At 56.0% G+C, this 68077-nt stretch overlaps 5 protein-coding genes across 5 annotated transcripts; 1 reads left to right on the forward strand and 4 right to left on the reverse strand.

Annotated features, from left to right (window-relative positions):
* Nucleotides 1-7617: 7617 nt before the first annotated feature.
* LOC135579963 (ubiquitin carboxyl-terminal hydrolase 36-like) lies at nucleotides 7618-12552 on the reverse strand. Its single transcript, XM_065070017.1, has 11 exons — nucleotides 12303-12552; nucleotides 12008-12229; nucleotides 11152-11262; nucleotides 10755-10857; nucleotides 10356-10423; nucleotides 9915-9985; nucleotides 9649-9731; nucleotides 9212-9323; nucleotides 8782-8922; nucleotides 8410-8510; nucleotides 7618-8119 (listed from the first exon to the last, which is right to left on the reverse strand). The coding sequence occupies exons 1-11, from the start codon at nucleotides 12550-12552 to the stop codon at nucleotides 7618-7620; spliced, it is 1764 nt and encodes a 587-aa protein (XP_064926089.1).
* Nucleotides 12553-28576: 16024 nt separating this feature from the next.
* LOC135579903 (olfactory receptor 14J1-like) lies at nucleotides 28577-29347 on the forward strand. Its single transcript, XM_065069578.1, has one exon. The coding sequence runs from the start codon at nucleotides 28592-28594 to the stop codon at nucleotides 29180-29182; it is 591 nt and encodes a 196-aa protein (XP_064925650.1). The 5' UTR covers nucleotides 28577-28591; the 3' UTR covers nucleotides 29183-29347.
* A 2724-nt stretch (nucleotides 29348-32071) lies between these two features.
* LOC135579964 (ubiquitin carboxyl-terminal hydrolase 36-like) lies at nucleotides 32072-41680 on the reverse strand. The gene is made up of 12 exons (XM_065070018.1): nucleotides 41167-41680; nucleotides 40872-41093; nucleotides 40016-40126; nucleotides 39619-39721; nucleotides 39220-39287; nucleotides 38779-38849; nucleotides 38513-38595; nucleotides 38076-38187; nucleotides 37647-37787; nucleotides 37275-37375; nucleotides 36724-36972; nucleotides 32072-32165 (listed from the first exon to the last, which is right to left on the reverse strand). The coding sequence occupies exons 1-12, from the start codon at nucleotides 41678-41680 to the stop codon at nucleotides 32072-32074; spliced, it is 1869 nt and encodes a 622-aa protein (XP_064926090.1).
* Nucleotides 41681-49434: 7754 nt separating this feature from the next.
* On the reverse strand, nucleotides 49435-54369 carry LOC135579965 (ubiquitin carboxyl-terminal hydrolase 36-like). The gene is made up of 11 exons (XM_065070019.1): nucleotides 54120-54369; nucleotides 53825-54046; nucleotides 52969-53079; nucleotides 52572-52674; nucleotides 52173-52240; nucleotides 51732-51802; nucleotides 51466-51548; nucleotides 51029-51140; nucleotides 50599-50739; nucleotides 50227-50327; nucleotides 49435-49936 (listed from the first exon to the last, which is right to left on the reverse strand). Exons 1-11 carry the CDS (start codon nucleotides 54367-54369, stop codon nucleotides 49435-49437), a joined length of 1764 nt encoding a protein of 587 aa, XP_064926091.1.
* A 6745-nt stretch (nucleotides 54370-61114) lies between these two features.
* LOC135579966 (olfactory receptor 14C36-like) lies at nucleotides 61115-62047 on the reverse strand. Its single transcript, XM_065070020.1, has one exon. It carries the CDS (start codon nucleotides 62045-62047, stop codon nucleotides 61115-61117), a length of 933 nt encoding a protein of 310 aa, XP_064926092.1.
* Nucleotides 62048-68077: the final 6030 nt, after the last annotated feature.

The raw sequence follows: 68077 nt of genomic DNA on the forward strand, positions 1-68077 counted from the left end.
CGGAGTGGCCTTGAGATTCCTTTGGGCCTGACTAATTCAACAATAAATCTCCATCTAACCGAAACCCCTCCATACGCGGATGCTGAGGGAGCTGGCTGAGGTCATTGCTGGACCACTCTTCATCATCTTTGCCAAGTCTTGGGAAACGGGAGAGGTGCCTGAGGACTGGAGGAAAGCAAATGTCACTGTAGTCTTCAAAAAGGACAAGAAGGAGGACCTGGGGAACTATAGACCAGTCAGGCTCACCTCCATCCCTGGGAAACGGCTGGAATGACTTATGCTTGGTGCCATCTCAAGGCATATCAAGGATAAGAGGGTCATTAGGGGCAGTCAACATGGCCTCACCAAGGGGAAGCCGTGCTTGACCAACCTCATTGACTTTTTTGAGGACATAACAAGATGGATGGATGATGGCAGAGCGGTGGACGTGATCTACCTTGACTTGAGTAAGGCATTTGATACAGTCTCCCACAGCATCCTCACAGCTAAACTGAGGGAGTGCGGTCTGGATGAGCGGGTAGTGAGGTGACTGGCTGAAGGGAAGAAGCCAGAGAGTCATGGTCAATGGGGCGGAGTCCAGTTGGAGGACTGTATGTAGTGCAGTGCCTCAGGGGTCAGTACTGGGGCCTGTATTATTCAATACATTAATTAACGATTTAGACGAGGGAATAGAGCGACTTTCAGCAAGTTTGCTGATGACACCGAGCTGGGAGGAGTGGCTGACACGCCAGAGGCTGTGCTGCCATCCAGAGACCTGGACAGGCTGGAGAGTTGGGCGGGGAAAAATTAAATGAAATATAACAAGGGCAAGTGCAGAGTCTTGAATCTGGGCAGGAACAACCCCAGGTTCCAGTATAAGTTGGTGTCACGGAGGCACCCCGGGGTTATTTGAGGGACAAGAGGGTGAAGAAGTGAGAAGTAGGGTTTTAGCCCTTCAAAGTGACTTGAATACAGGTTCAGATATCAGTTGAGTAAATTATTAAGGGCCAGCAACTAATACAACAGGAGGTCCACAGAGTGCATGCAAGTGGCTTCACCCAAAACAATGCCGGAGCCACCCCTGAGTCCGGGAAGAGTCCACACTTGCCTGAACACGGCGTGGGATTATTTTTAAATACACGTGCAAATGTGCACGGAATATTACACATGCTTATGTCGAAGCACGGGAGGACACATGCAAATGTGCACGGAAAGTATAAACACATGTGCAAAATGTGCACGGAAAGTAGATGCACTCACAATCCTGCGAGGGTTAATTTTACTCACACCCGTGGCGGCAAGGCAAGCGGAGTCTTTGTCCCGGGCAGGGGGCGCCGTGTCTCCTGGTGTCAGTGGCTCAGCTCGTGCTCCAAGAGACCCGCAACAATGGGCGGACTCTCGACGAGAGTCCCGTTTTTTTATTGGGTGATCAGATCTGACTGTGGGCATTCCAGAAGCTTCTCTGCACCCCCACACTGGCTATGGGGGTGCCCCTGAAGCCTCCAAACATCCCCCACACTGGCCACGGTCGTCCAGCGGCTCCCTGGCACCTCGTCACTCCCTTCTCCTAACAGCCCTGGCCAGGGGGCTCTGGGGCCAAACGAAAGAAACTGCAGCAAAGAGAGAGGGAGATGTGTCTACTCCTTCCATGATGAAGGAGGGAGAGGGAGATAGGGGGGTTTGCTTTCTGCCACAGTTGGGGAATGACCTATTAGAGAGCAGCATAGAGGAAAGGGACCTGGGGGTCCTATGGACAGCAGGATGAGCACGAGCCAGCACTGGGCCCTTGTGGCCAGGAAGGTACCTGGGGTGGATGAGAAGGCGGGTGGTCAGTAGGTCAGAGAGGTTCTCCTGCCCCTTTACTCTGCCTTGGGGAGACCACATCTGGAATACTGTGTCCAGTTGTGGCCCCTCAGTTCCAGCAGGACAGGGAACTGCTGGAGAGAGTCCAGCGCAGCCACCAAGATGCTGAAGGGAGTGGAGCATCTCCCGTGTGAGGAAAGGCTGAGGGAGCTGGGACTCTGGAGCTGGACAAGAGGAGACTGAGCGGTGACCTTATTAATGTTTACAAATATATAAAGGGTGAGTGTCAGGAGATGGAGCCAGGCTCTTCTCGGTGACAACCAACAGTAGGACAAGGGGAAATGCGTTCAAACTGGAACACAAGAGATTCCACTTACATTTGAGAAGAAAGTTCTTCATGGGAAGGGTGACAGAACACTGGACCAAGCTGCCCAGGGGGGTTGTGGAGTCTCCTTCTCTGCAGACATTCCAACCCGCCTGGACACCTTCCTGTGTAACCTCATCTGGGTGTTCCTGCTCCATGGGGGGATTGCACTGGATGAGCTTTCCAGGTCCCTTCCAACCCCTGACATTCTGGGATTCTGTGATGCCACAGGCTAACTACTCAAGAATTACACCTGCTTTGACAAGTAAGGACGTGAAAAAGTTTCAGTTTTTTTCCTGAAGAACAAGGAGTTCCCTTACGGCACGGTCCTCTTTATGCTATTAGTGACAGTGGCACTCATTCCAAACCACGCTTGAGAGCCGCTTTATTTTTCCTTGTGTCCAAAGCTCATCCCGCTCATCCCTGGGAAGGACTCCTGCCAGTCTCTGCAAAGCACATCTCTCCAACCTTGTGTCATCCACAGGTTTCTGTTCAGCCCAGGACACTTCTCCCCATCCCTTCAGCACACTGCCAGCTCTCAGGTTTTCAGCTGTATGGAGTCAGGCCGCTCCCTTCAAAGTCTTCCCTACAAAAGTCTTCTCTACGTGCTGATGCCAACTATATCGCCTCATGATGTACGGCTCCACGCTCCTTCTGCAGAGCTCCATGGACGGGGCAGTCTTCCTCTTTCTTTCATGGTTATTCACCTTTGCTTGTTTTGTTTTGTTGTTGTCAGGTTTATTTGTTTTTGCCCCTGAAGTCTCTGTCTGCTCTGCCCACACTGACCCTCACCTGCGCAGGGAGCAGAGCCCTCCCGGCCTGGGACAGGAGTTGGCGTGTTTCCTCCTTCCTGCCAGCCTCCACAGACACCCCACTGTCCTCACTGTTCCTCGTAGATGACCCGGAGCTTCTCCTGGCACACGTCTGCCTGCTGGCGCCCGATGAGCCCCAGGCACACGCAGCCCGTCACGCAGCCCGCTAGCCTGCCTGCCCAGAGACCCAGCTTCCTGCCACCAGCCCCATGGGCCTGGCCACGCTCCTTCCTGCCCCTGGGCAAGGCTGAGCCCAGGGCGGTGCCCCGAATGGGAAGCCCAAGAAGGCTGCGAGAGACCCAGCAAAGCTCCCACGGGGAGCCCGTGTGCGAGCCCAGGTGCAAAAGGGCAGCAGGAATCCCCGTGGGCCCCACATGGGGCAGGCAGGGCTCTGCAGCTGCCCGGCAGATTTGGCAGCAGCCGTGGCTGGAGCTAAGCTGCCGTGGGGCAGGGAGGGTCCCTCGGCAGGGCTGTGGCTCACCCAGGAACATGACGGCCGCCTCACGCAAGGGCTCCTGCGGGCTCTGCAGGTACGGCAGGCTCTGGCGCAGGTAGTCCTCCACTCTGCTGCTGTCCTCCCTGAGCTGGTGAGAGCACCAGGGGACAGGGCTGGCGCAAAGCCTCCCCCGACGCCCAGGACTGGCCTCGCCTGCCTTCCCCTGCCCAGACACCCATGGTGCCCAGCACGCAGCTGGCGCCGCGGTCTGGAGGGAGCCGGAGGCTGGGTGTCAGAGTCCATTAGCAGCCGTCCTAAATGCCACCACGCCAGCTTTATTTACCCGGAGCCATCCTGCTCCTTCGTCGGCAGCTTGCTGGATCTGCACTCTTTTCAGAGTGACACGGTAAACAGTTCCTTCTTCTGCTTCTTCACCCCATCCTGAATTGTGCCCTGCCAGGAGAAGGGGCACTAACACCCGATACTGACGGCCGCTGCATGAACATTTTGATCCACAAGGGTTAGTGCCAGTTCTCTCAGGAGCTCTGCTGGTACAGAGACTGTTGGCACTTGCAGCTGTGAACGGGAGGGAGCACATGAAAGCAAGAACATCGCTTTGAGCTACAAAACCAAGACTGAGCTGTGTTGCCACGGGTGAACTGATCTGATCTGCTGGGCTGTGCATTTAGGTTTTCTGTGTAATACTGAAGTGATCTAGAGTAGGCTGAGGCAGATACAGGCTAGAATAATCTGACTAAAATGTGTCGTCTTCTTTTTTCTTCTCTTCATTGGGTTAAAAGGGAAATAATTGCAGTCTTGCAAGAATTCAGCTTATCTGTGGGTCTCTTGTTTTTCTTTCATGCTGCCTTCATTCTATCTGATTTCACTAAATCCTACAAGGATTTTAAGACCCTCTCACAGCCCTGCTACAGCGCCAAGTGGGCATCATTAAACCAGACTCCTCCTTCACAGCTTGCTTTTCAGCGCTGTTTGGATTTGCAGGGAGGAGCAAAGAACAAGAGAATAGTAGACAATGAGGTACCAATTAACTTTTGAAATACGTATACTGGTCCCCCTGCAACCGCATAATGTTTGGTCATCATACACAGCGCTTGAACAATTAAAATTTCAGGGCTTTTAAGTACCACAGTGTTAAGCACAGCAATAGCTAAATTAGAAAGGATTTATTTCGAGGACACTGCAACAAAATCCTGGTTTGGGGAGGCTGGGGTTTGGGTTCTTTATGAGCTGTTTGTTTTTACCTCCTCCGTCTCTAAAATATCCCCTAGTCACACAGAATGGTCCGTATGCCAGTGACTTGCCTCTTGAATGCTCTGTGGAGTCTCCTCGTCTTCCTTGGTTGGTTCCTCAGACTCTCCTGAAGGCTGTGCAGAGACTCCACATCTTCCTCGCGTGTCTTCCTCTTGGGTGTCCTCCTCCTTTGTCTCCTCCAACATCTCCAAAGACACAGGTTCCGAAAAGAGAAATTCTGAGCCTGTTTGAAAACAACAGAAAGGCAGTTTTGAAATGCCGATAGCACAACATTTACTTTTCATGTCCTTTCTCTTTCTCTCTCCCTTGTGAAACACCACAATTGAAAAAGATCAGCACACAGACAAGGAAGATGCTCAGTCATGTTCATTAGACGCAGCGCCAGCCCCTCTCAGCCCAGGGCACGGTTACCTGCAGCCAAGGCCCCTTCCAGCTCCCCTCGTTTGCTGCTTTCTCTATCACAGTCAGTGCCGCTGTTCAGTGGCCTGAGCCGGTAACCCAGACAGTGCATCTTCTTCTGCCTTGCCTGCCCTGTGTGTGTCAGTGCGGTGCTAAGGCTTCCTCCACCAGGACACCTCCAGATTGAGAAAATGGGTACTGAACGTGTTTCTGGAAGCCACCTGTTTTTCTAGGGGAGGCAAAAATGCTTTTCCCAGCAGAAGTCAGCTCCAGCCCTTCTCCCTTTTTGCTGTTATGACTCTTGTCTTCCAGCCTGTGCAAACTCCGAGCTTTCCAAAGCCCAGACTCCTACCCTCCAGCTCAGTCAGAACGCAGCATTAACACTTGCTTTTGCATTCAGTTATTTCATGTTCACTCTTAAGATCCCTCAGAATCTTCTCTCTCTCTGACTCTCCTTATTTCCATCTTTTAGAATCTTCTCACCCCTGCTGAGGCTGCTTCTCGCAGATCAACACCTGCCAGAAGCTCCCAGTGCTAAAGATCACTGCGAGGCTTTTTCTTTCATATGCTACCAATATACTCTCGGTAACAATTTCAATCTGACCCACCCAGCTTTGAGATGCACCTTCGTTTTGATGCCAAAAATGCATCTGCAGTTCACAACAGTGACACAAGGATCCTGTGGGACACAGGAAACATTTCCATTACTAACAAAAAGAGTGTCAATGATTTACAGCCTGCAAGTGATGCGTATCACTAGTGATGTGTAAATACTTGCTCTCACTGGGATTCACCTTAATACTTGGCCCTCCCTCCTTCCCATTGTTCGCTCTACCCACGCTCTTTTGTTTTGTTTTCATTACATCCTTTGAGACAGACTTCTACCCGTTTGCAAAAATACCAGGACAAGAAAATATAAACCCTGGTTGTGACCTTGAGGCACTATTACAATGCAAAGATAGACTGTGCGATAGAATCATTTTGGTTGAAAAACACCTCTAAGATCATGGAGTCCAACCGTTCCCCACCCCCGGCACTGACCCATGTCCTGAGACCCTCATCTCAGGTCTGTCCAACCCTCCAGGGATGGTGACTCCAGCACTGCCCTGGGCAGCCTGTTCCAATGCCCCACAGCCCTTTGGGGAAGAAATTGTTCCCCAGATTCAACCTCAACCACCCCTGGCGCAACTTGAGGCCGTTTCCTCTGCTCCTGGCACTTGTTCCTGGGGAGCAGAGCCCGACCCCCCTGGCTCCAAGCTCCTTTCAGGCAGTTCAGAGATCAGAAGGTCTCCCCTCAGCTCCTGTTCTCCAGATGAACCCCCAGGTCCCTCAGCCGCTCCTCATCAGACTTGTGCTCCAGCTTGGTGAGGCCAAGTCCCAGGTGGCCGGTGAGGGAACAGGTGGGATTGGGGAGGGGTGAGGGGCAAATTCGTCCATACAATGTCCAGCCTCACAGGGCTGCTCTCCTGCCCATCCAGATGTCTCCAGGAGACCCCCTGGATCAATACCCATTGTAGAATGCTGCTATCACTTCTTGTATACGATGAAAAATGATAGAAAACAACTCGGAAAGAAAAACCCCTCTTTTATGAAATCATGTTTGAAATCTTCACCACGAGGTATCTGACGGAAAGCTCTCCCAGGAGTTGTCCGAGTGCTGAGGACTCTCTCTCAGCCGTTCCTCCCAGCAGAGCTGTTCCAGCCTCGGATCCTCCCTGTGGCTCCTCTGGCCGCTCCCGCTGTCCCGCCAGCCCAGCCGGTTCCCGAGGGAACGCTCCAGTTTCTTGCCCGGTGTCCCGGTGGCAGCGCCCCGGCCCCACAGGGACCCAGCGCGGGGCTGGGGCGGGCACAGGAACCGGCAGCAGCAGGTGAGGACGTGCACGGTGGTCCCCTCTGCTCTCCTTCCCTGGGGGGCCGCCCTGCAGTTATTGACATAAAGAACAACTTGGTGGTCTAAATAAAAGAGGTTGCTGTGAGCCAAGAGGAGAAAACAAAAAGGGGAGCCCAGAGAAAGGGGAGGGGAAAAGACACAGACAGGGAGAGGGAAGTGGGGGAGTAGAAGAATCAGAAGGGTTTTCCCTTAGAAGCAGAAAGGAAAAAAGGAAGGAAACTTTAAGAACAGAACCCCCAGCACCGTCCACAGCCCCAGCTGCACAGCGGCGCCCAGAGAGCCGGTGCAGCCGCTGCCTGGGGAGGAGGCAACTCTGCAGCCTCCAGCTGTGGTGTCACCAGCTCCCATCGCCCCCGGGGACACGCTGCCCTGACAAGGCTGGCAAGGCCGCCCCTCTCCAGGGACTGGCGCAGCCACCCCGCCGTCCTGAGCAAGGAGGCAGCAGCCAATTCTCCAGCCTCTGCAGGGATGGGAACAAGAGCGGGGGCCTGGCCCCACACCCCGACCCAGAGGGAGGGCAGAGCCCTGGGGTTTAGGGGCTCTCCCCGCCCGCCTCCTGCTTAGCAAGGTACCAGCATCATTCCTGCACTCCCCAACACAAGCCCCGGCTCCGGAGGCACGAGGCACCTACTAAAGTCTCTGGGCAGAAGCTCAGACTCACCTATGTGTCGGAAAGCGCCAGCTTCTTGGCCGGTGGTGGTGACATGGTGCTGCTGGGCTGCGGAGCAGCCCTGGCCGACAAGAAGGCTTTCAGCTTTGCCAGCACCAGGCTGGCAGAAGCCCTGCTGCGAGGGTCCCTTGCCGGTGTCCCGGTGTTCTCCCCGCTGCTCCACGGCTCCTGGCCAGGGATGGGCTCCGGCAGCCCGGGGGAGGTGGGCAGGGGCCCGGGCTCCCAGCAGCGCTTCCGGGAAACCTGCGCTTTGGCCCCACTGGTGTGACTGGGGCTGCAAAGTCCTGGAGCCGCTCTGGGTGCAGGTGGCGGCTGCGAGGAGCGCGGCTTCTTGGGCCTCTGGACTGCGTCACCGGGAAACGCTGCAGCCACGCGTTTGGCTTTCAGGGCCAGCTTGGGTGACGGTGACCCAGAAGGCAGCTTGACACGGCCAGGCAGGCTGGAGGCAGCTTTGGAAACGGGACCCTCTGAGCTCTTCCCGGGGCTGGGGATCCTGGGGAAGGCAGAGCAGGGCACGTGTTAACTGCCAGTGTCGGAGCGACTGCAACACTCTCGTCATAGCTGCGCACGAGAACCAGGAGCCAGAAGCTCCGAGGAGGTGAGGAGCTCTTGAGCTGCCGCAAAACCACAACAAACGGCTGCCGCCCTCCCCTGAGCCAGCACACGCACGTGGGCACTGGGGCTACTTGGGCCAAGCTCCTTCCCACACCCAGGCATGTGCCCCCAGCCCTGTCCCACACGCTGAGCAGGGGCAGAGGGGCCGGGGACACAGGGCACGCTCACCTGAGGTAGAACAGCACATATGCCTGCTGGTTAAGGACCACCTTGATGTTACTGGGGCGGACCACGTTGTCATTCATTTGGTACCACTGCCCGTCGCTGGCCTGCGGAGGGAGAGAGAACGGGGTTGGGCTGTGTCCAGGGACGCTCCTGGCCTGAGAAGCAGCAGGAACAGCGCCCGTCGGCAGAGCTCCGCTCCCCAAAACCCCCAGGTGACCACGGGCAGGTGAGGGGTCTCTGCAAGAGCAGAACTCCACACTTCCTGTGACGGAGCACAGCCCGTACCCCCCTGTGCTCCACACCACGCACCTCTGCTGAGCACCCTCCTGCCGACCCCCAGCACAGAGAGGTGCCAAGAGAGCGCCCTGGGCTCACCTTCACGTAGCAGTAGTAGTGTCCTGAGTGGCTGCTGTACCCCGAGTGCACCAGCACCGCGTAGAGCACGTACATGACCGGATCCCCGCTGGTCTGGGACATGTACGGGCGGATGTTCAGGAGCTCAGGGTAGCCCACGTCCTGCAGAGAGAGGATGTCTCAGAAGCCTGCACAGCAGATGGCAAGAGCAGCTCAGCTGTCCTACGAGTCCTGTGTCACGAGGAAGGGGGAACCCGCTGTCCACAGGCAGAGCCCACAGTGAGGAAGATGCCGGGATGAGCCAAACTCCCACCACAGCACAGCACAGCTGGGGAAGGGCTGCAGGACTGCGGTAGAGCTCGCACCGCGCACAGAACCGCCTCCCACCCTGCTCGGGGCAGCAGGGCCTCGGGACAGGACACAGCCCTGCTTTGGATTGCTGAGCACTCACCTTTGTGATCTTGCCTCCGGTGAAGTCGGCAAAACGCTTCAGAGCAAGCGTGAGAACCTTGGGCGCTCGGTGGATGGTGAAGCGTTTGGTTGCCGACACTTTCTTCTTGCATCTGCACAGGGAGAGCTTGAGCTGTTCATGCTGTTCCGACACCCAGGTGCTTGTCAGCCCTGGCCCAGCCACAAACCCCACGGAAATGACCCTGGTGAGAGCGGGTTCTGCTCCAGGGCACCTGCTCACGGCCAGGTCTGCTGGCTCAGGTCCCCGTCTCAAGACGAGGGAGGTGAGGAGTGACAGGCTTCATCGCAGGCTTCACAGCCACGCACCTCACGGTTTAGCGGTGGAGCAGGTAGAGAAGCCCTCCTGTACTGCAGCTGCCCTCCTGCTTCCCACCAGCACACCCGCGGCCCCTTCCCGCCCCAGCCCCGCACACTCACTTGTCACACAGGTAGGCGTTCTCTCCGCCCAGCAGGTCTGGCTTCACAAACAGCTCCAGTGCCTGCTCTACGTTTGCGGCTTGCTGCCAGGACAGAGGAGAGGTCAGGGCCAGGCAGAGGAGGCAGCGCAACAACAGAAGCTGATTCCCTCTTGCCTGCACCGTGCCTGACACTGACAGGTTAAACAGCCTCGAGCAGTAGCGGTGCAGCTGCAGGAACATCCCCTGCAGAGCAGAGCTCCTCCCCACCTGACCCTGCCCCGGTACCGTGATCTCCACCGGCAGGTCCAGACAGGGGTCAAAGGTGTCCGAGACTGCTTTGCACATCGAGCACTTCACTGCAAGAGAACGAGCAGTGAGCACCCCCTGGCACAACACGGCACCACCACCCCCAGCACAGCGCAGGCGGCTGCCGTGTTGCCCTTTTCCGCGTTTGGGCTCTGGGACGGCAGCACCAGCATTCGCAGTCTGTACGTGCTGGGACAACAAGTGTTGCGGGACAGCTGGCAACGTGGGTTCCTTTGCTGGTGGCAATGAGCTGGGGACCCACTGCCAGCAGCTTTGTGACCCACAGATACCAAAAGACTGACCAGCTGCAGCTCTGCATAATTTGCACATGCTTAGTGACTTTCCCAAGTTACTGCAAGGCTCTCGGGGAAACAGCAGCCCTGAGAGTCACAGGCCCAGGCCCTGGCAGCCAGCACTCACCACGGGACCGCAGGGAACTGCCAAAGATCTGGTGGATCAGGGTGGTGGCTTGGGTCTGGCGATCCAACCTAGAGACGGCAGCTCGGATCACACAGCGCCCGCCCCAAGAGCCACCCCCACGTGCCTGCGCTGTGTCCTCAGGATCCAAACCCAGCCCAGTCACAGGATTTGGGGACAGAACCGCAGCTGTGCTTGGGTGGAGGTGTCAGGAGAAGGCAGACAGCAGCCCACGGCTGTGTCACAGAGGGGCAGAATGCTGGGCCATCCACCCCAGACCCTGGAGTCAGAACCTCCCTCCATGAGCCCAGCCCGGGGGACACGTTCACCCCACAGTCCCCTCCCATGGGCACAGGGGACCAGCAGACAAGGGCAGTTGTCACCACCAGAGGCCCCACATACTCGGTGCAGTCGGGCAGGCAGGCCTTCTGCATGGCATCGATGGTGAAACGGAGGAACTCGTGTGCGTCCTCTTGCCTGCCCAAGCGGATGTGCGGGGCGATCTCTGCAGGAGAGGGAGGGATCAGCCGCAGCACGCGCTGCAACAGAGGCAGGTCCTCCCGCCCTCCCTCGGGACAGCGACTGCGGGGTTTGAGCTCCCTCGGCCCAAACCAGACGTCAGACTCATGTCGGCCGTGGGGGAAGCCCCACAAGGACCGTGAAGGCCCTGGCAGGCTCAGTGAGTCGTCTTGGAAGAACCTCTGCCAAGACCTGCCCTGATCTCAAAGGTTCTGCTCCTGCAATAGTCTCTGCCCTCCTGCACGGCTACAGGAGGGGACGCAAGGGCAGCCATCCTTACTCTTGAGGTCCCGGACAAAGGACACTGGCTTTATCACGCTGCCGCTGTTCGCGAACGCCTGCGTGACGTGGTTCTGCATGATGCATGTCACGCAGAAGCCGCTTTGGTGACCTGGAGTGGGAGAGGAGAAGACAGGACATTGAGGACAAACCCAGGAGAGATGGAGGCAGTACAGGGGACAGGGAATCTCTGGTCCAGCACGGCTCATCCACGCTCAGTTTTCCTATGAGCTCTGTGCTGCAGCAGAGCTCTGGGGCATCCCGGGGTCACAGGGACCAGCACACACCACCCCGGCTGGAACAGCCCCAGTCACAGCACCAGTCGCTGCAACCCTCCAGATGAGACAGCATCCACGTGGAGGGGAAACAGGGCACAGGGACTCGCTGATGAGCCCACGGGTCAGCCCTGAGGGGTCGATCCCACCAGAGCCCTACGGACGGGGCTGTGAGCCCCACGTGCTCCCCTCGGTCACGGCTCGGAGCAGAGCCCACCAGATTCCCGTTCAAAGCCGCCTGTGAACAGCACCTGCAGCCTGTACGCAGCCTTGTGCTCTGCGCTCACACGGTCCCCACAGGCTGCGGCTGTTTGGGACCCCTGCTCAGACCCTCATGGACCCATCTTAGTCCTGGCTGTGTCCAGCACAGACAGAGCCTCTCAGACGCAGGATGCAGAGCTCGGGAACACTGCTACGGCCAGGAAAAGTGGATGCTCCCGTATGCAGGAATGTCCTCTCCACGGAGAAACGGGCAGGAGGGAGCAGAGAAGGCACATCCCGGCATCCGCACAGCCCCGGCAGAGCCGTGCGCAGGGTGCTGAGCGCAGCCCCGGGACAGGCGGGCGCTCGCCTCCGACTCACATGTGCGGCTGTGCTCCCTGGACAGCAGGTAGTTGGCGAGCGGTGGCGTGTACGTGAGGCACTGCAGGGTGGCGTTGAGGAAACAGGTGTTTCCCAGGTTGAGCAGCCCGGCGCCGATGCGCTGGACACGCTGCCACTGCATGGCGAGGCGCCCTGCAGGGAACAGCCCCTTCTGGGGCGCAGGGACGCCGTCCCCGAGGCGCCCCGGGGTCCGGTCGCTGCCTGCGGGGAGAGAGAGGCGGGTGAGCCGCGGGCTGCGCAGCGCAGGGAGAGCTCCCCGGCCCTCTGCACCCACCCTGCTTGCCCGGCTGTCCCTCCTCAGCGCCGCGGGGGTGCTCGGCGGGCTCGGTGCGGGGGTTGAGCAGCAGGTACTTGGCCCGCAGCAGCTCCGGCTGGCCGGAGAAGCCGTGGCTGGCGGGCTGGAACTCGATCTTGTGCAGCAGCACCTTCGTGGCCGAGGTGCTCAGCAGCCGGCCCAGCGCCCCGGCCTCGCCCGCGTCCCGCCGCGCTTTCAGCAGCTCCCTCGGCTTCGCCGTGCCCGCCATGGCGTGTCGCCGCACGTGCCACCGCCTCGAGGTCGCGCCGGTCTCTCGGCCTCTCCCTCTCCACCACCACACACGCTTCCCGCGCCTCCTCCTCAAGTCCCGCCCTTCGCTGCGGTCGCTCGCGCTCGGCTCGGCCCACTGACTCCTCCCCTCGCCTTCGCCGTCCGCTCCGCTCCGCGTCCAGAACAGGACTGAGCTGCGCCTGCGCGTCCCGGCAACGCCAGGGGCGGAGCCTGCCGGGGGCGGGGCTTGTTTGTGATGCCATCGCGCTCCGGCCACGCCCCAGAATCATTAAATGGTCACACACTGTGGTTTCAGTGCAGGGGAACCTGGACACCGTGGTGGATTTGGCCGAGAAAAGCCTCTGCAAGTCTTACAAGGCCAGGGTGCAACGTGTGCGCTGGGGGCGGAGCACACCTGGTGTCCCGGGACAGGCTGGGATGTGACCGGCTGAGCAGTCCTGAGGAGAAGGGCGTGGGAGTTATGATGGGTTTATCTATATTTACTAGAAGTCTCTTAGCATTTTTTTATTTTACTAAACTGTGTTTCTCTCAGTCCAAATTTCTCCCTTCACTTTCGATTCTTTCCCCTATTGGGAGGGGAAGGGGTTGGGGGTGAGTGATCAGCTGCCGCGGTTGTGTTGCCAGCTCGGGTTAAACTACGACACGGGTGAAGGTCCAGAGGAACATCTGTCATGGGGGGGTCATGGGCACTTGAGCTTTGTGGAGCAGCTCAGTCAATTGGGCCTCTTCAGTCTGCTGAAGGGGACACAGGGCACTGGAAAAGCAGCGACTCCTGCTTGGGGAGATGATGGGGGAGGCAAACCCTTCTGCAGTGGCGGCTGGTGGGACAGAGGCAGCAGCCACCAACACCCTCCAGGGAGCTTTGAACGGAGCATTAGGAAAAACTGAGCAGGCGGGTGGTGCTGCCCTGCAGCAGGACACCCGGGGACTCTCGGTGATCCCCGCCTTTGGAGGTTTTCAGCTCACCAAAATGTCACCCAGCCTCACCCTGGGGTGGCTGATACCCTAAAAGAGAAACAACCACCATATTCTACCCCTCAGCCACCTGCCAAAACCAGGGAGAAAATACATTGATCAGGCATCATAAAAAGGCAATTCTGTCTAAGAGGTGTAATCTTTAAATATCATTTAAATATAACTTAAACAAAGGAATAGCCCTGAGAGCAAAACCAGGAGACCTGCGTGGTCAAACAGGAGATGCTGGGTAAGCTCAAGTGGAAGAGGAGGTTTTATAGATCATGGAAGGAGGGGCTGGCCACTTGGGGAGAATGTAAGGCTGTTGTCAGAGAGTGTAGGGAGGCAACTAGGAAAGCTAAGGCCTCCCTAGAATTAAACCTGGCGAGAGGGGTCAAGAACAACAGGAAAACCTTTTTCAAATATGTGGCAGATAAAACTAACAGCAGAGGCAATGTAGGCCCACTGATGAATGAGACGGGTGCCCTGGTGACAGAAGATACAGAGAAGGCAGAGTTACTGAATGCTTCTTTGTCTCTGTCTGCTCTGCCGGAGGCTGTCCTGGGGAGCCCCGTACTGCTGAGGCCCCAGAGGAAGGCAGGACAATGGAGGAGTTTGCCTGGGTTGATGAGGACTGGGTTAGGGAGCAGTTAGGCAATCTGGAGATCCATAAATCCATGGGTCCGGATGGGATGCGCCCGCAGGTGCTGAGGGAGCTGGCTGAGGTCATTGCTGGACCGCTCTCCATCATCTTTGCCAAGTCTTGAGAAACAGGAAAGGTGCCTCAGGACTGGAGGAAAGCAAATGTCACTGCAGTCTTCAAAAAGGGCAAGAAGGAGGACCCGGGCAACTGTAGGCCGGTCAGCCTCACCTCCATCCCCTGGAAACTGCTGGAACGACTCATGCTTGGTACCATCTCAAGTCATATCAGGGATAAGAGGGTCATTAGGGGCAGTCAACATGGCTTTACCAAAGTTAAGTCATGCTTGACCAACCTCATTGACTTTTATGAGGACATAACAAGATGGATGGATGATGGCAGAGTGGTGGATGTGGTCTACCGTGATTTAAATAAAGCATTTCACACAGCATCCTCACAGCTAAACTGAGGGAGTGCGGTCTAGATGACCAGGTAGTGAGGTGACTGTGAACTGGCTGAAGGGAAGAAGCCAGAGAATCGTGGTCAATGGGGCAGAGTCCAGTTGAGGCCTGTATCTAGTGCAGTGCCTCAGGGGTCAGTGCTGGGACCTGTATTATTTAATATATTCATCAACAATTTGGACGAGGGAATAGAGTGACTGTCAGCAAGTTTGCTGATGACACCGAGCTGGGAGGAGTGGCTGACACGCCAGAGGCTGTGCTGCCATCAGAGACCTGGACAGGCTGGAGAGTTGGGCAGGGAAAAATTTAATAAATATAACAAGGGCAAGTGTAGAGTCTTGGGAGGTTGTGGAGTCTCCTTCTCTGCAGACATTCCAACCCGCCTGGACACCTTCCTGTGTAACCTCATCTGGGTGTTCCTGCTCTATGGGGGGATTGCACTGGATGAGCTTTCCAGGTCCCTTCCAACCCCTCACATTCTGGGATTCTGTGGTGCCAGAGGCTAACTACTGAAGAATTACACCTTCTTTGACAAGGAAGGACGTGAAAAAGCTTCAGTTTTTCTCCTGAAGAACAAGGAGTTCCCTTACGGCACGGTCCTCTTTCTGTAACTAGTGACAGTGGCACTAATTCCAAACCACGCTTGAGAGCCGCTTTATTTTTCCGTGTGTCCAAAGCTCATCCCGCTCAACCCTGGGAAGGACTCCTGCCAATCTCTGCAAAGCACATCTCTCCAACCTTGTGTCATCCACAGGTTTCTGTTCAGCCCAGGACACTTCTCCCCATCCCTTCAGCACACTGCCAGCTCTCAGGTTTTCAACTGCATGGAGTCAGGCCGCTCCCTTCAAAGTCTTCCCTACAAAAGTCTTCTCTACGTGCTGATGCCAACTATATCGCCTCATACGATGTACGGCTCCACGCTCCTTCTGCAGAGCTCCATGGACGGGGCAGTCTTCCTCTTTCTTTCATGGTTATTCACCTTCGCTTGTTTTGTTTTGTTGTTGTTGGGTTTATTTGTTTGCCTGCTTGTTTCATTATTGTTGTTATTGTTGTTATTACTATTATTATGATATGCATGTCAAATATTTTCTGAAGCAACACAACACAGTTTTCCCCCACAGCTTCACCAATTCCATATTTCCCCCTATCTCAAGGACGCCATGTGGAAACTGATGACTGGATGTTTTTCTGAAGCAATAACTGCCCCTTATCTGCTGCATGGCAGTCTTAATGTAACTCACTGCAGGCTCGACATGTCTTCTTTATTTTGTTGTGATGCTGGGATTTTAAAATTGTGTTAATGTTTTCATCCTTTACTGATTCACTGTCTGTTTTTCTTTTCATACCTAATTGCTGGGTAAACGAGGAGCCCTGCTCTCTGGGTCTTTACCTGAAATAAAGGACTTTCAGAGACTATTTTTTTCCCTGAGATCCTTTCTCAAAGGCCTTTTTGGAGCTGCAGGGACAGTTCCTGTGTGTGGGTAGAGGGGAAAACAGTCCCGGAATGGCAGCAGTGCCAGGGAGCACCAGCGCCTGAGGAAGGAGGTGGACAGAGAGCAAACCTGACCCAGCAACTGTGGCGCAGTGCTGGAAATGGCGACGGGAGAGACCAATGTCCTGGGCACCTTCCCAGCCTGTCCCTGCACCGAGGGCACAGAGCGGCCTCCTCTCTCCTGCCCCTGCGTGTCCTGGCTCTGCAGCTCACCCCGCTGAGTGTGTCCTCCCCCTGCATGGTCACACAGCTCAGCCAGCACCGGGGTGTCCTCTGCCAGCACTTTCCAGCTCAGCCCAGCCCCTGCCCAGCTCTCCCCACAGCCCCGGCTTTCTCTCCAGCCCAGCCCAGCAGAGCAGCCCAGGCTGGGCTGGCCCACGGCCGTGCCCGGCGCAGGGGCTGCAGAGCTCTGGGCACTCAGCCCACAGCCCCAGCCCCTCTGAAGGGCTCAGCAGCTGCTGGGGGCACAGACGGGTCTCAGCCCCACCCACAGCCCCAGGGCTGGAGCTGGACATGGCACGAGGGCATGGAGACCAGTGCAAACCCAGGACTGCTGGTGTCAGCTCCAGTAGAGTCCCAGCACAGACGGCCTGTGCCCCTCAGTGCCAGCCCCTCTCCCCAGGCCAGAACAGGAGTGCTGCTCCAGCAGCAGAGCAGCCGGCCCCAAATGAGCGTCTGCAAAAAGGGGTTTCTCTTCCTCCTGGATTCCCCCCTGCAGGCACAGAAATGCTCCCCTGCTCTTCTCCAGGGACATCCCTTTCTCCAGGTGTCCAGGTTGCTCTGTCTGGCTCTGGTTTCCTCTCCGTGCTCCCCGCATGGCCCTGATCTGGCGATGCTGCTCTGCAGAGCCAGGGGCTGTGTTGCCCTGGGGCCGTGGGGTGTCTTTGCACTGGCCACGCTGTTCGGGGTGGGAAGCAGACCCAGCTGGATGAGCATCGCCACTGCTGAGCCCTTTCCATCTTCCCAGCTGGCTCAGTAGCCAAGGGCAGGACCGTGGTGTGTCTCTAATGGCACAAAGGGCAGGACAGGGCTGCACTAGATCCAGCCAGGGCCTTCACCAGAGGGTGTCCTGAAACACTCTCCAGTCTTATGTTACTTTGCCTGCTGGCTCCTCACAGCCTCTCCTCTCATTAGCCCATGATCTCCTGATTTCACCTTTTTGTCTGGGAGGCTCCTTCTTGGATGGTCACTTATTTTAGGAGGTGCCAGTCACTGCCTGTTGGGACTCATATGCTGTTCCTGGAAATCTCCTGACATCACTTGGCAGCTTGTGGTTCTTCTCCAGGATAGCATTTGCCATAGGACCCAAGGCAGGTGCTATCTGCATGGACATTTGTCACCACAAAGAGAAGTTTTTTTCCCATCCTTTGGTTCCTCACACATCATCCTGGCACTCTGAGCTTGTTGCTGTGACTCCATTAGGCATCCCAAGGTAGCAAAAGTCCCTTTGAGGGAGCAGTTTGTCGGGCATATTCCTGACACCAGCTTTGGAAGGGTACCCCGCCCTGAGGAGCCCCTGTGCTCTTGGTGGTGCCAGCAGTGAGGCCAGATCTCACACAGTGGTTCCCATGGCCTGCTCCTGTCCACAGCCACAGGGATGCCACTGTAGATACACCAGGACTGTCACAAGGTACACAAGACCTTAGCGGCAGCACAAATGCAAGAGCACAAGAGGACAGTGGAAGTGAGGAGAGGCCAGCATTGAAGAGGCCACATCCTCCATGTCCGTGGCTCCAGGGAAGCAGCAGCTGTGATGACAATCAGGCGGCAGAGGGGCAGCGCCTGCTGAGTCAGCAGGATGCAGCCTCTGGGTCCCATGGGCAGCTCCTCCACGTGTCAGCTGGGATTTTGGGTCCTTAACCCTTTCTGTATCCCCAGCTCCAGAGAAGATTGGAAGAGATGGGAGCTCAGACAAATTGTTTTCTTCAGGGTTCTTTATTTATGCAAGAAGACTGGTTCTGTATGTACATGTGCTGGTTTCATCTGGGATAGAGTTCAATTTCTTCATGCTTGTATGACGCTATGTATTGCCCTTGGGATGAGAACAGTGTTAGTAACACACGCATGTTTTAGTCACTGTTGAGCAGAGCTTACCCAGTGCCAAGGCTGTTTCTTTTTCTCACACACCACAGCAGCAAGTGGGCTGGGGGTCCACAAGGAGCTGGGAGGGGACACAGCTGGGACAGCTGACCAAAGGGACCTTCCACACCATATGATGTCATGTTCAGCAGTAAAAGTTGGGAGCAGAAGAAGGGAGGGCAGGACACTTGGAGTGATGGTGCTTATCTTCCCAAGTAACTGCTAGGTGTGCTGGAGCCCAGCTTAGCTAGAGGTGGCTGGGCACCCACCTGCTGACAGGGAGGAGCAAATGCAGTTCTTGTTTTGCTTTGTTTATGCACACAACTTTAGATTTATCTATCAAATTGCCTTCGTCTCAACTCCTGAGTTGTCTCACTTTTAGAGTTCCAATTCTCTCCCCCATCCTACTTTGGAGGAGTGAGCTGTGTGACGCTGAGCCGCCTACTGGGGTTTCACCAGTGTCAAGAGGTGGGATGAATAATACTATTTCATGGCACTTCTTGTTATCATAGGTATAAAGGCAAATATATAAAATAAAGAAAAAACCAAAAATAGTCCTGATTTTTCCTGAGATACCCTGGAAGTCTTCTAAGTTGTATGGGTACCTTAATGATGCTGAAATAGTATGTGTTCAAATAATTTCCTCAGGGAATCCTTGATCTCTCTGTTCCTCATGCTGTAGATGAGGGGGTTCACTGCTGGAGGTACCACCAGGTACAGAAATGACACCACCAGGTCCAGGGACTGAGAGGACATGGAAGGGGGACTCAGGTAGGCAAAAAAAGGGGTGCTAACAAACAGGGAGACCACGGCCAGGTGAGGGAGGCACGTGGAAAAGGCTTTGTGCCGTCCCTGCTCAGAGGGGATCCTCAGCACGGCCCTGAAGATCTGCACATAGGACACCACAATGAACACAAAACACCCAAACTGTAAACAGGCACTGACCAAGGGAAGCCAGACTTCCCTGAGGTAGGAGTTTAAGCAGGAGAGCTTGAGGATCTGGGGGATTTCACAGAACAGCTGTTCCAGGTCATTGCCCGTGCACAGTGGCAGTGAAAATGTATTGGCCGTGTGCAGCAGAGCAACGAGAAACCCACTGGCCCAGGCAGCTGCTGCCATGTGCACACAAGCTCTGCTACCCAGGAGGGTCCCGTAGTGCAGGGGTTTGCAGATGGCAACATAGCGGTCGTAGGACATGATGGCGAGGAGAAAATACTCTGTTACGATCAAGAATGAAGCAGAAATAACTTTGCATAGCAACGCAAGTAGGAGGTGGCCCTGGTGTCCGTGAGGGAATTGGCCATTGCATTGGGAACACTGATGGAGATGAAGCCAACATCTAGGAGGGAGAGGTTGAGGAGGAAGAAGTACATGGGGGTGTGGAGGTGCTGGTCACAGGCTATGGTGGTGATGATGAAGCCGTTGCCCAGGAGGGCAGCCAGGTAGATGCCCAGGAAGAGCCAGAAGTGCAAGAGCTGCAGCTCCCGTGTGTCTGTGAATGTCAGGAGGAGGAACTGGGTGATGAAGCTGTGTTGGACATCCGACCCTTTGTTTATGAGGCACTGCCATGGGAGGGAAGCACACTTATGAGTTAGGACTGCTCCAGGCAAAGCTTTTCCCATTCTCTAGCCTCTCCAATCCCCTGCCCTGCTCCCCACACACACTGCCTGTCTCTTTTCTTTCAGTACCTTCATGTATCCCCAAGGCTGGAGCTCTGTGATGTGGGAAAGGCAGGACGTGTGGCTCCAGCTAAAGGGCCTTGGACAGGTTATACAGAAGTATGTGGACCAACGGGTCACTGGGGCTTTGTTGCCAGGACACCCTGGGTCCAGCTGTGTTGTCCCGCGGGCAGCGGCAGAGGCCAGGAGTGACACTGCTTGGAACGCTCAGGGTGGTCCCCATGGGAAGGACACCATGGGACTGGGCTTTGTCTTCCAGCTTTAGTGAAAAAAAGATATTCAAATATGGCCATTTTTGAGAGAGAATTTATTCTCTTTGGCTCCCACAGATCCAGCAGCTCAGCAACCACCATCTCTGTTTTGGTCTTGGGAACTCTATCAGTAGGTTGTAGAGTGTCTGAAATGCCAAGTGCTTGACGCAGGTATCAGGGTCTTCCATCAAGGGCAGGAGGACTGCAAGAGAGGGACGCAGAGCAGAGATGAGCCCCCACTGCCTGCAGAGACCCCCAGGAGTCCCCTCCGAACTGTGCCAGCCCCACTCGTCTCTTCCCCTGGCCGGGAGGAGCAGATGAGAGCAACAGGCCAGCTGGAAGCTGCTGCTCCGGGACGTGCCAGGTGCCCCTGCCACATCCTCTGCCCCTGAAGCGCTTTCCTGGAGGAGGACCAGGCATGGCAGCGCCCTGCCCAGGCCCTGTCCCCTGCCCACCAGCACAGCACGGCCCCCACTCACCTTTGGTGATTTCATTCAGCTTCTCCACCTTATTGCTGCGGTTCTTCAGGTACCGCGCGCCAAGCCCTGTGCACAGAGCTCCTGTCAGGCCTCTGCTCCCCAGCACGCTCCCGGCAGCACGGCCCCGGCCCGGCCGGCTCGGCTGCACACCCTGCACCCCTGGGCAGGGCTGGCCCCGGGCAGGACAGGACCCAAGGCCGCTGCCCGTGCAGCGGTGGGGACGGGGGCCAGGCTGCCAGCAGAGGGTCCCCGGGGGCTGTGGCTCACCGGTGAACCTGACGGCCTCCAGTCGCACGGTGGCCTGAGCGTCCTTCACATACAGCAGGCTCTGACACAGCTGTTCTTCCAGCCTGCTCTTGTCCTGCTGGAGCTGGTGAGAACACAAGGGCATGGGTCTGGTACAGACATTGCCCAGCCACCCGGACCAGTCCCTCCTACCAGTGGCCTCTTCCCTCCCAGACAGGAGCCCTGTGGGGCTGAGGTTCAGAGAGAGCAGAGGGCAGAGGGGGCCTGGCAGTGCTGAGAGCCCTCTGTCCCACGGCCAGGGCCAACATGTGCCAGGGTCTTATTTAGCACCTGGGGGCAGGGAGGGGAGAGGGGCCTGGAGAAGAGCCCTTGGGGGGTCTGTGCTTGAAGGCAGGGAAGGAGGATGTGGCTCCAGGCTGTGGGCTCCGGGCTGGAACAGGGCAGGTGAGGCTCAGCTGCACAGCCCTCCCCACGGGGCACCTGGGGCAGCCCTCGTCCAATTCTTACCAAACACTCTCCGATGCGGTGTATCTGATGTGTCTGGACCAGGGTGCTGAGGTTCCTCCATCCCAGGAACCCTGCACAGTCCAGCAGGGCGTCCCTAGAGGCCTGCAGAGAAGCAGAGGTTGGGAGATGGCACCGCACCCCGGGGGAAGACACCTGGCACCTTCCCTCCTCTTGGCCCAGCATGAGCTGTTCCCAGCCCCTTGTGGGAAGAGGCATCAGGGAATGGAGTCTGAAGTGGGTTCAGTGCCCAGGGCAGGGACACGGGGCAGCTGCCACCTCAGGTGTAGCCTGCTGCTGGCCAGCAGAACAGAGATCCTCAAGAGCTGCTGAGCTTCCACCGGGGCTGGGGGCAGCCTGAGGGGCAGAGGAGCTGAGGGCCCACGGCTGCAGGCAGTGAGGGCTGGAGTCCCAGAGACCCCGGGGCAGGACGGAGCCAGCAGCAGCTCCCACGGGCGTCCCCCAGCAGGACACCTGAACAAGCTGGCTCTGCAGCCCTTGTAAGTGCTGCAGCCCCCTGCACAGCCCGAGTTAGCTGGCCCAAGGCAGGGGGAACTGGGTGAGCAGGACTTTGTCCTGAGGCCATCCTGCCCTCAGGGGCTGGGGTTGTCTCCGGCCCAAACACCTGGGGGTCTCTTGGGCACAGCCCTGGGGGACAGAGCTGGGGGCTCAAAGACCTGGGGGCAGTGATGGGGACTCACAGCCCTGGCCTCCCACACGTGCAGGAACAGTTGGGAAGCCTGTAGGGACTTGTGTGGGGTGGCCTTGGGCTGCTGCTGCAGCACAGCCTTCCCAACAACTCTGGTCACTGCACCTTGGCCACGCTCTTGCTCTGGTCATTCATACGGAGGAACAGTGGGACCAGGACCCTCTTCACTGTCTTCCTCAGCATCTTCTTGTTTCTCCCCACCACAGTGTCCATCACATCTCTGAAGAGGCTGATGGAGAACTCCCGCACCAGGCTGGACTCCTGGTAGGGTGGAGGATGGGGAACTTCAGCAACAGGCACTCCCAGCCCACGGTGAGCAAAGGGCGTCAGCGTGGCTGATGTGAGGGGTCGGATCCTGAGCACAGGAGCCGTGGGGCAGATCTACAGCTGAGGCTGGATGGCCCCAGAGCCCTGAAAGGCCATGCAAGAGGAGCATGAGGGGAGCCCTGCCCGAGGGCTGCCCACGGGGCTGGGCTGAGGGGCAGCTGTCTTTGCCGAGTGCCCATCTGTAGGGCTCGGGCTGGGGCTCCCAGGGCAGCCTTACATCATCAAAGAGGGGCAGGAGCTTCTCCGCCAGCTGCAGAGCGATGGGGCTCGCCTCCTCCCGGTCCAGGTGACCCATCGTGTTCCTGAAGAGTAGCAGGGCCTTCCTCTTGACATCACTGTTGGTGTCCTGCATGGTCTCCATGATGTCTGGCAGCAGGACCAGTATTTTTCTTGCCTGTAAGAAACACAGTTTCCTTATTGTGAAGCGCTGAAAGATCACCCTGGCAAAAATGCTCTGGCCACTGAGGACCAGCCTCCCGTTCATCTTCCCAGCAGGTGGCACAGGAGTCACTGCAGCAGCCTCCTGACAGGCAGCGGCCACTGATGGGGATGTGGGGAGAGCATGGAGCAGGGAAGGGGGGGCAGGAGAGCAGTGTCCCCTGCTCAGCCACCCCCTTTTCTGACAAGCCTGAAGGGGCGGAAGGATGGGAAACCCTCTGTGCCTGGAGGGCTCCCCAGGCGCCCACCAGCCCCCTCCATAGCAGAGAGGGGGACTGGAGCCATCACTCCACATTCAGACTCCCACCAAGGCCAAGCCAACGCATTACCCACTGCTGCAGCCCCCAGCTGCCAACATGGCTCCAGCTGACTGTGCCTCACTCACCATCATATGTGCCTTTGAAAGCGTGATGAGGCTCTCGAGCACCACCGAGAGCATCATCCAACTCGGATTCCTCAGGAAACTCTCGGGTTTGTAGAGGGCAGCAAACTTCTCTGATCCAAAGTCAGTGCGCAGCAGCAGCTAAAGTGAAGGCAGCAGTGAGAGAACAGCAGAGCCGGTGGGGCTCCCTCCAGTGTGTTGGCACGAAGGAGGCATGACAAGGCCGGTGGCAAGTGTCTCCTCTCCCCAGAGCTGAAGGCCCTCAGCCCGTGCAGAGACCGTTCCTCTGCCCCAGGGCCAGCAACTGGGCTGTCTCTGGCTTCTGCCCCTTTCTCTGTCCCTGCCCCAGCTTTCCAGGGGGCAGAGCCAGGCAGGGCAATGCAGGCGGGGGTGAGCACAGTGCTGCCTGGGCAGGGGCAGACGTGGTGTGTTTTCACCAGGGCCGAAACCGCACGGGGCAGCCCCAGGCGTCTGGCACAGGGTCTGGTGGTACTGGTCAGGTCCATGCTGACCCTGAGAGGCCGTGTCTGTATGTCCTGGGGGAGCTGGCCATTCTGAGCTGACAGACAGGGAGGGGGCTGTGCCTGGTTCCCCGCAGGGGCAGGCACAGCCCTGAAGATGAGCGTGGACACTCACAGCCAAGAGACTGATGCAGGCGTCCTCCATGGCACAGCTGAACACCTTGTGCAGTTGCAGGTCCTGGAGCACGCTGCGCAGCTCGGTCAGGACGCTCCACAAAGTCCCAGGCATGGAGATCATCACCTCCCACATGGCCAGGGCAGCGCTGCAGAGCCAGAGCGCCCGTCAGCGGGGCTGCCTCGGCCAGGGCAGCATGTCCAAGCCAGGTCCTCCAGAGCCGGGCGGTGCTGCAGCCCTGGCCCTGCCCACCATTTTTGCTTGGGGTGCCCGGGGGCCCTGCCCGGGCAGGCAGGACGGGCCTGAGGTGGTGTTGCCCTTTGGGCAGGGAGGAGCGTGGTGGCGCTGGGCTCCAGATTGGCCAGTTTGGGCTGCTGCGGGCCTGGCTGACCCAGTGGGGCTGGGACACGTGGTGGGATGGAAGCCCTTCTCCTTGGGGATGTGGGTCTGGCAGCCAGAGAATCCCTGTGCCCTCCTCCCCACAGGGAACAAGCCCCCAGGGCTGTCAGGGCCAATACCTGTCACATGTTGGAGAGATCTCCAACAGGCTCCTCACCACTTCCCTGGAGCACCGCTCCGTCAGCAGGAGGAGGAGTGAGTGCAGGCTGTGCCGGGCTGGCTCCGTGGAGACGCCCTCGATGTTTTTGTAGATGTATCTCATGAGCTTTGGCACCTGGATGTGAGACGGGTGAGGATGCTGCAGCCCCTGGTGCTGCTGCAGCCATTCCCCAAGCTGCCACTGAAACTGCTGCCCTCCCCGTCCTTCTCCGCTCTCTTGAAATGGCTTCAGGTGCCTGAGAGAGCTGCTTTAGGGAAGGAGGGAAGGACAAGGCCTGACAGGGCTCACAGGCAGGACAATCCAGCCACAGGGCACTTACATCTGTCATCCAGGAGGCCGGGTCTCCCATGGCCGTGTCCAGGACCCTGCTGCCCATCTGCCTGTCACAGATATCCTCTGCTGTCAAGGCCTCAATGGCCACCATGAGAATGTCCGTCATCTGGGCAGGCTGGCGGTTTTCTCCAAACTCCTACAGGAGGAAGGAAGATGGGGAAGACATGTCGTGCTGACCACCCTGCTGGTGCTGCTTGGCTGAGCACCATGAGCAGCTCTGGCCAGAGATGCCCGGCAGCGCTGTCAGCAGTGCCTGCAGGGAAGCTGGAAACAGGGTCTGCCGTCACTGCAGGGGGGAGGATTAGAGCAGAGGCTCCCCAGGTGGAGGGAGGAGGGTTGGGAGCATGGGCATTATGTGTTTGCCCTGCTGGGAACCAGGGCTCCCTGGTGTCCAGGACGGCTGGACCACCCTCGGACAGTCCCTACGTGGGGAGAGCAGGAACCCTCTCACCAGGGACAGTGAGGCCATGCCAACTCTGCTGATTCTGGGTCGCTTTGCTCACAGGTGTCTCCTGACACAAGGTGGGAGCTCGTTACCTTGGCCATGTTGATACCGTGGTGGAGTGAAGCAATTGTCCAGATGCTCACAGAATCCCATGCAGGTTGGAGCTCTGGATGCTTTGGGTTCTCCTCTGGCAGTGTCTCGCCTACGTGGAGGGGAAACACAGAGGAGTCAGTTGGACACAGCATCTTTGCCAACAAGCTTCCGCAACCATGAAAAGAGCTTGAAGCTCAGCACGGCTGAGGAGGGCGGCTGTGCTGGGGCCGGCTTCCAGCTGCTCCTGGGCAGCCCTGGTGGTCAAGCACCGCCATGTCCCCCACCTGCAGGACCGCACTGCCGCTGTGCCAAGGAAACGTGATCCTGGCATCGAGCTGGTCGCTCTCACTGGCCCATTTGTTTACTGGCCCGGACCCTTGCCCAGCCCTGAGGCAGCCCTGCACTCACCGGTCTGCATCAGCTGGACCGTGGGGACCTTGCAGGCGTCCAGCAGAGAACTGCTCTCCTGGGAAGCCTCCACCTCTTCCCAGGCCGCCCTTGGGGTGCTGGGGGGCGGTCTCTTTGCCATCCTGTGAAATGCCGGGAAGCGGGGGGAAAGGACGGGAACTTAAGGGAAAGTCCTCTGTACTATTGGGGAAGGGGGAACTTCAGGCAAAGGCCTCTGTGCTCTGAAGTGCCGGGACTGGCAATGAAAGTCGTGGGCTGTGCTCGGGGTCTCCTCGCCAGCTCCGCTCTCCTGTCCTGTCCCGTCGCTGTCTTGACAGACAGTGCAGGGCTGCGGTCACGCCACCCGTATATGGCACCGTGTGGTGTCACACAGCGGGTCACAAAGGGCCTCACTGTGACGCATCACCCAGGCTGGGAGGGGCAGGGTGTCCACTGCGGGGTGGACCTGTAGGTGTAACAGCACCTGTATTGGCATCTGTGCTGCTCTCTGTAACCTTCTCTTCAGCTGTATTTGTGTCAATAGCTTCATGTGCCATGGTTCCTCCACCTGTGATGGCACCTCAGCTGGTGGTGCCATCACTCGCTGTACCTGCTGCTGGATGCGTCAAGGGCAGTTCTGTTTAACCTCTTTATCAATGATCTGGATGAAGGGATTGAGTGCACCCTTAGTAAATTTGCAGATGACAACAAATTGGGTGGGAGTGTTTCATCTACTGACAGGGAACGCTCACTTCCCTGGTCCTGCTGGCCACACTATTCCTGATACAAGCCAGGATGCTGGTGGCCTTTTTGGCCACCTGGGCACACACTGGCTCATGTTCAGACGCTGTCACCAACACCCTTAGGGCCTTTTCCTCCAGGCACTTTCCAGCTGCTCTTCCCCGGCCTGCAACGTTCATGCAGCACATCCATGTTCACTGCCCATCAGAGCCACCTTTACTTTGCTTTTCCTGATATGTCATCTCTGCTTCCAGTTTTCTTCTCTACCCAGACCCTGCACCTGGTTTCTCAGTAGTGTTCCTCGGTGGGACCCATTAGCACTACAAGGAAGTTTGGAGTTTGAATCTGACATTGACTTCTTGAGATGTTTCTTCAACTTCCTCTCAGGGCCTGAGGTTCATGGACTCAGCAGCAAACCCACCAGAGGGGTCATTAAAGTGCCTTGTGCTGCTCCTGTGCTGCTGAGCTGGGCTGGGCTCCTGGCACAGAGGGAGCTCATGGAAGCGGCAGCGCTGCAGAGAGACAGCTCTGCCCAGGAGCAGCTCCTCTGCACACGCAGCAGGGATGAGGGCTCTGCCTGGAGCTGCTGAGGAGGGAGGAGTGAGGAAGTGGCTCAGGACTGGGACTGTAACTGAGAGTTCACTGGAGGAGACATCTCTGCAGCCCTTGACATGGTAAGTCTCTGGGTGCAGGGTAATTCAGCTGTAGCTCCTGGAGTCACACAGAGCTGTCCCTGGGCAGTGCCGGCTGCTGGGAGGGGTCTGCAGGGCAGAGCTGAGCACACAGCGAGTGGGATGGGATCTGTGGCACTGACAGCAGGAGACCTGGGGACACAGACACAGCTGCAGGCAGGGACAGCTCCAGGCAGCAGAGCAGGGGGTGTTCAGGAGCTCTTTCGGTCCTTGTCTGCAGATGATGCTGGGTGTTGTGTGCTGGGCAATGATCTGACTGTCCCTTTAGGACATGTCGCTTTCAGGAGCCTGACCCTGCTCTGCCTGTCCTGCTGGGCTCACGAGCTGCCCCCAGAAAGGCTCAGGTCTGCTGTAGGATCCCAGCAGTGCTGAGCCTTTCCTTGGGGTCCGCACTGTCCTCTCAGAGTCCTTTGCTTCACTCGGTGAGAGGTCGGGTCCTGCTCTCTCCATCACATCTCCGACAGTGGGCTGGAACAGAGAACAGTTTGCAGATCTGCCCTTTCAAACAATGCTCCCCCGCTCCCATATGAGTCCAAATATTTGGGGTTTTTTAAGGAGTAATTTGTGTGTGAAGTCATCTTCAAAGTAGCACAAGCAAAGGCACAGGAGCGATGACAAGAAGACTGATGGACTCTTCTGCTGTCCTGACTCTGCACTGAGCCACAGAGAGATGAGCCCTTTCGCCTGTCCTCTCTCAAGACTCTTCACATTTTACCTCATAAAGATGAAGATTTTGACCCCTACAAAAACCCAGTCACGGGATGTGATGGTGAAAAACTAAAAACACAGACAAAATCATTACAAAGACATGTTAAAACACGGCTCTGCTTCCCGTGCTTTTCAGCGTCAAGAGTGCAGATACTGACGATTTCCATTAACAATGCATAAAATCGGACACCGCTTGTGAACGTTGGAGCTGCCACAACCCAGCTCCCGTGTCCCCAGTGCAGCAGAGCAGAGCTGGCTGCTTGGCAGCACACGGGCAGAGGTTCTGCTGCTCACAGCACACTCAGCCAGCACAGACCAGAGAAAGGAAACGCATTTCAGTTGGGGTGATGTTAATGAAAAAGAGAGTAGTTTTGCTCCGTGGAGTCTGTCCTAATATTAAGTTGTTGTTTCCTTTTTTGAACAGAGAAACAGCCAATGTCCAACAGCAGCTCCATCACCCAGTTCCTCCTCTTGCCATTCACAGACACACGGGAGCTGCAGCTCTTGCACTTCTGGCTCTTCCTGGGCATCTACCTGGCTGCCCTCCTGGGCAACAGCCTCATCATCACCACCATAGCCTGTGACCAGCACCTCCACACCCCCATGTACTTCTTCCTCCTCAACCTCTCCATGCTTGACTTGGGCTCCATCTCCACCATTGTCCCCAAATCCATGGCCAATTCCCTTTGGGACACCAGGACTATCTCCTATCGAGGATGTGCTACACAGCTCTTTTTTTTTTCTCTCCTTGATCTCTGTTGAGTATTCCCTTCTCACCATCATGGCCTATGACCGCTACGTTGCCATCTGCAAACCCCTGCACTACGGGACCCTCCTGGGCAGCAGAGCTTGTGTGCACATGGCAGCAGCTGCCTGGGCCAGTGGCTTTCTCAACACTTTTCTACACACGGTCAACACATTTTCACTGCCACTCTGCAAGGGCAATGCTGTGGACCAGTTCTTCTGCGAAATTCCTCATATCCTCAAGCTCTCCTGCTCACACTCCTACCTCAGGGAAGTGTGGCTTCTTGTTGTTAGCTCCTGTTTAGTCTTTGGGTGTTTTGTGTTCATTGTGGTGTCCTATGTGCAGATCTTCAGGGCCGTGCTGAGGATCCCCTCTGAGCAGGGACGGCACAAAGCCTTTTCCACGTGCCTCCCTCACCTGGCCGTGGTCTCCCTGTTTGTCAGCACTGGTATTTTTGCTCACCTGAAGCCCCCTTCCATCTTCTCCCCAAACCTAGATCGGGTGGTGTCCGTTCTGTACTCGGTGGTGCCTCCAGCAGTGAACCCCCTCATTTACAGTATGAGGAACAAAGAGATCAAGGATTCCCTGAGGAAATTATTTGACCAAGGAATACTGCAGTATCAATAAGCAGTCTATCATCCTCAGGAGAAAGCTTGGAGGCTTTTTTTAACATATATGTCTTGGTTTTCTTTTTGTTTAATATACTTCAAATCATATTCCCACTGAAAGAATATTATTTATTGCCCTCTACCAGTGTTTTGTGGTGTAAAGTCCTCATATACAAATGGAGCATTGCTCCCAGTGCAGGTAAACACAGCAAAGAAACCAGCAGGAAATTATTTGTCTGTGTCTCATCTTGTACATGTCCTCTGGAACTGGGGGTTCAGTCCTGGCACGCAGGAGGGGTCAAGGAGCCAAGAGCCCAGCTGCCATGAGGAGGATCAGGCACTTGTGGACCTCAGGGCTGCTCCTCACCGCCTCACTGGATAGATCCTTTCTGCCACTTTTGCATTGGGCTCCCTGGAGTCATGGTCATGGACAAGAGCAGTTCATGGTCTTTTCAGAGCAGCGGGGCCAGCTCAGGGCCCTGAGGAGAGCACAGAGTGGGAACCAAGGCTGCCTGGCCAGCCCAGCCTGGACACAGTCACCCAGGGAAAGGGACGTCCCTGGAGAAGAGCAAGGGAGCATTGCTGTGCATGCAGGGAGGAATCCAGGAGGAAGAGAAACCCCCTTCTGCAGACACTCATTTGGGGCCGGCTGCTCTGCTGCTGGAGCAGCACTCCTGTTCTGGGCTGGGGAGAGGGGCTGGCACTGAGGGGCACAGGCCGTCTGTGCTGGGGATCTCCTGGAGCTGACACCAGCAGTCCTGGGTTTGCACTGGTCTCCATGTCCTCGTGCCATGTCCAGCTCCAGCCAGACTGGGAAGGTTCCCAGGACATTTGTCTCTCCCGCTGCCATTTACAGCACTGACGACTCCCCCAAGTTCACGTGTGAGGTTTGCTCTCTGTCCATCTTCTTCCTGCTGTGGGACTCGGTGCCTGTGTCAGGGAACAGCCAGCCCTGCCCGGCCTCCCTTCTTGCCCAGAGGTTGGCAGAGCCAGAGCAGGGCTGTAGCAGCCCCTGCATGGGACACGGCTGGGGCTGGGTGGGACGTCATTGCAGTCTGCACCTTCCTCATGGTGGGCAGTGGAGGGGGATGCGCTGATCTCTTCTTCCTGATGACCTGTGATAGGACATGTAAATGGAGTGAAACTGCATCGGGGGAAGTTCAGATTGGACATTAGGAAAAGGTTCTTCACTGAGAGGGTGGTCAGTCACTGGAACCGGCTCCTCAGGGAAGTGGTCATGACACCACATCTGTCAGGGTTCAAGGAGCATCTGGCAGATGCTCTTAGTTTTATGGTTTAGTTTAGGTAGTCCTGTGAGGAGCAGAGACTTGGATTCAATGATCCTTATGGGTCCTTTTCAACTCAAGTTATTCTATGATTTTCAAACTCCAGATTAGTCCTTCCCTGACTGATTTGTGTGTGTGTGTGAGTGAGTTTGTGTGTGTGTGTGTCTGTTTGTCTGTCTCTGGGGTACTGGGGAGATGAGGTGACCCAAGGTCAACTTCTGAATAGATTCCAAATCTAAGACCTGCTCTTGGAGGGTTCTAAACCTTATGTGTGTCATATGGATGTATATTTTCCACTGACACAGCCAAACATACAAATAGACACAGTTGGGCTGGGGAGGTGAGGAACAACACTGTCCATGCAATGATGGACCCCAAGGAGATGGCTTCTCCTTCCCATACACACCTCTTTAGGAGGAACTCTGTATCAATATCAATTGGAGAATTCCTCTATCACTTCTTCTCTTTACATCCCTTCCTCTTCAACCACACTTTTGAAACTGATCTGATTAAGTGTACAAGTTCTGAAGACCAGATATAAATCATACAATCATAGAATTATAGGATCGTTTCAGTTCGAAGGGGCCCTCAGGATCACCAAGTGCAACCATAACCTAATCTAACTCTGGTACTAAACCATGTCCCTAATAACCTTGTCTAAATGCCTTTTAAACCCCTCCATGGATGGTGATTCTACCACTGCGCTGGGCAGCCTGTTCCAACGCCTGACAACCCTTTCTGAGAATAATATTTTTCTAATATGCAATCTAAATCTCAGTCCCCGGGGTCAGCTGATTGGCGCCAGCTCAGCTGGAGTCGTTTCAGCGGATCCTGAGGTACACGGGGTTTTGCGGTTCCCCGGATCCCAATTTTTCGACCTGGAAGCCCCCGGCAGCCCTTGCAAGAGTGGCTGACGTGGCGTGGTGTTACCACAGTGTCGGCGATCACACCCCGACCCCTCGCCTTGAAAAAGCCTCCGAGAGGGTAGCGACTGTCACTGCTCAGCAGACACTGGGAGGGGAGCAACCAGCTTGTCAAGTGGGTGAGTACCACCCACACTTTGCTGCAGCAGCGGGTGTGTTAGCTCGTGTAGTAGGGTGCAGAGGGTGTCACTCCTTGCTTGGTAGACCCTCTCACCTATTGCCAGTGTCCCAGAGCGCTGCTGACCATGGTCTCCAGAAAGAGAGCTTGTCACAAAAAGACTGTCGCAACTCAGACAGAGGCCTTGCCCCGAACCGTGGCTGTTCAGGTTTCTGGCTGCAGGGATTGCCAGAGCCTGCTGCTGCTTGGGGAGGATGGCCAGCATCCCACATGTGTGAGGTGTGAGCTGGTGCAAGATCTGCTCAGCATGATCGCAAATCTTAGGGAGAAGGTCCAGACACCGAGGTCCATCAGGGAGTGTGAAAAGGAGATTAACTGGTGGAGTAACTCCTTGATGTACCAGTCAGAAAGGTCCCAGGGGGATACCCTCCAAAAGGTGATGGACCCCCTGCCCTGTCAGGCAGAGGGGGAAGACCCGAGACAGCCCCTGCCCTGTTGCTGTTGGGCTGAGGTAGGGGACCACAAAGATGATGAGGGTTGGAAGCAAGTTCCAGTTCAGCGTCACGGGCAACCCCCACTCCTTACCTACTTTGCTTCCTCAGGTGCCCCTCCGTAATAAGTTTGAGGCCCTGGAACTTGAAGAAGAGGTAGGTGAGGATGTGGTGCAAGGCCCACCTACAAGGCCACATAGAAAGAGGCAGTTGACCCCACACCTCAAGACTGACTCTGATAAGAAAGAAAGAAGGGTAATTGTAGTAGGTAATTCCCTTCTGAGAGGGACAGAGCGCCCAACATGCAGAGTTGACCCTCATCAAAGGGAAGTTTGTAGTCTACCTGCAGCCCAGATCAAGGATATCACCAAGGCACTCCCAACCTGGTGCACTCAACAGTGAACTGGCTGAAGGGAAGAAGCCAGAGAGTGGTGGTCAATGGTACCTGGCGTGGGTTAGAAGGGGGTGGTCAGTAGGTCAGAGAGGTTCTCCTGCCCCTCTACTCTGCCCTGGGGAGACCACACCTGGAATATTGTGTTCAGGGAGCAGAGCCCTCCCGGGCTCTTTTAGCTGCCTTGACTTACCTGGGGTTTTTTTGGACTTCAAACGAAAGCAGAAAGGACCTGAGTGCACAAGTTACTGTGCACACCAATGAAAGAGGTAAGAACTGAACCAGAGTGTCCAGATCTCCTGAACCCAGCACTAACAGCCGCTGCAGGAACATTTTGATCCACAAGGGTTAGTACCAGTTCTCTCAGGAGCTCTGCTGGTGCAGAGACTGTTGGAACTTGCAGCTGTGAACAGGAGGGAGCACATGAAAGCAAGAACATCGCTTTGAGCTACAAAACCAAGACTGGGCTGTGTTGCCACAGGTGAACTGATCTGATCTGCTGGGCTGTGCATTTAGGTTTTCTGTGTAATACTGAAGTGATCTAGAGTATGCTGAGGCAGATACAGGCTTTAATAATCTGACTAAAATATGTTATCTTCTTTTTTCTTCTCTTCATAGGGTTAAAAGGGAAATAATTGCATTGTTGCAAGAATTCAGCTTATCTATGGGTCTCTTGTTTTTCTTTCATGCTACCTTCATTCTACCTGATTTCACCAAATCCTACAAGGATTTTAAGACCCTCTCACAGCCCTGCTACAGCACCAAGTGGGCACCATTAAACCAGACTTCTCCTCCACAGCTTTCTTTTCAGCGCTGTTTGGATTTGCAGGGAGGAGCAAAGAACAAGAGAATAGTAGACAATGAGGTAACAATTAACTTTAGAAATACATATACTGGTCCCCTGCAACTGCCTAATGTTTGGTCATCACACACAGTATCACACAGTATGTTTGGGATTGGAAGGGACCTCAGAAGATCATCTAGTCCAATCCGCACTTGAACACACCGCTTGAACAATTAAAATTTCAGGGCTTTTAACTACCACAGCCTTAAGCACAGCAATAGCTAAATTAGAAAGGATTTCTTTTGAGGACACTGCAACAAAATCCTGGTTTGGGGAGGCTGGGGTTTGGGTTCTTTATAAGCTGTTTGTTTTTACCCTCCGTCTCTAAAATGTCCCCTAGTCACACAGAACGGTCCGTACACCAGTGACTTGCCTCTTGAACGCTCTGTGGAGTCTCCTCGTCTTCCTTGGTTGGTTCCTCAGACTCTCAGGAAGGCTGTGCAGAGACTCCACATCTTCCTCGCGTGTCTTCCTCCTGGGTGTCCTTCTCCTTTGTCTCCTCCAACATCTCCAAAGACACAGGTTCCGAAAGGAGATATTCCGAGCCTGTTTGAAAACAACAGAAAGGCAGTTTTGAAATGCCAATAGCACGACATTTACTTTTCATGTCCTTTCTCTTTCTCTCTCCCTTGTGAAACACCACAATTGAATAAGATCAGCACACAGACAAGGAAGATGCTCAGTCACGTTCATTAGACGCAGTGCCAGCCCCTCTCAGCCCAGGGCACGGTTACCTGCAGCCAAGGCCCCTTCCAGCTCCCCTCAGTCGCTGCTTTCTCTATCACAGTCGGTGCCGCTGTTCAGTGGCCTGAGCCGGTAACCCAGACAGCGCATCTTCTTCTGCCTCGCCTGCCCTGCGTGTGTCAGTGCGGTGCTAAGGCTTCCTCCACCAGGACACCTCCAGATTGAGAAAATGGGTACTGAACGTGTTTCTGGAAGCCACCTGTTTTTCTAGGGGAGGCAAAAATGCTTTTCCCAGCAGAAGTCAGCTCCAGCCCTTCTCCCTTTTTGCTGTTATGACTCTTGCCTTCCACCCTGTGCAAACTCCGAGCTTTCCAAAGCCCAGACTTCTACCCTCCAGCTCAGTCAAAATGCAGCATTAAGACTTGCTTTTGCATTCGGTTATTTCATGTTCACTCTTAAGATCCCTCAGAATCTAATCTCTCTTCTGACTCTCCTTATTTCCATCTTTTAGAATCTTCTCACCTCTGCCAAGGCTGCTTCTCGCAGATCAACACCTGCCAGAAGCTCCCAATGGTAAAAATCACTGCCAGGCTTTTTCTTTCATATGCTACCAATATACACTCGGTAACAATTTCAAACTGACCCACCCAGCTTTGAGATGCACCTTTGTTTTGATGCCAAAAATGCATCTGCAGTTCGCAACAGTGACACAAGGATCCTGTGGGACACAGGAAATGTTTCCATTACTAACAAAAAAAGTGTCAATGATTTACAGCCTGCAAGTTTTGCGTATCACTAGTGATGTGTAAATACTTGCTCTTGCTGAGATTTACCTTCATACTTGGCCCTCCCTCCTTCCCATGGTTTGCTCTACCCATGCTCTTTTTTTTCGTTTTCATTACATGCTTTGAGACAGACTTCTACCCATTTGCAAAAATACCAGGACAAGACAATAGAAACCCTGGCTGTGACCTTTAGGCACTATTACAATGCAAAGGTTTGGTTGAAAAACACCCCTAAGATCATGGAGTCCAACTGCTCCCCCACCCCCAGCACTGACCCGTGTCCTGAGACCCTCATCTCAGGTCTGTTCAACCCTCCAGGGATGGTGACTCCAGCACTGCCCTGGGCAGCCTGTTCCAATGCCCCACAGCCCTTTGCGGAAGAAATTGTTCCCCACATCCAACCTCAACCTCCCCTGGCGCAACTTGAGGCCGTTTCCTCTGCTCCTGGCACTTATTCCTGGGGAGCAGAGCCCGACCCGCCCTGGCTCCAAGCTCTTTTCAGGCAGTTCAGAGATCAGAAGGTCTCCCCTCAGCTCCTGTTCTCCAGCTGAACCCCCAGGTCCCTCAGCTGCTCCCATCACACTTGTGCTCCAGCTTGGTGAGGCCAAGTCCCAGGTGGTCAGTGAGGGAGCAGGTGGGATTGGGGAGGGGTGAGGGGCAAAGTAATCCATATAATGTCCAGCCTCACAGGACTATTCTCCTGCCTGTCCAGATGTCTCCAGGAGACCCCCTGGATCAATACCCATTGTAGAATGCTGCTATCACATCTTGTATAAACCAAAAAATGATAGAAAACAACTCGGAAAGAAAAACCCCTCTTTTATGAAATCGTGTTTGAAATCTTCACCATGAAGTATCTGACGGAAAGCTCTCCCAGGAGTTGTCCGAGTGCTGAGGACTGTCTCTCAGCCGTTCCTCCCAGCAGAGCTGTTCCAGCCTCGGATCCTCCCTGTGGCTCCTCTGGCCGCTCCCGCTGTCCCGCCAGCCCAGCCGGTTCCCGAGGGAACGCTCCAGTTTCTTGCCCGGTGTCCCGGTGGCAGCGCCCCGGCCCCACAGGGACCCAGCGCGGGGCTGGGGCGGGCACAGGAACCGGCAGCAGCAGGTGAGGACGTGCACGGTGGTCCCCTCTGCTCTCCTTCCCTGGGGGGCCGCCCTGCAGTTATTGACATAAAGAACAACTTGGTGGTCTAAATAAAAGAGGTTGCTGTGAGCCAAGAGGAGAAAACAAAAAGGGGAGCCCAGAGAAAGGGGAGGGGAAAAGACACAGACAGGGAGAGGGAAGTGGGGGAGTAGAAGAATCAGAAATGTTTTCCCTTAGAAGCAGAAAGGAAAAAAGGAAGGAAACTTTAAGAACAGAACCCCCAGCGCCGTCCCCAGTCCCGGCTGCACAGCGGCGCCCAGAGAGCCGGTGCAGCCACTGCCTGGGGAGGAGGCGACTCTGCAGCCTCCAGCTGTGGTGTCACCAGCTCCCATCGCCCCCGGGGACACACTGCCCTGACAAGGCTGGCAAGGCCGCCCCGCTCCAGGGACTGGCGCAGCCACCCCGCTGTCCTGAGCAAGGAGGCAGCAGCCAATTCTCCAGCCTCTGCAGGGATGGGAACAAGAGCGGGGGCCTGGCCCTGCACCCCAACCCAGAGGGAGGGCAGAGCCCTGGGGTTTAGGGGCTCTCCCCGCCCGTCTCCTGCTTAGCAAGGTACCAGCATCATTCCTGCACTCCCCAACACAAGCCCCGGCTCCGGAGGCACGAGGCACTTACTGAAGTCTCTGGGCAGAAGCTCAGACTCACCTATGTGTCGGAAAGCGCCAGCTTCTTGGCCGGTGGTGGTGACATGGTGCTGCTGGGCTGCGGAGCAGCCCTGGCCGACAAGAAGGCTTTCAGCTTTGCCAGCACCAGGCTGGCAGAAGCCCTGCTGCGAGGGTCCCTTGCCGGTGTCCCAGTGTTCTCCCCGCTGCCCCACGGCTCCTGGCTGGGGATGGGCTCCGGCAGCCCAGGGGAGGCGGGCAGGGGCCCGGGCTCCCAGCAGCGCTTCCGGGGAACCTGCGCTTTGGCCCCACTGGTGTGACTGGGGCCACAAAGTCCTGGAGCTGCTCTGGGCGCGGGTGGCGGCTGCGAGGACGCGGCTTCTTGGGCCTCTGGGCTGTGTCACCGGGAAATGCTGCAGCCGCGCGTTTGGCTTTCAGGGCCAGCTTGGGTGATGGTGACCCAGAAGGCAGCTTGACACGGCCAGGCAGGCTGGAGGCAGCTTTGGAAACGGGACCCTCTGAGCTCTTCCCGGGGCTGGGGATCCTGAGGAAGGCAGAGAAGGGCACGTGTGAACCGCCAGTGTCTGAGTGACTGCAACACACTCATCATAGCTGCGCACGAGAACCAGGAGCCAGAAGCTCCAAGGAGGTGAGGAGCTCTTGAGCTGCCGCAAAACCACAACAAGGGGCTGGAGCTCTCTCTGTCACCCTCCCCCGAGCCAGCACATACACGTGGGCACTGGGGCTACTTGGGCCAAGCTCCTTCCCACATCCAGGCATGTGCCCCCAGCCCTGTCCCACACTCTGAGCAGGGACAGAGGGACCGGGGACACAGGGCACGCTCACCTGAGGTAGAACAGCACATACGCCTGCTGGTTAAGGACCACCTTGATGTTACTGGGGCGGACCACGTTGTCATTCATTTGGTACCACTGCCCGTCGCTGGCCTGCGGAGGGAGAGAGAACGGGGTTGGGCTGTGTCCAGGGACGCTCCTGGCCTGAGAAGCAGCAGGAACAGCGCCCGTCGGCAGAGCTCCGCTCCCCAAAACCCGCAGGTGACCCCGGGCAGGTGAGGGGTCTCTGCAAGAGCAGAACTCCACGCTTCCTGTGACGGAGCACAGCCCGTACCCCCCAGTGCTCCACACCACGCACCTCTGCTGAGCACCCTCCTGCCGACCCCCAGCACAGAGAGGTGCCAAGAGAGCGCCCTGGGCTCACCTTCACGTAGCAGTAGTAGTGTCCTGCGTGGCTGCTGTACCCCGAGTGCACCAGCACCGCGTAGAGCCCGTACATGACCGGATCCCCGCTGGTCTGGGACATGTACGGGCGGATGTTCAGGAGCTCAGGGTAGCCCACGTCCTGCAGAGAGAGGATGTCTCAGAAGCCTGCACAGCAGATGGCAAGAGCAGCTCAGCTGTCCTACGAGTCCCGTCTCGTGCGGGAGGGAGAACCCACTCTCCCCAGGCAGAGCCCACGGTGAGGAAGATGCCGGGATGAGCCAAACTCCCACCACAGCACAGCACAGCTGGGGAAGGGCTGCAGGACTGCGGTAGAGCTCACCAGCGCACAGAACCACCTCCCACCCTGCTCGGGGCAGCAGGGCCTCGGGACAGGGCACAGCCCCGCTCTGGATTGCTGAGCACTCACCTTTGTGATCTTGCCTCCGGTGAAGTCGGCAAAACGCTTCAAAGCAAGCGTGAGAACCCTGGGCGCTTGGTGGATGGTGAAGCGTTTGGTTGCCGACACTTTCTTCTTGCATCTGCACAGGGAGAGCTTGAGCTGTTCATGCTGTTCCACCACCCAGGTGCTTGCCAGCCCTGGCCAAGCCACAAACCCCAGGGAAATGACCCTAGTGAGAGCGGGTTCTGCTCCAGGGCACCTGCTCACGGCCAGGTCTGCTGGCTCAGGTCCCCGTCTCAAGACGGGGGAGATGAGGAGTGACAGGCTTCATCGCAGGCTTCACAGCCCCGCACCTCACGGTTTAGCGGTGGAGCAGGTAGAGAAGCCCTCCTGTACTGCAGCTGCCCTCCTGCTTCCCACCAGCACACCCGCGGCCCCTTCCCCCCCCAGCCCCGCACACTCACTTGTCACACAGGTAGGCGTTCTCTCCGCCCAGCAGGTCTGGCTTCACAAACAGCTCCAGTGCCTGCTCTACGTTTGCGGCTTGCTGCCAGGACAGAGGAGAGGTCAGGGCCAGGCAGAGGAGGCAGCGCAACAACAGAAGCTGATTCCCTCTTGCCTGCACCGTGCCTGACACTGGCAGGTTAAACAGCCTCGAGCAGTAGCGGTGCAGCTGCAGGAACATCCCCTGCAGAGCAGAGCTCCTCCCCACCTGACCCTGCCCCGGTACCGTGATCTCCACCGGCAGGTCCAGACAGGGGTCAAAGGTGTCCGAGACTGCTTTGCACATCGAGCACTTCACTGCAAGAGAACGAGCAGTGAGCACCCCCTGGCACAACACGGCACCACCACCCCCAGCACAGCGCAGGCGGCTGCCGTGTTGCCCTTTTCCGCGTTTGGGCTCTGGGACGGCAGCACCAGCATTCGCAGTCTGTACGTGCTGGGACAACAAGTGTTGCGGGACAGCTGGCAACGTGGGTTCCTTTGCTGGTGGCAATGAGCTGGGGACCCACAGCCAGCAGCTTCGTGGCCCACAGATACCAGAAGACTGACCAGCTGCAGCTCTGCATAATTTGCACATGCTTAGTGACTTTCCCAAGTTACTGCAAGGCTCTCGGGGAAACAGCAGCCCTGAGAGTCACAGGCCCAGGCCCTGGCAGCCAGCACTCACCACGGGACCGCAGGGAACCGCCAAAGATCTGGTGGATCAGGGTGGTGGCTTGGGTCTGGCGATCCAACCTAGAGACGGCAGCTCGGATCACACAGCGCCCGCCCCAAGAGCCACCCCCACGGGCCAGCGCTGTGTCCTCAGGATCCAAACCCAGCCCAGTCACAGGATTTGGGGACAGAACCGCAGCTGTGCTGGGGTGGAGGTGTCAGGAGAAGGCAGACAGCAGCCCACGGCTGTGTCACAGAGGGGCAGAGAGCTGGGCCATCCACCCCAGACCCTGGAGTCAGCACCTCCCTCCATGAGCCCAGCCCGGGGGACACGTTCACCCCACAGTCCCCTCCCGCGGGCACAGGGGACCAGCAGACAAGGGCAGTTGTCACCACCAGAGGCCCCACATACTCGGTGCAGTCGGGCAGGCAGGCCTTCTGCATGGCATCGATGGTGAAACGGAGGAACTCGTGCGCGTCCTCTTGCCTGCCCAAGCGGATGTGCGGGGCGATCTCTGCAGGAGAGGGAGGGATCAGCCGCAGCACGCGCTGCAACAGAGGCAGGTCCTCCCGCCCTCCCTCGGGGCAGCGACTGCGGGGATTGAGCTCCCTCGGCCCAAACCAGACGTCAGACTCATGTGGGCCGTGGGGGAAGCCCCACAAGGCCCGTGAAGGCCCTGGCAGGCTCAGTGAGTCGTCTCGGAAGAACCTCTGCCAAGACCTGCCCTGATCTCAAAGGTTCTGCTCCTGCAATAGTCTCTGCCCTCCTGCACGGCTACAGGAGGGGACGCGAGGGCAGCCATCCTTACTCTTGAGGTCTCGGACAAAGGACACTGGCTTTATCACGCTGCCGCTGTTCGCGAACGCCTGCGTGACGTGGTTCTGCATGACGCATGTCACGCAGAAGCCGCTTTGGTGACCTGGAGTGGGAGAGGAGAAGACAGGACATTGAGGACAAACCCAGGAGAGATGGAGGCAGTACAGGGGACAGGGAATCTCTGGTCCAGCACGGCTCATCCACGCTCAGTTTTCCTATGAGCTCTGTGCTGCAGCAGAGCCCTGGGGCATCCCGGGGTCACAGGGACCAGCACACACCACCCCGGCTGGAACAGCCCCCGTCACAGCACCAGTCGCTGCAACCCTCCAGATGAGACAGCATCCACGTGGAGGGGAAACAGGGCACAGGGACTCGCTGATGAGCCCACGGGTCAGCCCTGAGGGGTTGATCCCACCGGAGCCCTACGGACAGGGCTGTGAGCCCCACGTGCTCCCCTCGGTCACGGCTCGGAGCAGAGCCCACCAGATTCCCGTCCAAAGCCGCCTGTGAACAGCACCTGCAGCCTGTACGCAGCCTTGTGCCCTGCGCTCACACGGTCCCCACAGGCTGCGGCTCTTTGGGACCCCTGCTCAGACCCTCATGGACCCATCTTAGTCCTGGCTGTGTCCAGCACAGACAGAGCCTCTCAGACGCAGGATGCAGAGCTCGGGAACACTGCTACGGCCAGGAAAAGTGGATGCTCCCGTATGCAGGAATGTCCTCTCCACGGAGAAATGGGCAGGAGGGAGCAGAGAAGGCACATCCCGGCAGCCGCACATCCCGGCAGAGCCGTGCGCAGGGTGCTGAGCGCAGCCCCGGGACAGGCGGGCGCTCCCCTCCCCACTCACAGGTGCGGCTGTGCTCCCTGGAGAGCAGGTAGTTGGCGAGCGGTGGCGTGTACGTGAGGCACTGCAGGGTGGCGTTGAGGAAACAGGTGTTTCCCAGGTTGAGCAGCCCGGCGCCGATGCGCTGGACACGCTGCCACTGCATGGCGAGGCGCCCTGCAGGGAACAGCCCCTTCTGGGGCGCAGGGACGCCGTCCCCGAGGCGCCCCGGGGTCCGGTCGCTGCCTGTGGGGAGAGAGAGGCGGGTGAGCCGCGGGCTGCGCAGCGCAGGGAGAGCCCCCCGGCCCTCTGCACCCACCCTGCTTGCCCGGCTGTCCCTCCTCAGCGCCGCGGGGGTGCTCGGCGGGCTCGGTGCGGGGGTTGAGCAGCAGGTACTTGGCCCGCAGCAGCTCCGGCTGGCTGGAGAAGCCGTGGCTGGCGGGCTGGTACTCGATCTTGTGCAGCAGCACCTTCGTGGCCGAGGTGCTCAGCAGCCGGCCCAGCGCCCCGGCCTTGCCCGCGTCCCGCCGCGCTTTCAGCAGCTCCCTCGGCTTCGCCGTGCCCGCCATGGCGTGTCGCCGCACGTGCCACCGCCTCGAGGTCGCGCCGGTCTCTCGGCCTCTCCCTCTCCACCACCACACACGCTTCCCGCGCCTCCTCCTCAAGTCCCGCCCTTCGCTGCGGTCGCTCGCGCTCGGCTCGGCCCACTGACTCCTCCCCTCGCCTTCGCCGTCCGCTCCGCTCCGCGTCCAGAACAGGACTGAGCTGCGCCTGCGCGTCCCGGCAACGCCAGGGGCGGAGCCTGCCGGGGGCGGGGCTTGTTGTGACGTCATCGCGCTCCGGCCACGCCCCAGAATCATTAAATGGTCACACACTGTGGTTTCCGTGCAGGGGAACCTGGACACCGTGGTGGATTTGGCCAACAAAAGCCTCTGCAAGTCTTACAAGGCCAAGGCGCAAGGTGTGCGCTGGGGGCGGAGCACACCTGGTGTCCCGGGACAGGCTGGGATGTGACCGGCTGAGCAGTCCTGAGGAGAAGGGCGTGGGAGTTATGATGGGCTTATGTATATGTACTAGAAGTCTCTTAGCATTTTTTTATTTTACTAAACTGTGTTTCTCTCAGTCCAAATTTCTCCCTTCACTTTCTATTCTCTCCCCTATTGGGAGGGGAAGGGGTAGGGGGTGAGTGATCAGCTGCTGCGGTTGTGTTGCCAGCTCGGGTTAAACCACGACACGGGTGAAGGTCCAGAGGAACATCTGTCATGGTGGGGTCAGGGGCACTTGAGCTTTGTGGAGCAGCTCAGTCAATTGGGCCTCTTCAGTCTGCTGAAGGGGACACAGGGCACTGGAAAAGCAGCGACTCCTGCTTGGGGAGATGATGGGGGAGGCAAACCCTTCTGCAGTGGCGGCTGGTGGGACAGAGGCAGCAGCCACCAACACCCTCCAGGGAGCTTTGAACGGAGCATTAGGAAAAACTGAGCAGGCGGGTGGTGCTGCCCTGCAGCAGGACACCCGGGGACTCTCGGTGATCCCCGCCTTTGGAGGTTTCAGCTCACCAGAATGTCACCCAGCCTCACCCTGGGGTGGCTGATACCCTACCAGAGACTGCCCCATCGGTCCCTTTCCCAAAACCCCTTCCAGGCTGTTGGAACGATAAAGGACTCAGCATTCCAATTTAATGTGAATCACGCAAAGGCATTTATTACAGAAACAAGCTTCCTTATATATGCAACTATCCTCCGATCGCACGTCCACGCTCCAAGCATGTATTCACTCATTGGATATCATCTATGTTCCCGAGCTGTCCACACGCTGGAGTCCCACTGATGACAGGTCCGTTGATTTACGTCACGTTGAGGCCTTGTTATTGTAGAAATGCCTCTCTCCCAGAGCAGGTCCTGTTTTCAGCTTTTCGGAGTGGCCTTGAGATTCCTTTGGGCCTGACTAATTCAACAATAAATCTCCATCTAACAGAAACCCCTCCACACGCGGATGCTGAGGGAGCTGGCTGAGGTCATTGCTGGACCACTCTTCATCATCTTTGCCAAGTCTTGGGAAACGGGAGAGGTGCCTGAGGACTGGAGGAAAGCAAATGTCACTGTAGTCTTCAAAAAGGACAATAAGGAGGACCTGGGTAACTATAGACCAGTCAGGCTCACCTCCATCCCTGGGAAACGGCTGGAATGACTTATGCTTGGTGCCATCTCAAGGCATATCAAGGATAAGAGGGTCATTAGGGGCAGTCAGCATGGCCTCACCAAGGGGAAGTCGTGCTTGACCAACCTCATTGACTTTTTTGAGGACATAACAAGATGGATGGATGATGGCAGAGAGGTGGACGTGGTCTACCTTGACTTGAGTAAGGCATTTGATACAGTCTCCCACAGCATCCTCACAGCTAAACTGAGGGAGTGCCGTCTGGATGACCGGGTAGTGAGGTGACTGGCTGAAGGGAAGAAGCCAGAGAGTCATGGTCAATGGGGCGGAGTCCAATTGGAGGACTGTATGTAGTGCAGTGCCTCAGGGGTCAGTACTGGGGCCTGTATTATTCAATACACTAATTAACGATTTAGACGAGGGAATAGAGCGACTTTCGGCAAGTTTGCTGATGACACCGAGCTGGGAGGAGTGGCTGACACGCCAGAGGCTGTGCTGCCATCCAGAGACCTGGACAGGCTGGAGAGTTGGGCGGGGAAAAATTAAATGAAATATAACAAGGGCAAGTGCAGAGTCTTGAATCTGGGCAGGAACAACCCCAGTTTCCAGTATAAGTTGGTGTCACGGAGGCACCCCGGGGTTAGTTTGAGGGACAAGATGGTAAAGAAGTGAGAAGTAGGGTTTTAGCCCTCCAAAGTGACTTGAATACAGGTTCAGATATCAGTTGAGTAAATTATTAAGGGCCAGCAACTAATACAACAGGAGGTCCACAGTGTGCATGCACGTGGCTTCACCCAAAACAATGCCGGAGCCACCCCTGAGTCCGGGAAGAGTCCACACTTGCCTGAACACGGCGTGGGATTATTTTTAAATACACGTGCAAATGTGCACGGAATATTACACGTGCTTATGTCGAAGCACGGGAGGACACATGCAAATGTGCACGGAAAGTATAAACACATGTGCAAAATGTGCACGGAAAGTAGATGCACTCACAATCCTGCGAGGGTTAATTTTACTCACACCCGTGGCGGCAAGGCAAGCGGAGTCTTTGTCCCGGGCAGGGGGCGCCGTGGCTCCTGGTGTCAGTGGCTCAGCTCGTGCTCCAAGAGACCCGCAACAATGGGTGGACTCTCGACGAGAGTCCCATTTTTTTATTGGGTGATCAGATCTGACTGTTTGCATTCCAGAAGCTTCTCTGCACCACCACACTGCCTGTGGGGGTGCCCCTGAAGCCTCCAAACATCCCCCACACTGGCCACGGTCGTCCAGCGGCTTCCTGGCACCTCGTCACTCCCTTCTCCTAACAGCCCTGGCCAGGGGGCTCTGGGGCCAAACGAAAGAAACTGTAGCAAAGAGAGAGGGAGATGTGTCTACTCCTTCCATGATGAAGGAGGGAGGGGGAGATAGGGGGGGTTGCTTTCTGCCACAGTTGGGGAATGACCTATTAGAGAGCAGCATAGAAGAAAGGGACCTGGGGGTCCTGGGGACAGCAGGATGAGCACGAGCCAGCACTGGGCCCTTGTGGCCAGGAAGGTACCTGGGGTGGATGAGAAGGGGGTGGTCAGTAGGTCAGAGAGGTTCTCCTGCCCCTCTGCTCTGCCCTGGGGAGACCACACCTGGAATACTGTGTCCAGTTGTGGCCCCTCAGTTCCAGCAGGACAGGGAACTGCTGGAGAGAGTCCAGCGCAGGGCAACAAAGATGCTGAAGGGAGTGGAGCATCTCCCGTGTGAGGAAAGGCTGAGGGAGCTGGGGCTCTGGAACTAGAGAAGAGGAGACTGAGCGGTGACCTTATTAATGTTTACAAATATATAAAGGGTGAGTGTCAGGAGATGGAGCCAGGCTCTTCTCGGTGACAACCAACGGTAGGACAGGGGAAATGCGTTCAAACTGGAACACAAGAGATTCCACTTACATTTGAGAAGAAGCTTTCCAGGTCCCTTCCAACCCCTGACATTCTGGGATTCTGTGATGCCACAGGCTAACTACTCAAGAATTACACCTGCTTTGACAAGTAAGGACGTGAAGAAGTTTCAGTTTTTTTCCTGAAGAACAAGGAGTTCCCTTACGGCACGGTCCTCTTTCTGCTATTAGTGACAGTGGCACTAATTCCAAACCACGCTTGAGAGCCGCTTTATTTTTCCTTGTGTCCAAAGCTCATCCCGCTCATCCCTGGGAAGGACTCCTGCCAGTCTCTGCAAAGCACATCTCTCCAACCTTGTGTCATCCACAGGTTTCTGTTCAGCCCGGGACACTTCTCCCCATCCCTTCAGCACACTGCTAGCTCTCAGGTTTTCAGCTGCATGGAGTCAGGCCGCTCCCTTCAAAGTCTTCCCTACAAAAGTCTTCTCTACGTGCTGATGCCAACTATATCGCCTCATGATGTACGGCTCCACGCTCCTCCTGCAGAGCTCCATGGACGGGGCAGTCTTCCTCTTTCTTTCATGGTTATTCACCTTTGCTTGTTTTGTTTTGTTGTTGTCAGGTTTATTTGTTCAGTGGGGACCTCTGCAGCTCCTCCGGCCAGGGTCACCCCTACCCTCCCAGCTCTTCCCAGGGCCAGGAGGGAGGCAGGGGTGTCGGGATCAGCCCAAGGGTGCTGGCCACCAGTGTCCAACGTGCCCCTGAAGTCTCTGTCTGCTCTGCCCACACTGACCCTCACCTGCGCAGGGAGCAGAGCCCTCCCGGCCTGGGACAGGAGTTGGGGTGTTTGCTCCTTCCTGCCAGCCTCCACAGACACCCCACTGTCCTCACTGTTCCTCGTAGATGACCCGGAGCTTCTCCTGGCACACGTCTGCCTGCTGGCGGCCGATGAGCCCCAGGCACACACAGCCCGTCACGCAGCCCGCTAGCCTGCCTGCCCAGAGACCCAGCTTCCTGCCACCAGCCCCATGGGCCTGGCCACGCTCCTTCCTGCCCCTGGGCAAGGCTGAGCCCAGGGCGGTGCCCCGAATGGGAAGGCCAAGAAGGCTGCGCGAGACCCAGCAAAGCTCCCACGGGGAGCCCGTGTGCGAGCCCAGGTTCTAAAGGGCAGCAGGAATCCCCGTGGGCCCCACATGGGGCAGGCAGGGCTCTGCAGCTGCCTGGCAGATTTGGCAGCAGCCGTGGCTGGAGCTAAGCTGCCATGGGGCAGGGAGGCGCCAAGTGGGCACCATTAAACGAGACTCCTCCTTCACAGCTTGCTTTTCAGCGCTGTTTGGATTTGCAGGGAGGAGCAAAGAACAAGAGAATAGTAGACAATGAGGTACCAATTAACTTTTGAAATACGTATACTGGTCCCCCTGCAACCGCATAATGTTTGGTCATCATACACAGCGCTTGAACAATTAAAATTTCAGGGCTTTTAAGTACCACAGCGTTAAGCACAGCAATAGCTAAATTAGAGAGGATTTCTTTCGAGGACACTGCAACAAAATCCTGGTTTGGGGAGGCTGGGGTTTGGGTTCTTTATGAGCTGTTTGTTTTTACCTCCTCCGTCTCTAAAATATCCCCTAGTCACACAGAATGGTCCGTACGCCAGTGACTTGCCTCTTGAATGCTCTGTGGAGTCTCCTCGTCTTCCTTGGTTGGTTCCTCAGACTCTCAGGAAGGCTGTGCAGGGACTCCACATCTTCCTCGCGTGTCTTCCTCCTGGGTGTCCTCCTCCTTTGTCTCCTCCAACATCTCCAAAGACACAGGTTCCGAAAAGAGAAATTCTGAGCCTGTTTGAAAACAACAGAAAGGCAGTTTTGAAATGCCGATAGCACAACATTTACTTTTCATGTCCTTTCTCTTTCTCTCTCCCTTGTGAAACACAACAATTGAAAAAGATCAGCACACAGACAAGGAAGATGCTCAGTCACGTTCATTAGACGCAGCGCCAGCCCCTCTCAGCCCAGGGCACGGTTACCTGCAGCCAAGGCCCCTTCCAGCTCCCCTCGGTCGCTGCTTTCTCTATCACAGTCGGTGCCGCTGTTCAGTGGCCTGAGCCGGTAACCCAGACAGCGCATCTTCTTCTGCCTCGCCTGCCCTGCGTGTGTCAGTGCGGTGCTAAGGCTTCCTCCACCAGGACACCTCCAGATTGAGAAAATGGGTACTGAACATGTTTCTGGAAGCCACCTGTTTTTCTAGGGGAGGCAAAAATGCTTTTCCCAGCAGAAGTCAGCTCCAGCCCTTCTCCCTTTTTGCTGTTATGACTCTTGCCTTCCACCCTGTGCAAACTCCGAGCTTTCCAAAGCCCAGACTCCTACCCACCAGCTCAGTCAGAACGCAGCATTAAGACGTGCTTTTGCATTCAGTTATTTCATGTTCACTCTTAAGATCCCTCAGAATCTTCTCTCTCTCTGACTCTCCTTATTTCCATCTTTTAGAATCTTCTCACCCCTGCTGAGGCTGCTTCTCGCAGATCAACACCTGCCAGAAGCTCCCAGTGCTAAAGATCACTGCGAGGCTTTTTCTTTCATATGCTACCAATATACTCTCGGTAACAATTTCAATCTGACCCACCCAGCTTTGAGATGCACCTTCGTTTTAATGCCAAAAATGCATCTGCAGTTCACAACAGTGACACAAGGATCCTGTGGGACACAGGAAACATTTCCATTACTAACAAAAAGAGTGTCAATGATTTACAGCCTGCAAGTGATGCGTATCACTTGTGATCTATAAATACTTGCTCTCACTGGGATTCACCTTAATACTCGGCCCTCCCTCCTTCCCATCGTTCGCTCTACCCACGCTCTTTTGTTTTGTTTTCATTACATCCTTTGAGACAGACTTCTACCCGTTTGCAAAAATACCAGGACAAGACAATATAAACCCTGGTTTTGACCTTGAGGCACTATTACAATGCAAAGATAGACTGTGCGATAGAATCATTTTGGTTGAAAAACACCTCTAAGATCATGGAGTCCAACCGTTCCCCACCCCCGGCACTGACCCGTGTCCTGAGACCCTCATCTCAGGTCTGTCCAGCCCTCCAGGGATGGTGACTCCAGCACTGCCCTGGGCAGTCTGTTCCAATGCCCCACAGCCCTTTGCGGAAGAAATTGTTCCCCAGATTCAACCTCAACCTCCCCTGGCGCAACTTGAGGCTGTTTCCTCTGCTCCTGGCGCTTGTTCCTGGGGAGCAGAGCCCGACCCCCCTGGCTCCAAGCTCCTTTCAGGCAGTTCAGAGATCAGAAGGTCTCCCCTCAGCTCCTGTTCTCCAGATGAACCCCCAGGTCCCTCAGCCGCTCCTCATCATACATGTGCTCCAGCTTGGTGAGGCCAAGTCCCAGGTGGCCGGTGAGGGAACAGGTGGGATTGGGGAGGGGTGAGGGGCAAATTCATCCATACAATGTCCAGCCTCACAGGGCTGCTCTCCTGCCCATCCAGATGTTTCCAGGAGACCCCCTGGATCAATACCCATTGTAGAATGCTGCTATCACTTCTTGTATACGATGAAAAATGATAGAAAACAACTCGGAAAGAAAAACCCCTCTTTTATGAAATCATGTTTGAAATCTTCACCATGAAGTATCTGACGGAAAGCTCTCCCAGGAGTCGTCCGAGTGCTGAGGACTGTCTCTCAGCCGTTCCTCCCAGCAGAGCTGTTCCAGCCTCGGATCCTCCCTGTGGCTCCTCTGGCCGCTCCCGCTGTCCCGCCAGCCCAGCCGGTTCCCGAGGGAACGCTCCAGTTTCTTGCCCGGTGTCCCGGTGGCAGCGCCCCAGCCCCACAGGGACCCAGCGCGGGGCTGGGGCGGGCACAGGAACCGGCAGCAGCAGGTGAGGACGTGCACGGTGGTCCCCTCTGCTCTCCTTCCCTGGGGGGCCGCCCTGCAGTTATTGACATAAAGAACAACTTGGTGGTCTAAATAAAAGAGGTTGCTGTGAGCCAAGAGGAGAAAACAAAAAGGGGAGCCCAGAGAAAGGGGAGGGGAAAAGACACAGACAGGGAGAGGTAAGTGGGGGAGTAGAAGACTCAGAAGGGTTTTCCCTTAGAAGCAGAAAGGAAAAAAGGAAGGAAACTTTAAGAACAGAACCCCCAGCGCCGTCCCCAGCCCCGGCTGCACAGCGGCGCCCAGAGAGCCGGTGCAGCCGCTGCCTGGGGAGGAGGCAACTCTGCAGCCTCCAACTGTGGTGTCACCAGCTCCCATCGCCCCCGGGGACACGCTGCCCTGACAAGGCTGGCAAGGCCGCCCCGCTCCAGGGACTGGCGCAGCCACCCCGCCGTCCTGAGCAAGGAGGCAGCAGCCAATTCTCCAGCCTCTGCAGCGATGGGAACAAGAGCGGGGGCCTGGCCCCGCACCCCGACCCAGAGGGAGGGCAGAGCCCTGGGATTTAGGGGCTCTCCCCGCCCGCCTCCTGTTTAGCAAGGTGCCAGCATCATTCCTGCACTCCCCAACACAAGCCCCGGCTCCGGAGGCACGAGGCACCTACTAAAGTCTCTGGGCAGAAGCTCAGACTCACCTATGTGTCGGAAAGCGCCAGCTTCTTGGCCGGTGGTGGTGACATGGTGCTGCTGGGCTGCGGAGCAGCCCTGGCCGACAAGAAGGCTTTCAGCTTTGCCAGCACCAGGCTGGCAGAAGCCCTGCTGCGAGGGTCCCTTGCCGGTGTCCCGGTGTTCTCCCCGCTGCTCCACGGCTCCTGGCCGGGGATGGCCTCCGGCAGCCCGGGGGAGGCGGGCAGGGGCCCGGGCTCCCAGCAGCGCTTCCGGGGAACCTGCGCTTTGGCCCCACTGGTGTGACTGGGGCCACAAAGTCCTGGAGCCGCTCTGGGCGCGGGTGGCGGCTGCGAGGAGCGCGGCTTCTTGGGCCTCTGGGCTGCGTCACCGGGAAACGCTGCAGCCGCGCGTTTGGCTTTCAGGGCCAGCTTGGGTGATGGTGACCCAGAAGGCAGCTTGACACGGCCAGGCAGGCTGGAGGCAGCTTTGGAAACGGGACCCTCTGAGCTCTTCCCGGGGCTGGGGATCCTGGGGAAGGCAGAGAAGGGCACGTGTTAACTGCCAGTGTCGGAGCGACTGCAACACTCTCGTCATAGCTGCGCACGAGAACCAGGAGCCAGAAGCTCCGAGGAGGTGAGGAGCTCTTGAGCTGCCGCAAAACCACAACAAACGGCTGCCGCCCTCCCCTGAGCCAGCACACGCACGTGGGCACTGGGGCTACTTGGGCCAAGCTCCTTCCCACATCCAGGCATGTGCCCCCAGCCCTGTCCCACACTCTGAGCAGGGACAGAGGGGCCGGGGACACAGGGCACGCTCACCTGAGGTAGAACAGCACATACGCCTGCTGGTTAAGGACCACCTTGATGTTACTGGGGCGGACCACGTTGTCATTCATTTGGTACCACTGCCCGTCGCTGGCCTGCGGAGGGAGAGAGAACGGGGTTGGGCTGTGTCCAGGGACGCTCCTGGCCTGAGAAGCAGCAGGAACAGCGCCCGTCGGCAGAGCTCCGCTCCCCAAAACCCGCAGGTGACCCCGGGCAGGTGAGGGGCCTCTGCAAGAGCAGAACTCCACACTTCCTGTGACGGAGCACAGCCCGTACCCCCCAGTGCTCCACACCACGCACCTCTGCTGAGCACCCTCCTGCCGACCCCCAGCACAGAGAGGTGCCAAGAGAGCGCCCTGGGCTCACCTTCACGTAGCAGTAGTAGTGTCCTGCGTGGCTGCTGTACCCTGAGTGCACCAGCACCGCGTAGAGCCCGTACATGACCGGATCCCCACTGGTCTGGGACATGTACGGGCGGATGTTCAGGAGCTCAGGGTAGCCCACGTCCTGCAGAGAGAGGATGTCTCAGAAGCCTGCACAGCAGATGGCAAGAGCAGCTCAGCTGTCCTATGAGTCCCGTCTTGTGAGGGAGGGAGAACCCACTCTCCCCAGGCAGAGCCCACAGTGAGGAAGATGCCGGGATGAGCCAAACTCCCACCACAGCACAGCACAGCTGGGGAAGGGCTGCAGGACTGCGGTAGAGCTCGCACCGCGCACAGAACCACCTCCCACCCTGCTCGGGGCAGCAGGGCCTCGGGACAGGACACAGCCCCGCTCTGGATTGCTGAGCACTCACCTTTGTGATCTTGCCTCCGGTGAAGTCGGCAAAACGCTTCAGAGCAAGCGTGAGAACCCTGGGCGCTCGGTGGATGGTGAAGCGTTTGGTTGCCGACACTTTCTTCTTGCATCTGCACAGGGAGAGCTTGAGCTGTTCATGCTGTTCCACCACCCAGGTGCTTGCCAGCCCTGGCCAAGCCACAAACCCCAGGGAAATGACCCTAGTGAGAGCGGGTTCTGCTCCAGGGCACCTGCTCACGGCCAGGTCTGCTGGCTCAGGTCCCCGTCTCAAGACGGGGGAGATGAGGAGTGACAGGCTTCATCGCAGGCTTCACAGCCACGCACCTCACGGTTTAGCGGTGGAGCAGGTAGAGAAGCCCTCCTGTACTGCAGCTGCCCTCCTGCTTCCCACCAGCACACCCGCAGCCCCTTCCCGCCCCAGCCCCGCACACTCACTTGTCACACAGGTAGGCGTTCTCTCCGCCCAGCAGGTCTGGCTTCACAAACAGCTCCAGTGCCTGCTCTACGTTTGCGGCTTGCTGCCAGGACAGAGGAGAGGTCAGGGCCAGGCAGAGGAGGCAGCGCAACAACAGAAGCTGATTCCCTCTTGCCTGCACCGTGCCTGACACTGGCAGGTTAAACAGCCTCGAGCAGCAGCGGTGCAGCTGCAGGAACATCCCCTGCAGAGCAGAGCTCCTCCCCACCTGACCCTGCCCCGGTACCGTGATCTCCACCGGCAGGTCCAGACAGGGGTCAAAGGTGTCCGAGACTGCTTTGCACATCGAGCACTTCACTGCAAGAGAACGAGCAGTGAGCACCCCCTGGCACAACACGGCACCACCACCCCCAGCACAGCGCAGGCGGCTGCCGTGTTGCCCTTTTCCGCGTTTGGGCTCTGGGACGGCAGCACCAGCATTCGCAGCCTGTACGTGCTGGGACAACAAGTGTTGCGGGACAGCTGGCAACGTGGGTTCCTTTGCTGGTGGCAATGAGCTGGGGACCCACAGCCAGCAGCTTCGTGGCCCACAGATACCAGAAGACTGACCAGCTGCAGCTCTGCATAATTTGCACATGCTTAGTGACTTTCCCAAGTTACTGCAAGGCTCTCGGGGAAACAGCAGCCCTGAGAGTCACAGGCCCAGGCCCTGGCAGCCAGCACTCACCACGGGACCGCAGGGAACCGCCAAAGATCTGGTGGATCAGGGTGGTGGCTTGGGTCTGGCGATCCAACCTAGAGACGGCAGCTCGGATCACACAGCGCCCGCCCCAAGAGCCACCCCCACGGGCCAGCGCTGTGTCCTCAGGATCCAAACCCAGCCCAGTCACAGGATTTGGGGACAGAACCGCAGCTGTGCTGGGGTGGAGGTGTCAGGAGAAGGCAGACAGCAGCCCACGGCTGTGTCACAGAGGGGCAGAGAGCTGGGCCATCCACCCCAGACCCTGGAGTCAGCACCTCCCTCCATGAGCCCAGCCCGGGGGACACGTTCACCCCACAGTCCCCTCCCGCGGGCACAGGGGACCAGCAGACAAGGGCAGTTGTCACCACCAGAGGCCCCACATACTCGGTGCAGTCGGGCAGGCAGGCCTTCTGCATGGCATCGATGGTGAAACGGAGGAACTCGTGTGCGTCCTCTTGCCTGCCCAAGCGGATGTGCGGGGCGATCTCTGCAGGAGAGGGAGGGATCAGCCGCAGCACGCGCTGCAACAGAGGCAGGTCCTCCCGCCCTCCCTCGGGACACCGACTGCGGGGTTTGAGCTCCCTCGGCCCAAACCAGACGTCAGACTCATGTGGGCCGTGGGGGAAGCCCCACAAGGCCCGTGAAGGCCCTGGCAGGCTCAGTGAGTCGTCTCGGAAGAACCTCTGCCAAGACCTGCCCTGATCTCAAAGGTTCTGCTCCTGCAATAGTCTCTGCCCTCCTGCACGGCTACAGGAGGGGACGCGAGGGCAGCCATCCTTACTCTTGAGGTCTCGGACAAAGGACACTGGCTTTATCACGCTGCCGCTGTTCGCGAACGCCTGCGTGACGTGGTTCTGCATGACGCATGTCATGCAGAAGCCGCTTTGGTGACCTGGAGTGGGAGAGGAGAAGACAGAACGTTGAGGACAAACCCAGGAGAGATGGAGGCAGTACAGGGGACAGGGAATCTCTGGTCCAGCACGGCTCATCCACGCTCAGTTTTCCTATGAGCTCTGTGCTGCAGCAGAGCCCTGGGGCATCCCGGGGTCACAGGGACCAGCACACACCACCCCGGCTGGAACAGCCCCAGTCACAGCACCAGTCGCTGCAACCCTCCAGATGAGACAGCATCCACGTGGAGGGGAAACAGGGCACAGGGACTCGCTGATGAGCCCACGGGTCAGCCCTGAGGGGTCGATCCCACCGGAGCCCTACGGACAGGGCTGTGAGCCCCACGTGCTCCCCTCGGTCACGGCTCGGAGCAGAGCCCACCAGATTCCCGTTCAAAGCCACCTGTGAACACCACCTGCAGCCTGTACGCAGCCTTGTGCCCTGCGCTCACACGGTCCCCACAGGCTGCGGCTCTTTGGGACCCCTGCTCAGACCCTCATGGACCCATCTTAGTCCTGGCTGTGTCCAGCACAGACAGAGCCTCTCAGACGCAGGATGCAGAGCTCGGGAACACTGCTACGGCCAGGAAAAGTGGATGCTCCCGTATGCAGGAATGTCCTCTCCACGGAGAAATGGGCAGGAGGGAGCAGAGAAGGCACATCCCGGCAGCCGCACATCCCGGCAGAGCCGTGCGCAGGGTGCTGAGCGCAGCCCCGGGACAGGTGGGCGCTCCCCTCCCCACTCACAGGTGCGGCTGTGCTCCCTGGAGAGCAGGTAGTTGGCGAGCGGTGGCGTGTACGTGAGGCACTGCAGGGTGGCGTTGAGGAAACAGGTGTTTCCCAGGTTGAGCAGCCCGGCGCCGATGCGCTGGACACGCTGCCACTGCATGGCGAGGCGCCCTGCAGGGAACAGCCCCTTCTGGGGCGCAGGGACGCCGGCCCCGAGGCGCCCCAGGGTGCGGTCGCTGCCTGCGGGAAGAGAGAGGCGGGTGAGCCGCGGGCTGCGCAGCGCAGGGAGAGCCCCCCGGCCCTCTGCACCCACCCTGCTTGCCCGGCTGTCCCTCCTCAGCGCCGCGGGGGTGCTCGGCGGGCTCGGTGCAGGGGTTGAGCAGCAGGTACTTGGCCCGCAGCAGCTCCGGCTGGCCGGAGAAGCCGTGGCTGGCGGGCTGGAACTCGATCTTGTGCAGCAGCACCTTCGTGGCCGAGGTGCTCAGCAGCCGGCCCAGCGCCCCGGCCTCGCCCGCGTCCCGCCGCGCTTTCAGCAGCTCCCTCGGCTTCGCCGTGCCCGCCATGGCGTGTCGCCGCACGTGCCACCGCCTCGAGGTCGCGCCGGTCTCTCGGCCTCTCCCTCTCCACCACCACACACGCTTCCCGCGCCTCCTCCTCAAGTCCCGCCCTTCGCTGCGGTCGCTCGCGCTCGGCTCGGCCCACTGACTCCTCCCCTCGCCTTCGCCGTCCGCTCCGCTCCGCGTCCAGAACAGGACTGAGCTGCGCCTGCGCGTCCCGGCAACGCCAGGGGCGGAGCCTGCTGGGGGCGGGGCTTGTTTGTGACGTCATCGCGCTCCGGCCACGCCCCAGAATCATTAAATGGTCACACACTGTGGTTTCCGTGCAGGGGAACCTGGACACCGTGGTGGATTTGCCAACAAAAGCCTCTGCAAGTCTTACAAGGCCAAGGCGCAATGTGTGCGCTGGGGGCGGAGCAAACCTGGTGTCCCGGGACAGGCTGGGATGTGACCGGCTGAGCAGCCCTGAGGAGAAGGGCGTGGGAGTTATGATGGGTTTATCTATATTTACTAGAGGTCTGTTAGCATTTTTTTATTTTACTAAACTGCGTTTCTCTCAGTCCAAATTTCTCCCTTCACTTTCGATTCCCTCCCCTATTGGGAGGGGAAGGGGTTGGGGGTGAGTGATCAGCTGCCGCGGTTGTGTTGCCAGCTCGGGTTAAACCACGACACGGGTGAAGGTCCAGAGGAACATCTGTCATGGTGGGGTCAGGGGCACTTGAGCTTTGTGGAGCAGCTCAGTCAATTGGGCCTCTTCAGTCTGCTGAAGGGGACACAGGGCACTGGAAAAGCAGCGACTCCTGCTTGGGGAGATGATGGGGGAGGCAAACCCTTCTGCAGTGGCGGCTGGTGGGACAGAGGCAGCAGCCACCAACACCCTCCAGGGAGCTTTGAACGGAGCATTAGGAAAAACTGAGCAGGCGGGTGGTGCTGCCCTGCAGCAGGACACCCGGGGACTCTCGGTGATCCCCGCCTTTGGAGGTTTCAGCTCACCAGAATGTCACCCAGCCTCACCCTGGGGTGGCTGATACCCTACCAGAGACTGCCCCATCGGTCCCTTTCCCAAAACCCCTTCCAGGCTGTTGGAACGATAAAGGACTCAGCATTCCAATTTAATGTGAATCACGCAAAGCCATTTATTACAGAAACAAGCTTCCTTATACATGCAACTGTTCTCCGATCGCACGTCCACGCTCCAAGCATGTATTCACTCATTGGATATCATCTATGTTCCCGAGCTGTCCACACGCTGGAGTCCCACTGATGACAGGTCCGTTGATTTACGTCACGTTGAGGCCTTGTTATTGTAGAAATGCCTCTCTCCCAGAGCAGGTCCTGTTTTCAGCTTTTTGGAGTGGCCTTGAGATTCCTTTGGGCCTGACTAATTCAACAATAAATCTCCGTCTAACAGAAACCCCTCCACGCGCGGATGCTGAGGGAGCTGGCTGAGGTCATTGCTGGACCACTCTTCATCATCTTTGCCAAGTCTTGGGTAACGGGAGAGGTGCCTGAGGACTGGAGGAAAGCAAATGTCACTGTAGTCTTCAAAAAGGACAAGAAGGAGGACCTGGGTAACTATAGACCAGTCAGGCTCACCTCCATCCCTGGGAAACGGCTGGAATGACTTATGCTTGGGGCCATCTCAAGGCATATCAAGGATAAGAGGGTCATTAGGGGCAGTCAACATGGCCTCACCAAGGGGAAGTCGTGCTTGACCAACCTCATTGACTTTTTTGAGGACATAACAAGATGGATGGATGATGGCAGAGCAGTGGACGTGATCTACCTTGACTTGAGTAAGGCATTTGATACAGTCTCCCACAGCATCCTCACAGCTAAACTGAGGGAATGCCGTCTGGATGACCGGGTAGTGAGGTGACTGCGAACTGGCTGAAGGGAAGAAGTCAGAGAGTCGTGGTCAATGGGGCGGAGTCCAGTTGGAGGACTGTATCTAGTGCAGTGCCTCGGGGGTCAGTACTGGGGCCTGTATTATTCAATATATTCATCAATGATTTGGATGAGGGAATAGAGTGACTGTCAGCAAGTTTGGTGATGACACCAAGCTGGGAGGAGTGGCTGACACTGGAAGCTGTGCTGCCATCCAGAGACCTGGACAGGCTGGAGAGTTCGGCGGGGAAAAATGTAATGAAATATAACAAGGGAAGGTGTAGAGTATTGCATCTGGGTAGGAACAGCCCCAGGTTCCAGTATAAGTTGAGGAATGACCTATTAGAGAGCAGCGTAGGGGAAAGGGACTTGGGGGTCCTGGTGGACAGCAGGATGACCATGAGCCAGCACTGGGCCCTTGTGGCCAGGAAGGCCAATGGTACCTGGGGTGGATTAGAAGGGGGGTGGTCAGTAGGTCAGAGAGGTTCTCCTGTCCCTCTACTCTGCCCTGGGGAGACCTCACCTGGAATATTGGGTCCAGTTGTGGCCCCTCAGTTCCAGCAGGACATGGAACTGCTGGAGAGAGTCCAGCGCAGCCACCAAGATGCTGAAGGGAGTGGAGCATCTCCCGTGTGAGGAAAGGCTGAGGGAGCTGGGGCTCTGGAGCTGGACAAGAGGAGACTGAGGCGTGAGTCCTTCATGGGGATCAATATGGAAAGGGGGAGTGTCAGGAGGATGGAGCCAGGCTCTTCTCGGTGACAACCAGTGGTATGACAAGGGGAAATGGGTTCAAACTGGAACACAGGAGGTTCCGCTTAAAGATGAGAAGAAACTTGTTCCTGGTGAGGGTGGCAGAGCCTGGCCCAGGCTGCCCAGGGAGGTTGTGGAGTCTCCTTCTCTGCAGACATTCCAACCCGCCTGGACATGTTCCTGTGTAACCTCATCTGGGTGTTCCTGCTCCATGGGGGGATTGCACTGGATGAGCTTTCCAGGTCCCTTCCAACCCCTGACATTCTGGGATTCTGTGATACCAGAAGTTAACTATTGAAAAATTACACCTGCTTTGACAAGTAAGGACATGAAAAAGCTTCAGTTTTTCTCCTGAAGAACAAGGAGTTCCCTTATGGCACGGTCCTCTTTCTCTTATTAGTGACAGTGGCACTAATTCCAAACCATGCTTGAGAGCCGCTTTATTTTTCCTTGTGTCCAAAGCTCATCCCGCTCATCCCTGGGAAGGACTCCTGCCAGTCTCTGCAAAGCACATCTCTCCAACCTTGTGTCATCCACAGGTTTCTGTTCAGCCCAGGACACTTCTCCCCATCCCTTCAGCACACTGCCAGCTCTCAGGTTTTCAGCTGCATGGAGTCAGGCCGCTCCCTTGAAAGTCTTCCCTACAAAAGTCTTCTCTACGTGCTGATGCCAACTATATCTCCTCATGATGTACGGCTCCACGGTCCTTCTGCAGAGATCCATGGACGGGGCAGTCTTCCTCTTTCTTTCATGGTTATTCACCTTCACTTGGCGGCTCATGGAGAGGCCGGCTGCCCCGGCCCTGGGGCCTTGGGCTGGGGGGGCTCTGGGGGCCACCCCCCTACATCCTCGTCCTGCTCCAGCGGCAACTCGACGCAACACGGACATCCACCCTGGCCCAGGGGACAGCATGGGGGGATCACCGGAGAGCGCAGCCCGGGGACCCACGGGCCACACGGCCCAGGCCCGGTGGGGAGCGGAGCCGCCCCTGACCCGCGCTGTGCCCTCCCTGGCCTCTCCATGAGCCGCCACTGCCCGTCCCGGGGCTGAGCGGCTGAGTGCAGCCACTCCCTGACAGACCGAGCCCTGCAGCAGCGCTGACCAATCTCAGCCCTGGGCTGCGCCGCTGCTGGCGCTCATTGGCTGGCGCTGGGCCGCGGGGTGGGCCGTGGGCGGGGTTTGGAGCATGGCGTCCACGCCGGTTCTGCCGCCTCGAGGAACCCGGTACCGGCCCCGGCGCTGCTGTGTCCATGAGAAGGGGCTGGAGCCCCCGCGGCCTCGCCAGGGCCCATCACAGCCCTGGGGAGTGGGGCCGGGCTGTGCTGTGGCAGATCTGGCCTGGGCACTCCTGGACAGGCACCCGGCTGCCCAACCTACCATGACTCCCCGTGGCGCTTTCGATGATCGAACCGGTGTCAGCGAGTCATCATTAATTAATTGCCTTTGGATTATTAGAATTAATATTAACTTTCACTCAGTGAGGTTCGATTATTTTATTAGTCTTTTGCAATGCCCTGCACTAGTGTTATTTTCATCCCATTCATCCATCGTCCCATATTGTTGATTATTTTCATTGTCACCGTTTGTTTACTGCTCTAATACTTTGTTCTCAATTGAGAGCGAAGTCTCAGTTGATTACTGTTAATCATGCGTGTGTTCCGTATGATGGTTCCGTTCCCCACCCAGAGCTCATTCTCAGGAAAGTAATTCATTGTTAACATGACCTCCTGTGGAATAATTACTGAGAGAGCAAATTACTGAAACTAAATACCAAGGATACACTTATTGAGAATAAAGCTATATCCACATCTTCAGAATATAAGGCAGCTGCCCAGAGGGGAAGAAATCTGCTCCCTATGCTTCCACCTGCATGAAACAACACAGATCAACCTTCACAAAATGACATAAATCCTAAACTAACGAACCTAAACCAAGCTAACCCAACAAAGCTAAACCAAACAACCTAAGACAACCTAAACTCAACTTCACCAATCTTCAGCAACAGAAACCAACCAACCGGAAATGGGCTACAGACACCCTACAAATCACCCATAAAGTAACTAATTCAGCATAAACCAACCAACCCAAAATTCACCCGTCAAACAACCAGCCTTAAAAAACACCCAAAACTAAGTAATATAAACCGAGCTAAAACAAACTTAAATGAGCATTCAAACAGGGTAGAAACAAACAAGGTAGAAACACAAAAGCTGACGAAAAAGAATGTAGAAACAAAGAAGCTACAAACTGAGAAGCTACAAACAAAGAAGCTGGAAAAAAAGGAAGACTTATAAAGAACCTAGAAAATGTGTTAAAAAAAGGCTCCAAAGTCAACCGACTCTAAACAACGAACCTCAAGCAGCCAACCAGCCTCAGACAACCTAAAGCAAATGACCTAAACCAACCCCAGACAAATAACCAACCTAAACCAAAACAGCCAGAACCAACCAACCTGAAAGAGCCACCGCAAACCAACCAAACTAAACCAACAAACCCAAAACAACCTACGAAGAACCTATAAACCATGTGAATGGCAAAGGAAGTGTCAGGGACATCCAGCAGCTGTGCCCAGCACCTGGCCACTAAGGGCAGGGACAGTCCCCTGGGCCTCATGGGCACAGAGACCCTTGGGGACAGCACCTCAAGGGCTCCTCCAAAGGGTGCTGGGGAGAGGGGCGGTAGGGGGGCTGCACCTGGGGGCCCCGTCACCCCCATGTCACAGGGCCAGCACCCAGCATCGCAGCAGTCACAGTGCCCTAGGGCAGGAGAAACAGCAGCGTCCTGCCATGCCCATGGCCAGAGCTGGCCCCAGGCAGACCCAAGACATCCCAGAGAAGCCCTGGAGGAGCTGGTGTGGATGGATTCTGAGTGATCACTGAGGTTCATGCAACACATTTCTTTGAACTCCTGACAGCCATGACCTTGAGCTAATAAGAAGAAATCACTGGCAGTTCTGTTTTGCAGCGAAGCATGTCTGACAGCACTGACATCTGTTAAAAGACAACCCAGGGCTGGGCTCATAGCTTTAGCTTCTTTTGTGAGACAGCAGTCTATTTTTTTTTAAAGTTGTAAGTGCATGTGCAGTACCTACAGATGAAAAAAGGCTTGCTGAAACTCTCTGAGCTTTATTCCAAAATTCTGTGTTTGAGTTACAGGACTCTGAGAGCTGATGTATGTCTTGTTTTTGCCATACGGCTCTGTTGTGTGGTAAAATGTCAGGGTGAAAGAATGTTAGTTGTCCGAAGTCTCAAGGCCCTCCTAATGCTCTTGCCGGGATGCTCTTCCATGCTCGCTGCCCGCAGATCAAAACCAAATCCTCAGGTAAACCTACGGGATCTGTTCCAAGAGTGATTTGTGGTGTTGCACCACAGGGAGTGACTGGCATACAACCCTGTAGGGGACACATCAAACCCTAAACTATTTATATACCGACATGTTGTGAAATTTAGATAAAAGCAAATAGGTACCTGTAAGGTTCCCATGATGTCTAATTCCTGTGGTTCAAGGGGCAATGCAGGAAAATCATTAAACTTATACAATTTATCACGGTACCATGTAGCTTTTTCCCAGGCAGTCTGTCTCCAAGTTTCCCGACACCACCACAATGGCTGCATAACTCCTGGCTTGGTGCAATTGCTTCTAACAGTTTCATTGTATAAGTTACCTAAATGTTGTTCTGTTGCTGGTACTCCTACTAAGCATGTACGAAAAGGATCTGTTGGTGTGGATAAAGAAGCACAGAAAATAGCTGCATGGGTTAAGTTCGCTAAGGTAAGCCATACGTTTTCTTGCTGAATCAGGCCTCTGCTGATGGGCCACCCAGAGACTCCAAGGAGAAGGCAACAAGGTCGTACACATGTTGACAGTATCCATTTCACTTGAGAACCTGCAGAGACACAAGCAGAGCCCCTTCCCCAGGTTGTTAGATCAACAGATCCTGACCATTCGTTAGACACAGGCCTCTGAGTCAGAGAGGCTGGCTTCATGCCTCTGGAGAAGTGCCATGGATGAAGAAATTCCTTGACAAACATGGTTATCACAGATCAAATGCTCAATGCGCAGGAGATTCCTGAGATGAACTGGAAATAACTTCTGAAGACACATGGGTAACTTATTACTGCTGACAGAAAAATGATTGAATCTGCTTCTCCAGTGCCACTTTCATCTCCTGGTTCCTCATGCTGTAGATTACGGGGTTCACTGCTGGAGGCAACACTGAGTACAGAAAAGATACCACCAGGTCCAGGCTTGGGGAGGAGATGGAGGGGGGCTTCAGGTAGGAAAACATGGAAGTGCTGATAAACAGGGAGACCACGGCCAGGTGAGGGAGGCACGTGGAAAAGGCTTTGTGCCGTCCCTGCTCAGAGGGGATCCTCAGCACGGCCCTGAAGATCTGCACATAGGACAGTATGATTAATAGAAAACACCCAAATCCTAAAGAGACGCTAACCACCAGAAGCCCAGCTTCCCTGAAATAGGTGTCTGAGCAGGAGAGCTTGAGGATCTGGGGGATTTCACAGAAGAACTGGTCCACAGCATTGCCCTTGCAGAGCGGCAGTGAAAATGTATTGGCCGTGTGCAGCAGAGCATTGAGAAAGCCACTGGCCCAGGCAGCTGCTGCCATGTGCACACAAGCTCTGCTGCCCAGGAGGGTCCCGTAGTGCAGGGGTTTGCAGATGGCAACATAGCGGTCGTAGGACATGATGGTGAGAAGAGAAAGCTCTGCTCCAAAGAAGAAGACGACCATTAAAACTTGGGCAGTGCATTCTTGATAGGAGATGGCTCTGGTGTCCCAGAGGGAATTGGCCATGGACTTGGGGACAGTGGTGGAGATGAAGCCCAGGTCGAGCATGGAGAGGTTGAGGAGGAAGAAGTACATGGGGGTGTGGAGGTGCTGGTCCCAGGCTATGGTGGTGATGATGAGGCCGTTGCCCAGGAGGGCAGCCAGGTAGATGCCCAGGAAGAGCCAGAAGTGCAAGAGCTGCAGCTCCCGTGTGTCTGTGAACGCCAGGAGGAGGAACTGGGTGATGGAGCTGCTGTTGGACATTTGCTGCCCATGGGCATGAGGACAATGTCATAGGAGAAAAAGACAATGACAAGCTACAAAAGAATTCTCTGAGCAAAATCAAAGCCATTTCCCATAGAAGCCCCACTGTCACACACAGACACTTTTCTTTTTCCTGGAGACCGCCTTCAGCTTTGTAGCTGGAGCCCTGGTTGGTGCTTGATAAGCATCTGATGAAGAACTGGCCCTCTACCATGGGTTCCTGATAAGTCAGCCTGACTCTAAAGAAGTGGGCAGGGGAGGTGGCCAGTCCTGGTGTTCAACATTGTCAAGTGCAAACCACTGCTAATGCCGACAGGCCGGTCAGCATCTGCACTCTTTGTGATAAGATACGGGAATGGTAAGGGCAGTTTCAGAGTTCTAGAGTTTTATAGCTTCCACCCAATTTCACCTTGAGAGGGTTCTTGGGTGTCAGAAACCCTTAGCGTTTCTGCTGCACTGGGGGAGAACAGCATGAGTCCTGTGATGCAAGACGTTGTCTGTGGCTTACTGCACAGTGAGACGAGCTGGTCTGTCCCTCTGTCTTGCTCCAGCTGCCCTGGGCTGGCACCTTTCTGAGATGGAGGCTGATCACACTCCCATGTTGACCTGAAAAGCCATCAGGCACTGCTGAGAGCAGAGGGATCCACCTCAGACCATGACATGTCTCACCCTTTGCTAAGGTCTCAGCATCCCAGGTTCAGCCCAGGACACACGTGGCTCATCTCACAAACCTAACAGCATTTTCTCTGTCGCAGTATCTCTGTGACTGTCCTTGGGGTTTCAGATAACACAAGGATTCTGTGGGACAGATTTTTATCCTGGAGTGAAGCTCACAGCTTGGAAGGATGCCTCAAGGAGACAGCCAAGAGTCCTAATGATGGCATTTGATTCAGGGAGATTCAGCTCATTCCCCAGCCCCACAGACTGCATTGCCCACAGCCCCACAGGTCAGAGGAAAGCTGGGACACGTGTTTCCATGGACGCACCTGCAGAAAAGGACCCACAAGATCAGGCTGTGACTCTGCAGCTGAAACTGCCATCCCCAGAGAGCCTGATAGCAAGAACAGGATCACAGCAACAGAACACAGAGCAATGGAGCAAGAAGGAAAATGCGGTGAGGGTGGGTGTGAGAGAGGCCAGGGCAGAGGCAGCCGGGCACTCAGACAGCGTCACCCTTCCCCAGCTGTGCAGCCACCTTCCAGACACCAACCTCACTGGGCAGCTGCTCTCAGCCCCTGTGCTCTGCAGAGGAACTGGAGCTCTGGCTGCACAGGAGCTGCTTCATGCCTTGGAGCCCCTGGCCCTGAGGGCAGAGGCTTTGCTGGGGGGAGAGGGGGCGAGGGGGCTGCTCAGAGTAGGACTCTCCATTGGAGGAGATCAAAGTGAGTTTTCAGAATTCTCCCTCCCTGTGATGGACACTCCCTCGGGACACTCCTACAACATTTCTTGTTTTAGTTTCCTTTCCTTCCCATATCACAACCCTGCATTCTGGAGATTCTCCCCCTGGGAGATATTTTCCTGTGTCCTGTTTTATCCCCGTCAGTGCTCACAGACCCCATCCCACAGACTGTGCACTCACCCTGGCCCTACAGAATCCTGCCTGTTTGCAGGGCACTGCCTGGGCACATACTTCTGTTTGCAGGTCAGAAAAAAGGACATGCCAGATGTTTTGCCTGATATCCAGCCAAGGTAATGCTGGTGTCTCCCACAGGCTGGGGACTGGCTGAAGGCATGTCAGGAACCTCCTAGCAATCCTACTGATCACCCATAGTTACAGTTCAGGAGTCACAAGGACTTGTTTAAAATTAAGAACTCCTTTTCCATTTATGTTTTGCCATTTCCAAAGAGCAGGAAATCTAAAACACAGACTCAGGAAAGTTTCTTATATTGCTGTTAACACTTGTCTTGACCTCCTTTATGAAACCTACTTTTGGAAATATTGTGGGAGTGAGCTGAAGCTCTGAGCAGCCTGAACCAACAAAATATTCCTCAACAGCAGAAGGACCCTTCTATGAAGGCGTCACTTCTTACACCCACAGCTTCTCCCCACAGCACCGTGGGGATTTTCCCGGGCAGGCTGAGCGCTGACCCTGGCAGGCAGCAGAGTCCCTGCCCCAGCACAGCCCTGGGGTGCAGGGACGCTGCTCTGCAGGACAGCCCTGGGCACCCCTGGGTACACATTTACATTCACAACCCACAGCCATCCTTGGGAGAAGGCAGCATTCACATCTTGTCCCTCTGACAGTGCAGGAGGTGATCCCTGCTCTGCAGCACATCCTTTGCCTCTGCATCAGAGTATCTCTGGGCGTTGTACTTACATCTCTTGCAGGCTCTGCAATGTGACAGTTTTCAGAGATTCTACCATGATTTGCAAATGCAATGCCCTGCAGCCACAGACTCAATATCTGTGAAGATTTATCTCCCAGTGAGCTCTCAGCATGCTCCCACCCCAGACTGCATTTCCCCTCTCTCTCTTTGGCTCCTCTCCCCTCGGTGCTGCAGGCAGAGCCCTCATCCCTGCTGCGTGTGCAGAGGAGCTGCTCCTGGGCAGAGCTGTCTCTCTGCAGCGCTGCCGCTTCCATGAGCTCCCTCTGTGTCAGGAGCCCAGCCCAGCTCAGCAGCACAGGAGCAGCACATGATGTCCCTTTCTCTGTCCCCTCTGGGCTCCCTCCGGGTGTCCCTGGGGCTCCAGGGGCACATCCTTTGAAACAACCTGAAGTAATCAGTGATGTTGATTCTCTCTCCTCTGCAGAGACACTTCTTTCCAGCATTGTATTCTTCGTATTAAAAAATAAATTGGCAAGAAAAGAATGTTTTCTTGTCCCATCATTAGACAGGACACCAGGGATGTTACAGCAAAGGATCTAATTTCTTCAAGCTGGGGGAGGAATATCTTCAGTTGAATGAATTTAGACATTTTATTCTGCTTTTATACTCCTAGGTCTAGAGAGACATTCAACAATCTTTTAGCCATGTCATGTCTGTGCTCTGAAACAAAACCTTTGCACATATGGGGTCTTGCACACTTGGTACCAGGTTTCCTTATGATGAGTCAGAGCTGGGCTGGTTCAGCCCAAATGTGAAGGCAATGCCCTCAGCCAGGGACCTGACTGGATTTGCTGGAGACATCAGTGTTGGAGACAGAGCTGTTACATGGATGGAATAAACTGCCAAGGTAGGGTGCTCAGAAGGGAACTCAGAACTCCAGTCTCTGCTGCACTGTAAGGCCTGATGCCTGATGCCTGATGATAAGTACATGCCTAAGAAGTTCAGATAAAGAGTGGTCTTTCAAAATTCAACCTTTTTGTTCCCAGGTGACATGGACATTTCTCATGTGCCTCTCCAGAGAGTGACAGAGGCTGGATCCCTTTTTCAGGAGAAACTCTTTGCTGGAAAGACACAGCTACGGGGTGACTCAACAAGGTTTTGTTGCATTTACTTCAACATCATCAGATCTTATATAGTTGGTGCTTTTCTGTGGTAGCTCCTTCTGCACAGGTGATCATTAAAAGACGACCATTTCATAAGAGATGGATACAAAGGCCCTGTCATGACCAAGAAAGCTCACCATGAGCTCTGGAGGGAGCGAGGAAGATTATAACCAAGCACCAGGAAGAACCAATAAGTTCAAGGCCTCTTCTGAAGAGTAAGAGGCCCTGAGCAGCCGTGACTGGCCATGTGTAGGAGTGGGAGAGAGCGTCAGGGGATGTGAGGTAGAAAAGGGTGATGGCTGATGACTTTAGCAAATCTTTACAACCGTGTCTGAGTCCACAAGTGGAATGTGGTTGATATCTATGGGTGGAGGGGGAATAGGAGAAAGTGTTTTTGGAGGCTTATGGAAAGAAGGCAGGCTTCTCTAGGGCTAATCATATATGGTAGTGACATCAATATGCTGTGGGCATGGCTGTGCCTGGGTGATTGGGCATGGCTGCTGCTGGGGCTCGCAATGCTCAGTCATGGCCCATGAGCTGACCTTACTCTGCTCCCCTCTCACAGTCCCTACACTTCGATGGTCCTCAGGAGTCATCCATGACACTGGAAGAGAAATGACCCTCCTGGAGTGTTGGCCCATTACTGGAGGACAAGAGTGAAAGGTTTGTGAGACACATAGGAGTGCAGGAAGAGAGTGGTCTATGTGTGGCAGTAAATGTGTTAAAGGCAAGAAAAAGACCCGAAGAAGACCATGTGCTGGTCATGCTAATGTGGAATAGACTGATTTGTGTGTGTGTGTGTTTGTTCTTGTTGTTGTTGTTTGGTTGGTGGTTTTTTTTGGTTGTTTTTTTTTTATTATTATTTTTTTTCTTTTATTTTTTCTTTTATTTTTATTTTTTTTAAAATGTATTTATTTTAGGACAGCAGAAGAAAGAACATGTGCCTTTCAGTTCTGGGGCATGGATCCAAATTGAGGATTCAAGCAAGTTTGGGACTGGAATGGCTTAGGTGACTGAGGACCATTGTCAGGTCTATGAAAGAAGCTGGATGGGCTTTGGGGTCCTCACAGGCATTGCCAGCTCCTCAGAAAAACAGAGCCTAGTGGTTAAAGTGACACTTGGCATCAAACCCACACCCAAAACACAGATACACTCACACTGACAACAGGCAGAGCCTTGAGAAACATTTGATTGAAAGGGTCTCCTTTGCCAGACCCTGGGGGTCAGGGCTTGGACTTTCTGATGATAAACCAACATGAAGGGAAGACATGGCATCAGAGCCACCTCTGCATCCATCGCCTTTACCACCTGTAACCAGTGCCTGAGTTTTTGCTTCACCAGCCTCCAGGGACAGGAACTGTTTGTTTCCTTCACAGCTGTGTCAGCGATGGCCCTTTGTGGGATCCCAAACACCCTCAGAAACTTGAGTTTGCTTCTGCCTTTTAATTCATTGGAGGTTTGTTAATTTTTTCAGTATCTGCAGTCAGGGTCATGGCAGCAGAGGGCTCATTAACATCCAAAATACCCTTACAAGCCAAGGCTCTCTGCTGCATTTTCCTAAAGGCTTCAAGTTTGGTGTGGATGATTAGGGAGTTTCCAGGAACAGCCAAACAGAGAGCATTTCCATAATAAATAGCTATAAAGTCAAATTTATTTGATTTCCTTCCCCTTTCCTATGCCCTCACTTCCAGAACAGATGGCATCAGCGATATCTGATTCATATTGACCAGGAGCGTCTCCTGTTAAAGACTGTGTGCTGCCTTTTTGCCCTGGAGCTCCATCAGATCAGATGAGCAACCTCACAAGATAAATGCTGCTTTTCATGGGTACTTGGAGAGATCATTCTTGTGCTTGGAGCAGGCTGTCCTGTAAGGCCTACCAAATTTCCTGAGCTCCTTCAACCTTCAGACCTACTTCCATGTCACCATGTCACCAACTTGGCTGCCATCCCCCAGTATGTCAAAGTCTTCTCCTCTGGAGCCCACCAGCCTGTGCTCTGCTACTGGCCTTCCTCCCTTCCCTCTGGTGCCTGAGACTGCACTGTTTCATGGTCACGGCAGCCAAGGTGGACACTGTTGTTCACGTCCCTCAGCAGCTCTGCCTTGTTTGCCAGTAACAGATCCCTTTGAGCATCTCCCTTGTTGGTCCACCAGGCAGTCATGTTAAGAAGTTGGCCCAAGATCCTCTGGCACCTGCTGCTTTACCTGGCCAGTGAATGTCAGAGCAATTACAGTTCCCCATAGGAACCTGCTCATTGACAGGAGACATCCTCAGGTTACTGACAGAAGATCATTTCCATTTGTTCTCCATGACCAAGTAGTTTGTAACATACAACACGTTGTCACCCTGTACTGGATTTACATAGACTTGGAACTGGGGGTGAGTGTGAGTGTGCTACAGTTGTCGCCTGTCTGAGAAGACAACAGGACTTTGACTGACATCAGACAGAACCGATTTCAGCTGGCTCCAAGATGGACCCACTTCTTGCCAAATCTGAGCCACTCAATGATGTTGGCAGCACCTCTGTGATACTGTATTTGAGAAAGGGTAAAAAACGCTGCACAACAGCAGGTGGGAGAGAGGAGGGAGGAAATGTGAG

Source organism: Columba livia, chromosome 7 (genome assembly GCF_036013475.1).
Source record: "Columba livia isolate bColLiv1 breed racing homer chromosome 7, bColLiv1.pat.W.v2, whole genome shotgun sequence".
In the NCBI taxonomy this organism is placed as follows: Eukaryota; Metazoa; Chordata; class Aves; order Columbiformes; family Columbidae; genus Columba; species Columba livia.

Bases quoted from the DNA above. Each gene is read 5' to 3' on its own strand.
- LOC135579963 (XM_065070017.1), bottom strand. From the start codon at position 12,552: ATGGCGGGCACGGCGAAGCCGAGGGAGCTGCTGAAAGCGCGGCGGGAC. The intron at 11,263-12,007 runs GTGAGTCGGAGG...CTCCCACTCCAG, and splicing joins CAGGGAGCACAGCCGCACAT to GTCACCAAAGCGGCTTCTGC. The intron at 8,511-8,781 runs GTGAGCCCAGGG...CTCCCTCCGCAG, and splicing joins ACTACTACTGCTACGTGAAG to GCCAGCGACGGGCAGTGGTA.
- LOC135579903 (XM_065069578.1), top strand. From the start codon at position 28,592: ATGGCCTATGACCGCTACGTTGCCATCTGCAAACCCCTGCACTACGGG.
- LOC135579964 (XM_065070018.1), bottom strand. From the start codon at position 41,680: ATGACGTCACAACAAGCCCCGCCCCCGGCAGGCTCCGCCCCTGGCGTT. The intron at 41,094-41,166 runs GTGGGTGCAGAG...CTCTCCCCACAG, and splicing joins GGGACAGCCGGGCAAGCAGG to GCAGCGACCGGACCCCGGGG. The intron at 32,166-36,723 runs GTTCCCCGGAAG...GTGGCCTTGTAG, and splicing joins CCAGTGGGGCCAAAGCGCAG to GTGGGCCTTGCACCACATCC.
- LOC135579965 (XM_065070019.1), bottom strand. From the start codon at position 54,369: ATGGCGGGCACGGCGAAGCCGAGGGAGCTGCTGAAAGCGCGGCGGGAC. The intron at 51,803-52,172 runs GTGAGTGCTGGC...GTTCTCTTGCAG, and splicing joins CGGTTCCCTGCGGTCCCGTG to TGAAGTGCTCGATGTGCAAA. The intron at 51,141-51,465 runs GTGAGTGTGCGG...CTCCCTGTGCAG, and splicing joins AACGCCTACCTGTGTGACAA to ATGCAAGAAGAAAGTGTCGG.
- LOC135579966 (XM_065070020.1), bottom strand. From the start codon at position 62,047: ATGTCCAACAGCAGCTCCATCACCCAGTTCCTCCTCCTGGCGTTCACA.